Genomic DNA, 72,089 nt, shown 5'->3' on the forward strand with positions numbered 1-72,089 from the left:
GGACAGTACTGATGGGAAACTGCCAATCAGAGACATCAGTTAGGGTTTTGTAGGCAAAAAAAATTTTTTCTGATATTTTCATGATGTTAGATAATTCAGGATCATTTTTCATCAGCTGAACTTCAAGATATCATTTGAGTTTTTAGAAGGCCCAGTCTCATTATTTTGGACTCTATGGAAGATTTGTTTTGTATCACTGAATCTCCATTAAAGGTAAACTGACAACACTAAAGTGTTGGTGAAAGAGAAATCATTGCATGTAGCATTATTGATCAATGTGTAATTGTCTCATTAAAATTTATGAAGTTACCAATGATTGTTTTTCCTCTAATAAAAATATTTTACTAGGTGAGCGTGCATTTGATATCATATATCATGCTTAAAAGAAATTTACAACCTTCTTGTTCTGTTTTGGTTTTTTTTTAATCATACAAGCATGATACTTCAGATTATCCAGTATTCCCATCTTTTAACATCACTTGCAATTAGTTTATAAGAATCAAAGTATGAGTATTCGTTTTAATACTTAGTTTAGGAGTCTCTTCTTGCTATCAGCCATGAAAGAGGCTAACCAAGAAAAGCAAGATCTGTCACCTTCTGACATGTTAAGGCCACCATCATCAGCATTCAATCTCCTTGTCCTTCCATTTCAGGTGCCAGAAACAAACTATGTTTTCTTCAGTTATCAGGCCCCTGGACTATGATTTCATCAAATATAAACTCTGTCTTCTTTCTCTCATTTCTAAGCAAACATCTGGGTAAAGTTATTGAGTCTTTCTTGCTATTCTTGGGCCTTGAACAAAATCTTAACTGTTCAGAAAGGTAAAACATGATAAAATTATCTTTATCTCTTTAACTGCTTAAATATGCAGCTGGAGAACATATCATGTTTTGTTGGTCCAGTAATATAGATTGAGGATCCGATGGGAAAGTACAGTCTGTAAAGGCATGAAAGGCATGTGTCCCATCAAAGCCTGATTTCGATGAAAAGGCTGTGAGACTGGCGCCTAGGTGGGGCTCTCCCTGATAAGAAATTGAGACATGGGCAAGATATGCAACATAGAGGTGCTCAAAAGATCTCCAAAAGTGGATGTAGTGCTCTGTGGATCCTCATTCTTCTTGAAAGCATCTTATGCAACCTTTTTTTGTTTCCAAATATTGCAATATTTTCCTGAAACTTCTTATTTAGTTTCTAATTTAGGAGGAAGTAATTTATTTAATAAAATTCATAGATATTGCTCAGTACCATGATTTTGATGAAGAAGAATTGTTATAACTTTGCTACCTCTATCTATATCAGCTGAACCAGTAAGTGAATGCCCTTCTGGAATAGCTAATCTTTTTATTCATAGGTCCGTTACTGCTCACTCTGAGGGCACAACCATGCTAGCAATGACTTTTAGCCAGTATGTTTTTAAAGAGTATTAATGTGCTATCTGAATCTTAGGTCTACTTTTTCCTTACTATTTGAAATCTGGTACATTGTGGAGTATTATTTAATTCAGTCATTTTACTCATTCAGCACTCAGCTGATGGTCAAGAAAGGAAGGGAAGCAGAGGAGTTTCTGAGGGAGGCAGCTGCTAATAACAGGAAAAGACCTATGCCCCTCCCAACGCAGATACATTTCAAAACTCAGTCTTTCAGGAAGGAAAAAGCTCTGAATGCCTTTTTAAATAATCAAGGGCTCCAAAGATTTATATAAAATGTAAATATGGTACTCTTGATACACAGGCTTGATACACATCATTCCCAACAAAGAAATTTATGGGTAAATATCAATGGGGTTTTTTGAGGAGAATTGAGAAAGCCTGTGGGGGTGTCAGGGAGCTATTTATCATGTAAGACAAGCACCACAGACACAATGTTCTGTAACTCAAGAGGGGAACTTGTAACATCTTTTTCTAAGATTACTGTTCTTATCAATATCGTTTATTTTTTCGTAATATTCCTAATGTACCCAGGAAACGCTACTACCTTTCCTAATGGTAAGATGTTTCAGTAGGGTTTTCCTTTCAGCTGTCCTTAAGAGTAAACCTTCTTAGGCATCTTACCATCTCCTCATGAAGAACTATGCTGCCTACATAGGTTTAGGGATGTTGGCATTTTCTAGATTCTCTGAAAAAGAGGAGGTTGAAAGTGGAAAACCACACCTCTTTTCAAGGAAAGACACAATTCTTATCTTTCCCTACCTTAGAGTATCCTTGTTTTGTTATCATACAATTATATACAATGAGTGGAAGTAGAATCCACTCCTGTCTCTCAGAGATGGCAAAAGAGAATGAAGCATTTATTTTCAAGAAACTTTCTATTTTCTCTAGTCGGGTAGAATCTGCATGTAACATTAGATATCATGCTAAAATAACATAAAGAAGAAACAGCAAACAATCTAATTTCCAAAGAATACTTTTTCATGTTTTTTTTTCTATTTTTAATCAATCAGGTTGCATCCTGAAACTTTCAGAAGTAAAAATGTTTACTCTATTCTCCCAGTTCGATGGCCTAAGAGACCTCTCAAACCCAGCCAAGAAAACACTACTAGAACATACAGTAAAAAGCTTTGTGTTACATGAATAGTTTTTACATCAATATTCATATACTGTCAACTTGAAAATTCAAGCTGATTTCAAATGACAGCCTAAAATATACAGGCAGCACCAATCAGTCGAACTTTATTGCACCTTGTTTTATAATATACATTAATAATATAATAATACACTTATTATAGTATACAATAGGAAAACAGGGGAATGGAAGTATGCAACCCAAATATGAATTATAATGCTTAGCAAAATACAGGAAAAGATACATCAATTTATAGTGTAAGGTAATGTTAACACAGCAAATGCTCTATAGCAGCACTGCTAAAAATATTCTAGCTTCATATTGCTATCCTCTCTCTAGACCTGTATCACACTGTTACCTCTCAGGAATTTATGTTTATTCAACCTTTCAAGTTCTCTTAACTGGGCTAATGCCAAAATGGAGTCTTTTCTCTCCTCTCAGCAAATAGCTAAGTAAAATATTTATTTCCTAGCAGTCTATTTTAACACTAGAAATTAGTTCAATTCTCCTTTCCTGTAGAAAATACTCATATTTCTACTTCCCCTGCTTTTACAGAGATGCTTCCTTTAACTGGTAGTCTTTGCAGATGAATGATGAGAAAGAGAGGTGAGCAGAAGAAGATCTTTTCACCTTTAAGCAACCGCGACTATATAATTTCTTTATTTTACTTCAGTTTCTGTCTTTGATCCTCTATCCTCAGTTCAAAAGTCGAAGTACACTCCTGTCCCTGACTTCTTTTCCTTTGACTATGAGCACAGCAGATCTGATCCCCATGTTTTCTTGTGCTAAGAACCCCAAAATTCCTCCTGACATACCTGGATCTTCCTTAGCAGACCTTGGTAGCAAGAGTTAGCAGAAATATTCCTCTCTATCTAGGTTCCCTCTCATCTCTCTCTTAGAATATATTATGTAACAAACAAAGGTAAAAACAGGACTATTTTAATCATCTTATATAGAAGTTAACCATTTTACATCAAAGAATAAACTAAACACTTATGGTTTTGTATACTGGAAAGATTTAATGTGGAGCCATAGGTTTAGTCTTTCTGTTGTCTCACAAAGTATGAATCAACTCAACCACACTAAGAGCAGAACTAAGCCTTTTCCAAAGAAGTCACATTTTTTTTAGTCATAGTGCAAACCGATGTATACTATTTCTACAAACAAGGCATTTAAATTCATGCAGCAGTTTCCAAACTGCTATAATTCTTATGGCTCTTAGAGATTTACTGAGATTTTATACATGCTCCAAATCCACATCAAAGATTCTTGACTATCAACATCCCCTTTGTTTTGCTTAAAAGTGAAGTAAACATCATAGTCAGAACAGCTTCTTCCTGTGACAAATCACACTTCTCTGAGATGAGCCATTTCCCCTTCTCTGGTCAACTGAGTTGTGTTCTGACTGCCCTGTCTAGGTGTGCAAGCACACGCATGCACATAGATACACTTCCATTTTCTGTCACCTGCTCTAGTGATTGCAGCATTAGTTGTTCAAGCAGTTGATCCATACTACAGTTCCCAGTGATGTTACTAAACTGGTGATGTTGGACCAGTCTGTATATGTTATCGTCAATCTCAAAAGGAAAAGGTATCACAAGACAGTATTTCTTCTTAAATTCTGTGATTGCCAGAACCTAGAAAAATCAGTATGCAGCTGAAATACTGAACTGTATGTTTTCCCCCTAAAATATAATAAAATATTGTTTGGGTTTGGTTTGGGTTTTTTTACATTCTAGAATACTGTAAAAGTATTTTCAAGGTATTATACATGCTTTTTATTTTTTCATTATTTTCTTCTCTATCTTGTAATAACCAGAAGGTATAATACACACGGGAGTTTAGAAAAAGACTATAAACATCCTGAAATTTTCCTATTGGATTTTTAAATCACTGTATTCTTAGAGCAAGTGTTGTAAACTGCACCCCCCCACACAATCGACTTTGGTATTATGGGGTATTTGGGGCTAAGAATCTGAATTTTGCACACTGAGAAAATTAGATTAGGATTGTAATTAGGAACCAAACTCACCTTCAGGATTTATTCTTTTAAGTCTTACTGTCTTTCTTTCAGTGATGCTAGAGTATTTACTCAGGTGTAGGCAGACATGCACACCTGCTGCCTGCACATCATCCAAACAAGCTCAGAAACCGCACTGCTGCAAGTCTGAGCTGCTTCCTCTTGCCTCCCTACTGCAGCACAGACAGGTTCAATGAGAGCCAAGACAACAGTTCTTATTTGAATCAGAGAATTAAACAGGCTACACCTTGCTGTATAGACATGTTCATTGTTGAAGTAATTTTATTTTTTTCAAGGACGACACTAGAAAAATATATCACATAAGCAGCTCTTTAAGTAAATAGCTTTGGACTAACTTTTGTTAGAAGTTATCAGTTTGTTTAAGAGGCCTTGTAGTCTAATGATGACTTTGAAGTAGGCTTGGGCTGCAGCTGTAGAAGATGAAGAATTGGAATGAAGGTGATAGATTCAGTTCTTGGCTGCGTTACAGGTTTTTCAACTCAATCAAGATTCAGCCCTCAAATTAGAGGTTTTTCAAGTCAAGCGAGATTCAGCTCTGTTACACATCTCACGTTGTGCTGGCATCTAAGCTTTGTTTTCCTCTTCTTTCCTCCTTCCCAACATGTCAGTCTACTCCTGTCAGTCATTTGGCATTTATTTTGTGTTGACATCTACATTTAGAAGTCTAAAATTCCTTGCACCTCTTAGGTGACCCTGCACATGTGCTCAGCTCACAAAACTCTGACAACCTTCACAACTCAGATTTGTATTTAAACCTTACCATGGTCGTTATCCTACTTTCAGGATATTTACATTCCTCCACTGCTATCCTTAAAGTCCTCATTTTTTGTTATATGCGAATTATAATTAAGGTAGCCTACCAGATTAGAACTGCCATTCCTGAAGCAGAGAGGAGTCTTGAACACCAGATGAAACCACTGTTTCTTCAGGTCTCGGTTGATAGATTAGTAAAGAGTAAGAGACATGATTTAACAAGTGCAGGATTTTTCCAGACAAGATTAGCATGGAGTGGCTTTATGGATAAGGATGGCTGGCAAAAGATGTAAGTGATTATGACTGACAATAAGGTTATAGATAGTTTTGGGGCTTGGAAAAGAAGCAATAGTGATTTCAGATTTCAGTGGGGTAGGACCGGAATATGGAATATGACAGTACTATGGATTTCTATCCACAAGTGTAATAAAAGATGAGACAGATGCCTCTGAGGCAAGCCAATACACTACTGAAATATGTCCCCTTACAAGTTCTGGGAGAAATACAAAAACCTTCTACCAGCTCCAGCGTCCTAGACTTCACCTATGAACACTCTGACACTTTTTCTGTGATACACTCCTTGCTGGATATGTAAAGAGCCTCACATGCTTCAAGTTTTAGGTGAAAAAAGCTCCAAGTATTTTTTTGGTCTCAGTCCAGTATGAGTCTGTATCTTGGTCTGGGTTATTTAGATGATATATGTCTTCATCTCCTGCCCAATCACTCTCGCTAGATGGCTATTCCACTCTCTTTCGCCTAAGAGGTAAGATGAACACATCTAGTCAGAAAGATATATGAAGACAGAATGAAGTTCTAGAAAAAAAAGAATTTATTACAAAATAAATATACAACATGTAGAGCATGATGGAGTGCATGGCTGAGATCCAAGAATATCGGTATGCTGATTGACTATCTTGTTGTGGTGTGGCAGTGTGGTGGAAGTTGGTGAGTTTTTTCTAGCAACTTTTTCGCACCAATACACTAAAAGCTCAGAGGATGTACAGGCACGGTTATGGTATGGCTTGGTTCCAGCTTTTATGACCACACTTATAGTCACGAAGTCCTGAATCAGAGTATGAGTTCTCTGGTATGTTCTCTGTCTATGGCTCAATACAGGCTGTCTGGCAAAGTAACTACAAAAAGCGGGTGCAGAAGGTGATCTTCTACTCTGTTCTTGAGGAACAGTTTCTGTTCCTTCTACTCTGTTCTTGAGGAAAAATTTGCTTGTTTACCTACTGGGACTGGATTCTAACACAGAGATTTTTTTTGTGAGATTTTATTTTTCAGGCTCCTGGCTCTACCAAAGAACTGCAGTACCAAACCATCTGAGTACTTGATTTCTTGCACATGTAATGGGACTGGTCACCTTCTGCTTTATTTCCTCCACTCTCCTCCCCTAGTGCATTTCTTAATTGATGTCTCTGAACCAGCTTCTGCTGACCCTGAACATCAGCTTGAATCCAGGCACTGATCAGTTGCAGAATGCAAGGATCAGGAATGCCTGACAGAAGTCAGGAGTGGGAAAGCTGTAGTCACTCACTAAGATTGTTTTTGTATTTAAATTTGAACTCATTTTGAGTTCTAACCTCTTGGTGGCTTGGACATATTTCTGACCCTCACCATTCACAGTCAGAGAGTGCAGAACTTATGAACACAGTAGGGGATGACCTACCCATTTCCTCTAATGTCAGTTCTGAAACAACGAAAAAGATCAGACTGCATAGTTAGTGTGACTCACACCCACACCGTGACATGCAGTGGGACAGAAAACAACGTCTCATTGCTGGTAATGCCAGTTCTTTTCTTTCTGTTCTGAGCAATCCTGTTGATCCCTGGGCCTTGCAATATTTCTTTAGAAGTGACAGTGGTGGGTTGACCTTTACAAAAGACAGTTTTGACAGCTATGATGAAGGGTGGATCTGAATGCAGAAGCAGGTGAAAGGTGGAGGGTGAGGGAAGGGTAGTGATTTGTAGGTGTTTTGTGAATACCCTGCAGGCAGAAGGATGCCTAAACGACCGGTCAACCTAAAAGAATTTATATATTTCCAAAAGAGTTGGGCTGTTTATCTTTGTTGTGTTGAATTTCTCAGCTGTAAAATGGGGAGAATAATATTTTCTTCTTTTCACCTGTTTTTTGTTTTCTTTATAAACAGAATTGTCCTTCTTCTTTGCCTATCCCTCCCTGACATTTCCATAGCAACACATAACCCATACAATACCTGTAAATATTTCTTTCAAAAAGCACATATGGAAGAAAACCGCTATTTCTATGAAAACAGTAAGATTTATAATATATATATATATGTATATACATATTCTTATTTCCAGCACTGCATTTCTCCAGGTTAAACCAACTACCCTTTAAAAATAACACAGCTTGAAAAACAAAATCCAGCTGAACCATGCTCTCCTCTTACTATAAAGATCAGGCCTGTGCTCTTTTTGAGCAGACATGATCAGCATGTCCCTTCTTAGCAAACTGATTTTAAGATTGCAGAATGTTTTGTGGTGCAAGTGTACTAAATGTTAGGTGTTTGTAAATATACCTAACATTTGTAAATATGCCTGTACATACCTAACAGTAGTAAATAGTGTGAGTCCCATAAGCAGCACTCCAAAGCACAGGTAATGTCAATAAAATCAGTTGACTTCTGTTGGTACAGTGCGAGTATGTGAAAGCTGAATCAGTCCACTCTGTTGTTCCCTAATTACAGTGATGGCAGACGAAATACTTTGATTTGAAATATTTTGATATGTGGCAATCACCAACCTGAATCTCAATTCCACTTTTAACATGACTACAGAAAACTTTACCTGATTTAATCCCCTGTTCTCATACTTCCTCATTTAGTCAACAGTAAAGTATCTAAGCATTGCATCTAAGCTACAAAATTTCAGTGCGATGGTAAAATAGCTTTGAGTTATTGTGTAATTGTTACAGACTGATGCACAACATCCACAAGGTAACATAGGCCACAATATTCCATGAACTGTCATAGGAGATATCTGAGACCTTATTATTTCTTCATGAAACTCATTGGTTACAGTAGCTTGTCAGGAAGATGATGTGAGACTACCATAGTACTACATGTTGCTATACGCACCTGACATCCCTAGGAAATACCCCAGCTGAAACATTTTCCTCTGCATATGCATGTAATTAAGAGCATTTCTACCACTTAAGAGTGAACTGGAGCATTTTTAGTCATTTTAATTATCTTTTTCTTTGTATGTCAGTTCAAACAAACATGCATTATGTGAAACTTGAGATCAAAGACTCTAGTTCTGAATATGATAGAAGTGGATTTTATTATCCCAGAAAGGCCACCTAATAAAGCAAGACCTGAATAATTTTGATGTGCCTTAATGTGTATGTTGGGCCTCATAACCTGACACAATGAACTTACTGCTTGGTACATAATTGCAGCAAGAAAACGATTTCTAAAAGTTGACAGACTTCAGAGGGGTTTTATATCTACTTTTAGTTACTTTGACAGCTTAGAATTGTGATGTGAGGAAGTTGCCAAGGTTTTGTAGTGCAATTAAGTGACAAGGAAACTTTAAAGGGATTTAGATTTAGGCTGTAAAACCAGGCTCATTTCTGGATTTAGATTTGGTTTCAATGGAATGCTTTTCTGTTTTCCTGCCCTTAAGTTTTGGCTCCTCCAGCAACAGAATCAGAAAATACATTACAAAATTGAGGTCGTGCAGAAAAGCACATTCACAAGAAAATGCTATTCACAAAGTTCTGGAATTCTCCTTGTTTACTTTTTTTTTTTCTGTGTGGACTTTCCATATTTCTCACTTTCTGCTATCTATTCCCTTTCCTTCATTTTAACGGTAGTCCTATAGCACCTTTCTGACAACTTCAGAGTTTTTTAGTTTCCAGTTTTTGTTTCTCATAGATACAATTCTTCTTTTCAATGTTTTCTTCTTTTGTTCTTTTTTTTCCTTTTTCCTCATTCCTTTTTCTAATATTTCAGTCATGTGCTGCTTAAACCCTTTGTTTCCCCACTGCTTTCTACTTTCTCAACCAACATGTATTTTTTCCTAGTCCTTTACATTAGCACACCCTGATTTCTGCAAGAGTTAAGCCATGTGCTAAGTTGTTGGGTTTTTACCCATTTTTTTTTTTTCTCAAATGACATGTATTCTTTTCCCTAGTCCTTTAAATTAGGCCACTCTGTGCTCTACATAATCAGGGCTATTTTCAGTACTCATGTTAACTTATTTTATGATGGTTTAGCTATCTATACACAACAATGCAATCTCTTATGTAGATACTATCTGTCTCTAACCTGCTTAGCTCAGGTATCAATTACAGGGCTTTAGCCCAAACCCCAAATGAATGGCCATCTATAAAGAAGTTTTAGCAGGCCTGTAAAGCCCATATTTTCATTGTAATTGATACATGAGCTAGCTATATCAGTTTGATTACAGTCCATAAGTTAGATCAGCTATAAGCATATGTCACAAGTTTTCATTCCAAACATGTCTTAAGGTGCTCTTACCATGCTGGTCTTTTTGTTTTGGCCCTTTTAGCCTCATGTTACACTAGCAATGTGTGGGATCAAAGAGAGTATCTGGAATTAAGCATTTTCTTTGGATATCTTTGGATATCATTCTAGGGCTAGTTAGACTTTTAACATGATGAAGAAAAAGGAAATATAAGGCTTTTAAGGAATCATTGGAACCCAGTAAGTTGAAAATGCAACACCTGCTCCCTACAACTGCAAAATATTAAGTGCACAGGTACCTACTTAGAGAAATGTCCCTGAAGCACATGCCAACTGTTTTCTTATGATAGTGGTAACTGAGTCTTTTACTTGCAGATCTATTCCACATTTTAGTCTTAGATACTCTCATTCAACAAGGCATAGCTTAAAAAGATTTGGCTTTGAGTCAAGCAAGTTAATTTCTCATTTTAATGCAATGAGCAATAGACATATAAGTAAACAGGAAAAACAGAACTTAATTGTTACAAAAGAAAGTTTAGTCTCCACTGGTAAAGTATTTTTCAGACAGTTTTTTAAAGATGGAAAAAGCAGCCCCTCCACTAAAGAAAGGGATTATGTGATTTACATTCTACCACAAGACTGTCAGAATGCTGAAAAATCATCAGGCATTCTGAATGCCAATAATAGGCAAAGCAATGTAAAGTTCACGTGGGATATAGCAGAGGGACTGGCACAGTGCCTATTGAACTTTGGGTTAGAGCACTGTGGATCTGCTTCAAAGAGACTTTCATGCTCAGCATGTAACATGAGTCTGTCCCTTTAGCTTTTTGACCTGCTTTGAGAGCTCAGCTTTGTCAGAGTTACAACTATAATTGGGTCAGGGGACTCCAGTCCAATCTACCTGTCCCCAGATGCAGTTACAGGATTGTTTCTAACTTGTCTAGGGAACAAAAGTTAACCGTATTCCCGTAATGTGTCCCAGATATGGGGACATGGATCAGTCCTGCATGCTATGTGGCTCTTATGCTGTGCTGTAATTGCATCTTGGAACTGGGAATCTGGAATCCGTTACAGCTGCAGTGCAGGACTGACCAAAAGCAACCTAAAATTGCTGTATTCAAAAGGAAGGGCATTTCTTTGCCTTTTCTTGAGAATTCCAAGGAGCTTAAACTTTTTATCTACTTAATGTTTATGTTAGCCTGCTTTGAACTGCTCTTTCATACCTTAAATACCACTACAAAAATGCTTTCTTTCTTCTTCCCCCTATATAGTAAACTAATCAGAACTTCATCTTTATTTATTAGGCTCTTCTGATTTAAAGAGATTGTGAGTTCCATCAGACATCTGGTGGCTGAAAGCCTACCACAGAGACCAGGAGCACTAACAGCCTAATGCTGTTCTTTCCAGAACATCTGTCAGATAGCAGTTCAGGACTGAAGTGGCCAATGTAAGACCACTGGCAGCCTCTCACAAAAAAGTTCCTGCCAAACTCAGGATACAGAAATGTTTATAGCTACTTGCTAGTGTTCCCTGATGCTGTAATTAAGACTTTGCTCTGGGAATGTGAGGGCAATCATTGTCTTGTGCAAAAACCTTACACCTCCATCACAGAAGACCATTTGATTCGTATGTTTTGGGATCACGACTGTGAGAGACTGAAAGACCTTCCTTGTAGAACATTAGGAGACAGAAACACCTCTCATTATATATTTTAAGGATGCATTAAGTGTAGATCACACCCTTATGAACGACCAGCATAAAGACTCAGGTGTCAGTGGTAAACTTTGCTCTCTATATCCTTTTTTCTTGTTCCACAGTATGTTGGTGATATATTTCCTACAATGGAAAAAAAGTTTCTCTGACAAAGGGGATGCTGTTGCCTGCTTGTTGATTTGTTATAAAATCTAAGAAACTGACAGTTAAGGAAAAAAAACCACCACAAATCAAAGAACATTTCTCATGAATTAAAATGTCTTATGTATAATTACAGATTCAGGTATATTTTAAGGAAATAGCAGACAGCTTCCCTGAGGGCAGCCTCTGTCTTCAGTTTTGTGAGAAAGACAGGGTACAGCAGCATCCTCCACTAGGGTCAACTCATTTTGAAGTGTTGCAGTTTAACAAGGCAGCCAACAGTACTGAGATCAAATATCTACTTTATGGAAAGTATATTCATGCCTTTCCACAGATGAGGGGCAGAAATACAATGCCAAGCACATGATTACTACTTTCAAGATGTCAGACATGTCCTTTTCACAGTAAATACCAAGACTACACAGTCTTGAAGCCAACCTGTTCCAAAGAGAATTTAGCTCTCGTGCAATGCAGTGAAAGGTTTTCTGGATGACTTTCACATGATTTTCTGGGGAGCAGCAAAATATCAGACTGCAACTTCCTTTTCCTGATGTTGAGCAAATACTGTTTCCTCACACAAGGTATTTATTCACTATAAGCAATCGTCTGTCAAGGTAAGAAAAGAACAAAGATACAAACAGTACCTCACACCAACTTTTTGCTGTATGAGAGGTTCAGCTTGATGACTTGTATAGTATGCTAGTTTTATTGGTAAACTCATTCCATCAGAAATTATGAGCTTCCGTAGTTAAAAGTGAGAAATTCAGTTCTGGTAATCATGACAAAACAGACCCATGAAAAAGTTCATTTAAGAAAGTTGTCTTGTAAAAGGAAATTTGTGAAAAATATCAGTCCTTACAATGACCTTGATTAGGACTGTATTGATCCCCAGGAGGAAAATTATTTTAGGTCACAGACTGTATTGAAAATCATGCTGTTCTCAATTCCTTCTGTGCTGTCTTTTCCTCTTCTTCTAGTGGAAGAGGCTACAAGATCCTGAAATGCACAGAAAAGGGCAAGAAAATTAATTTTACTATTTTCAGAACATCACAAAATCCTGGAAACTAAACTTTTCACACTCTGGACCGAATTGTCTCTCTCGCTGGCATGTTGTTGTTCTCTGGTCCTACTCCTGAAGCATCTTGCAGAACAAAACAGGATTCTAACAGTTGTCATGACAATTGATATTGAATTTTTTGTGACACACCCAACATTTTCCCCCACCTATACTGTATGGAGTTGAAATCTTGGCTCAAGTAAATGGCAGATTACCTGAAGACATTGACACCTAGTTTTCAATCCAGGATATTACCACAGACTCAGATAACAGGAGAAACATGCTCATGAGGAATACATTCGGTGCAAGCAGCTCAATGTGCAGCTGCAGTGCAAGCTGCAGGTTGAGGTCTGGGTGGGGGGAACCCCAGGCAAGAGGCTGTGAGTTGGAATTGACCTTTTGAATAAGAAAGGGCACGGGGACCTGTAGCCCAGCCAGGAGACCGGACACTCAGAGAGAGAGCAGGAGCAAGGGACCCCAATATTTTCCCATGCTTAAGCTATGCAGGCATAAAAGCCCAGGGATTCCTTTGTTCGGAGTCCCTTCTTGGAGGCACCCAGCTCAAGTGGCTATCTTCTTGTTGGACCATGATTAAATTATTTCAAGGATCGAGACGACTGAGACTACTATGGAAAAGCTGGGGTCGAGCTGGTGAGGAAAGCTGGTCTGACTGTGTGTTGGGGGTTTGTAGCTGCGAAGGAGCTCTGGTCCCAGCTCAGACGGTGCGAGTGACTTCCAGAGTGGCTCTTGCAAGGTCAGGCAGGGAAGTTTCCTTGACACTCAATCTCTGACAGAGTTTGCTTTATTACTACATACTATATTGATGTTTCCCATCCTTAAAGAGGCAGTAATGAGTGCTACCACTGGCATTATGTAATGTTATTGTAACTTAGAAAGAAGACCACGCAATCTGAGTAAAAGGAAAGAACAGTAAAACCGATTACACTAGAGGAAGTTCAAGTGCTGTCTCATTTTTCCACTGTCCTTTCAATCATAAATTTATTTGGTTTTCTCTAAACCTGGTAGATGGAGGTTCACAGCTAATTGGGCCTGAAATTACTTTTTTCTACAATTGATTGAGAGTGCAAACCTGGGAACATAGACTTGAAAACCAGACTGAAGGCCAGGTGAAAACTTGGTCCCATGGTGTTAGCTGTTCTGTTGGCTGCCTTTCAGAGTAATTTGAAACCAATCCACTCTTCAGCAGTACAATGGAGCAATGTTCTACCTGGTTATCATAAACAGGACAAGTAAACAGCAGTGTCTAAGAGGGGTTAGAAAGCCTTATATACTCAAGGTCACAGTCTGGGTGAATGGCTTAGCTTAGCTCAGCTCCAACAAATCATAACAACCAGTGGCACAAAAGCACGTAAGTTTTTGTGCACTGATGGCAGGAAGATGAGCAGCACAGATGCTTCACAGAAAGTTCATCAGGCTTCACAGAAAGTTCATGATATGCAAAAGAGAATTAAATTTCAGTGATAACATATAAGAATTTTTATCTAGCTGAAATTTACAGGGAAGGAAATAACTATACAAACAACACAAACATTTCTCTTAATATCAATTTCTATATCAGGAAATGAAAAGATTATCAAAACAATCAGACAAAGCTCTTCCAACATAAGCATGTGGCATATGAGGATGTTATTAGATAATGTATTCCTTTGGATGCCTTGGGTAATTTAAAAAGCATTTTGTCTACTTTTGTTTATCAGATAACTGGATACACGAAAGCTAGGAGCAATTTAGTCCTCAACTGTTCAAATCATTAGCCTTGTTTGCAAAATATGTTTTATCCATTTTTTAAGGCAGGTCTCTCTGCAAACATCCTGATGGCATTTTATTACAGGTATCACAGAGTGGGGATGCAAGGAGAGAGCAAAGCTTACCGTTGCTGAAAGACTACGGTGTCTCCAGGAGGTGGTCACACTGACAGAGCATGTGAATCATAAAGATGATGCATGGAATTATGGGCTGATGGGGGATCTCATCTAAAGCCTGTGAAGATCGCTAAACAAAACAAAAAAATATCTTACTGCCCAACAATGCTGCAGTCGATATTTCATGTGGTAACTCTGCTACACTCTTGCAGTGGGAATTGTTTGTCCTTCCATTCTGTCAGAACAAATGCTCCCAAGATATAGGTGGATACTGAAATATATAGGCCAGGCTGGGTGTCTCCTTCATCCCTGGAGCCAAGCTGTGATGTGTATTCCCAACCATAAATTCTCCTATATAATTTTAAAGTCCTTAGAATATGTACTCAAACAAGGGAACATCAGAAGTCTTATGCTGAAAGTAGATTCCGTATGAAGCTAAGTGATTTTACTACCAAAGGCAGTCCTTACATGTATATTTGAATAAATCCATTTGATGTCTAATCTTTCTTTTAAATGACAACTGCCTCCCAAGTTCTTTTGCAGAAACTGAAACACAAGTACATGCTCTGAATCGAGGAAGTGGGTACATGCATGAAAATGTAACAGTGGTTAAGTGTAGGGAAACAGCTGGTACAAAATAGACAACACACAGTGAAGTCTTCTACTATAAAGCCTCCTGCATCCAGAGGCTGCAGGATTATTGGTTAGGATGATATCAAGATTTTCCTTTCCAAGGAAGGCAGTTATCTTAAATAAGCCATTGAGAAATGATAAACAGAAAGAAAAGAAAGGTAATGTAAATATTTTAAAACAAGCAAGTTCTTAAGTATCACATTCTTGTACACCAGTACCCTCTAAGCCTTAGAGTCCTATCAACTTGCTGATAAAACCAAGATTTTTGCCTCAGTTAGCACTGCAAAGAGCTCCCAGAGTAGAATGAATTCTGCTGTGTTGAATTGCAGGTTTTTTATTACCAGTGGTAATGTAAAAGGTACAAAAAGCAGCTCAATTCCTAGATCCCAAGAGCTATTAGAGTGCAAACAACCAAAAAAAAATCATACTCTGGCTTGTAAACTGCCCAGTTTTGATAAGAAAGTCATTAGCAGTGAATGAAGAGGGTCCTTTACAATGACATTGTTTTATAGCTGCTTCAGAAGCAGACTTTAAGGTCAAAAAGTACTTCACGTCTTCCTGCAGTAGAGACAAAATGCCATGTTTCAGGAAATCTGGTACAATTTCCTTTACTCTGAAGCTTCATGATTTCCTTTCTAGTTTCCAGGAGATATTTCTTTTTTATGGGGCACTGACATTTTATTCCTATGTCTACATCACTTGTGCTGCTGTTCCATTCTCCTGCTGTAGTCTGGGCTTTTGCCTTCTAAAGCATATCTATACATAATATGTGTGAATATATATATATATATATATATATATATATATATATATGCAGTTTATATTACTTAATTTTTTTTCAATCTCATTTTCTTCACTATCTTCTTACTTTACCTTTGTACTTCCTCTCCTGCCTGATTGTAGCTAAGTTTACAATGTGCAGTGTCTTTAAAACTCAGGAATTTAAATACAGTTATGAAGTATGAAAATCCATAAAGGATGCAGAGAATGAGAGAGGATCAATGTTTATCTCAACGGTAATGATTTGTGCTACAAGGAGCACTGAATGGGCCTGGAAAACAGCATAATCTCCTATGCCACAGGCAAGTTCTTCACTAATTTGAAGATCTACTGAAGAAAGTTTAGGAATAAGATGGAAAATTCCAAGTTTCAGAGCAAGCTGAGAGTTAAAAAATTCGTGACTTCATTCTGGCTTTAAGTGCTACCTAAGTGGTATTTTAGGTATTTTAGTCTTCCAACACCTGACACAGCTGCAGATTCTTTGGTCTTCTTTGGATCCTTATCTTCTGTCAGGAAGAATGTCATTCATTAATCATCCTACTTTGTTCCGTTGGGACAAATCAGTTTATACAGTTCATAAAAAATTCTGTAACCAACTCAGCAAAGAAAACACATTACTAGATAGCTCAATAACAAATGTTCTCATTGTAACATTTCTCTCTCTAAATCTAATTAACCTCCAAAGAGGAAAAAAAAAAATCTAAAAATTCCCTTTTCAGTTAGAAGGAAAAATTATACTAATACAAGTGAAAAGGGCAGGAAAAACAGAAGCAGAAAGATGAATGGAACTTTAACACATTCTTTGGGTTCCTGGAGCATATAGTCTTGATAGCAAATTGAACCTCAAAGTAATGGAGCCACAGCAAGGCAGCTCAGGTGCATTCCCTGTGAAAAAACTACATCAAGCAAGCAGCAAAGGAGATGTAATGGTCCATGGGTAAGCAGTCCAAGACTGTTACACATGGCAAGAAGCAAGACAGTTCTGCACAGAGGCTGAGTGTTGTAGAAACTAGTTCACATCCACCAACGTATCAAAATGTCACTCTGAAGTGACATTGTCCTTCCCTGCCTGTGCACCAGTCCCACAACTCATTTCTCCTCAACTAATCAAAAGATATTATACATGCCTTGGGCATTCCAGCCTCAACAGCACTGGTGTGTGTGCCTCAGAGAAACAGGATGAATGACCACTTTTGAGTTAGTTGACAACAACCATACATGGTAGACTTCCCTAAGAGGGATGCAAATCCGTGCAGTCTACTAAGAACAGGACTTATTTCAAGGGACTTCTGCTAAGAAAAATTTATTTCCCAGTATTTTTGTATGATTGTTATTCCTTAATTTTGGGTGATATATGCAGAATCAGATACACAAAAAAGGATACAGACAGTTATTGGGATTTCAAACTAATTTGCATGTGGCACTATGTTTACCCACAATTTTGTTTAAAGACCTTTTAAGAACTGCTTCATATCAAAATATACTACTAGAAGTCTGAAAACAAGTCAAAGAGATATTTGTCAGTAACTTTGTGCTGTGCTGAGCACATTAGTTGGAGGTACACTGAGCACTTCTAGGTCTGCCTGACAAAGTACAATCAGGTAGATTAGTCTGGTGATGCCTTAAGGTTCATAAGTGTATAGATTTTAATACAGCTTTTAGCACTTCAGTCATTTTAGGATAGAGTTTTTAACTAAATACTTTTGTACCAAATTCAAAAAGATTGTTTTATGTTTCTTGTCAAGGATTTCAATGGACAGATTTTTTAGCAAGTTAAAAGACATCTAGTCTGTAGAGAGTGTACCACAAGATATATCCAAGATATATAGTTTTAGTCGAAGCTATTCAGAAGGCACAGAATCCTTGAATTTGTTCGAAGCAGGACAGAAGACCTGAGGAAGACAAAGAATGGGAGGAAAGGAAAGAGTGGTTGTGGGAGAACACCCACCCAATTTGGGGAGTTGGGCCTAAGGGTATGCCTGAGGGAGGTCCTGGGTACAGACAATTTTGGGGATGGGTGTATCCCTATCCTGTGTGCATGTGCTAAATGTATTTAATGCACCTTAAAGTGCTATAGTTAAAGACCTGCTCTCTGTCTTACTATACTAAAATTGTCCAGAGAATTTTTCTTTGATTTTCAGCAACATTGGTACCAGAATTTGGGCTTTTGCCACATCATCTGTCTACAAAGGCAGAAGCCACCAAACTGTGATATGGTAAACAGACAAATGTTTCCAAATTCTCCATTGTTTCCTTTATTACAGCAAGCAGAATGCCAAATTCAGTTCTTCACAGACCTCAAACAACAGAATTAAGCTTATGAATTTTTGTTGATTGGATGACTACTGGGTTTATTAAAAACACATATTGAGTAACACACAAATTTTAACTGTAGGAATCATAGCTCTAGCTGATTCTACTGGAAATTAAAAATTGGCAGTATTCTGCATCTCACATGCCAGTTAGGACATTCACACCCGATTAGAGCTGTGTTATTTATACAGCTATAATTATCAATTTATCTATATTTCAGCCTTAAATTCTGAATTAGATTAGCATATCTTAACTCTGTGTGTCTTGAAGAGAGTTTTCCATGTAGAAATTCCCAGCTGCATTTCCCCAGGAGGCATATTAATTACATACACAGGAAAATATTACACAAAATTCAGTTTTAGGATCTTAAAGTCAACATTCTAATTTGTTCCCCTCCTGGCTCAATAACATGCCTTAAGATTATGATTAGCTGTTTTGCAGGTGCAACACTGGGGGGAAGGAGAGAACGAAAATTACTCCACCCCTATTTGACCAGCCTGGATAGCAGATGTGGCTGCCATTGAGTTTGTTTCCCCTCTTTCCATAAGCTGGTCACCAGTGCAGGGGCTGGAATAAATCCAGCACAAGTCAGTGGAGACGACTCTTTGTCCACGATATTGTGGAATATTGTTGTCTTTCTCTGTCCCACTGAAGCCTCCAGAGGAACATGCTGGTGGTACCTAAACACTTGGTCTGTCCTTGGCTGATTTCTGTGGTCATTATAAGTGGGCATCACAGCAACAAGTACAATCCTTTCCCTCTACAGGGAAATGTTACCAATAGTTGTGGCTGCATGATACAGCCAGATACAGCATTTTTGGTGAATGCCATGGTACCCAAAAATGTGACTTCAGCTGACTTAAATAATAAAAATAATGATTTTATGTTAAATGCATTGTCAGTCTTGGTTCAGATTTTTTTCTCCATGGTCAGATTCCCAAACTAGTGAAGAGAGGCAGGATACTGCTGTCACCCAAGCTGCAGGAGAGGGGCACTGTGCCGGGGTACACAACACATGTTCTCAGGGTCTCCTTGGGAGTGAGGGTGATGCTCAAAAAAGGCTCTAACCATTTGGCTCTCTTACAAATTCTGGAGATTAAAAATGCTTCAAGCAAGCAAAGTTACACTTTCTAATCAATGTGAAAACTGAAGTAATCAAGGTTATCATTTTCCAGGATCCCTTAGTCCCAAGAACTCCAACTTAATCCCTTGCTTCTTATTTATTCAGAGCAGTATGTTCTCATTTAAGATTTGAAACAGACCACAGGGTAAATGTTTTTATTATTATTATTTCATTATTAAGTATCTTTCGTGTGTATCAGAACAGGCCTTTTTGATCAATTCAAGAATATACCACACTAAAACATTTACACATCTGTAAACCTTTTTTTTGCTGGTATTGGAAAAGTAAGAAATTGAAAGGAAGAAAGAAAACCACACATGGATTTTCAAAACAGTCTTTGACCATAGGTCAACTAGACAGTATATTTGCACTGTTTACTTTTCACAGAAACCTTTTCTGTCTCATTAGCAGCTTTCAAAGGTACGAAGAGCGAAGGCTAGCTGTGAGCCTGAGCTGCAAAATCCCACCAGTGCTAGTGCCTTTGACTTCAAAGTTTAGTTATTTTCAACAAACTTTTTGGCAAACCCTCTAAACTTGCTAGCATGTGTGTGTTGCTGGTTTTCATCTGCCTCCAGAAGCCAGGTTTAGTTGGAAAAGGTACCAAGTAATAGTTATACAATGAATCAAGCTTTAAAATAGAAGGAAGGGGGGGGGGGTAAATGGAGGGGCGTGTAGAGATGGTACTTATACCTTTATCTTAATAAATTTCAAGATTAGATGAATGTAACTTTCTGTTTCTATATCTATGTCACATGGTTAACAAAAGAAGAGAAAAAAATATTGCAGAATACACATGATCTGACAGACTGGTGCATTTAAACTTAATTCTTTACCTCCAGATTTTTCTCACCCACACTCCACTGTCTATTCCTACTGCTGTCACCATGTATTTGTCGTCATTCAGATATCTAATGTGGGAGCCATCCAGCTGTACTTCTCCTCCCTCTGCTTACTTATCATTGCAGTCTCATAAATGTTACAGACTTTGTGTGTGTGTGCTCTGCTGATGAAAGTCACAGATACACCACTGTAAATCTGCAAAAGTCACAGTCTAATGAAGCATCCAGGAAAAAAAAAAAAAAGAGTGTTTTCTGGCAGAGAACTCAAAAGCAGAAAAGCTGTACTGCAGTCATCCCTAGATCATCAAAAAGCCTAAGCAACTTCTATCTGGATCCCAAAAAAACCCTCAGAGATAGAATGATCGTAAAAGCAAGGAAATAGAGAATATCAAAAAAAATAAAGGCTGATAATGTGTATATATTAGATTGGATTGTTAGGAAAGACCTATCCGAAACTGGTTGATTGCTAGAATCTACTTTCTATTCTAAAACACTCAAGTGGATTTTTTCCTTTTTATCACATTTTATAAATAGTGTGGATTTTTTGTAAGGTTGATTGATAAATAGAAATATATTTTAACTATAAATAGAGAAATAAATGTTATCAATAAGTGTTTTTATGATCATTTTTATATATTGATATATATATATATATCAATTTTATAGTTCATATTCAGTGGGCAGGCAAGTGATTAAAACTATACTATGCAGAGAATCCATCATGCAACAATAACTTGGGCATGTTTGCAGAAGAAATTAGTATATCAAAGGCACAGCTAATACTTTCAATAGGATCAGAATCACCCTCTGAGGAATGCCGTTGCAGACGCATGGTTTGTTTTATTTAGTTCCACCATAACAAAGTCTGTTTAATCACCAACCTGATATTTTCATTTGTACATGCGAATCCACTAGAGGTATGCAGCAGTCAACCAGTAAAGGATTCCCACTTGTCAAGAATTTATACGCTTTTTTGCAGTAGACATGCACTTTTGTTTTTCTTAGTAGTTTAAGAGTTGAATTAGGACTTATTCATTGGAGTAATATCTCACTCGTCAAGCAGACCCTCAGAAATCAGTACAACTGCTCTGAAAGTAAGTCTCTATATTACATTTGATGTATGGCTTTCCTAGCACATTGATAAATATTTTAGGAATGTAATCATGGGCAGGTATGAGTTGGCAGAGCTTCACTAATTCAGCAGATTTCAACAGAATTTCAACTTACATCAGTTGAGAAGCAGAGCAAGAATATTTAAATAAGTGTATAGAACAATAGAAGAAAAAGCCTTTCCCTATCTCTTACAGAGAGAGCATGTGGTTTGCATTTAGCCCAGTATCCTGTTCCATTAGGCATTCAAGCGGGCCACTGCACCAGTCCAAGTCCAAAGAAATGCTGTGATTTTCCAATAGTTAATATCAACTTGTGTTAAATGAAGATAAGCAGTGAAACTCCGAAGATAACTTTCTAATGTTTTTGTCTTCCAGTAACATCCCAAAAGTATTGATTTTTGCCCTTGAAATAAAAACAAAGATTAATGACACTGCAAGAAGAGGACAAATGCACAGATGTGTCCTCACAAGATTATGTCACAGAAAGATTTGTCTGATAGAAAGGAACAAGAAATTATTTAATACTTATTATTTTCTCTAGAAACATATCTTTTTTCTTGAGGGTCATTTTATCTCTTTATCAGAAAAACTGACCATAAGTTTGTGGTTTGATACAGATGCTGAGAAACTGTTTTCTTTCACTACATACATGCACAGACACACACACAGAGTAGATTACAAAGGCATTTGCAGTTCTGTAATGCATTTTAGAATTGTGAAATAGAAAATTTTTTTTTCCCCAATTAATAAGACCTTATTTACAAGATCTGCAGCTTTCTCCCATGCAGACTGTATAGACACTGCTATAAACAGTGGTGAACAGTAGTCTGTTATTTTAGAGCTTGATTTGTTATTATAATAGAGTATTACGCTTTTATATGTCATCTTCCAGGCAATTAATATTTATCTTAGCCATGCATCATGCTTATTTGTTTTTCTTAGCATTAAAATGGGAATTAATTAACTAATTTTAACTCAACCGAGAATTCACATTTTTAATTTTTATTTTGCAGCAAAATCTACCTACTCTCAATTCTGCCAGTTAAGTTTTTCATTTTGCTTGGCAGGTAAACTCTCTGCACATTGCTGTTCTACAGAGAATATAGCTTTTCAGTGGGTGTGCTTACTTCACTACCTTGACTGAGTTTTTCCTTCCATTTCATCAGATGTTCACACAACTTATGTGTACTTTAAAATAATAATAAAATGTTCATAATACAACATAAATAGTATGCCCATAGATTTTCTTCCCTTTGGAAAATAATTATTCTGCTCAAGGTATCTAATGTACCCAAATCACAGATCCCCTCTCTGACTATCCATCAAAAAACTGTAGATCAACTCATAGCATTCCCCACAGGTCCTCTGTGTGCAAACCTTAGATGTACCTGCATGCCAAAGCTCAGAATATCATTACTTCTGTCTCATTTTATAGTTAAAGTAGAATGACAGTCACTTACAGAAGGGTTAGGGATAGGCTGTATCCCCTGCTGGCTTTGACCATATGTCTCCACTAACTATACAGACACTGGAGGCATAGGTTACACAACCACACACTTGTAAAGGACTTCAGAGATTATTCAGTTTACCTAATTACACTTTTAGTTGAAAAATTTTGGAGAAGAAAATAAATCTATGGAACATCTTGTATTTTTTAATTTATGGGGGAAAAAGTTAGTAAAACTTTTGTCTGCTATAGGTATTGTGATTTTTTTCAAAATTTACTCATGTTCAATTGGATGGGTTTGTATGGGTTTTGCTGTTTTATTACAAGCATTTCACCTAACGGTTTCTCATATTTTAAAGACTACAGGATATTGATCAACAGAGCTTCTTTCCCTAAGGTACAAACAACTGTGCCAGTGTCAGCACAGGTAGAGCACAGAATCACAGAATATTCTGAGCTGGAAGAGACCCACAAGGATCCTCAAGTCCAACTCTTAAGTGAATGGCCCATATGGAGATCAAACCCATGACATTGGTGTTATCAGCACCAAGCTCTGACCAACTGAGCTATCTCAGGGTCATGTTTATCTAAGCTTTTCTAAAAGTCCTCCAGGCACAATGCTCTTATTGTCACCAAGGATTCTAATCCACTGGTTTATTCTTCTAAATGTTGAGAGTTCTGTTCCAATATCTAACCTGAATCCTGCTCTCTGAAATCCAGTAATCTTCTATTTATCTGTCAGTTTATTTATTTGTCATTTGGAGTCTGTCCTAATAGAGCTATTATGCAAATTATCTAAATACTTTTTCCCTTCTCCATTCAAGGGAATGACATTTTCCCTGTCCTCACTTTTTACTAATGTCACAAGCCATTTGACTATGGTTGATTTTTTTGGTAGAAAATTATGGGAAAACATTTAAATATTTAGTTTTTCAGCATCATCTCACAGGAGGAACATAAAGAATAACATACTGGCCAGATCATAGCATTTGTGTGACAAGTGGCCAACTGCAGCTGCTTAGGAAAATGATAAAGCAAGCAGAAATCATATTTCTGTTAATATCACTCCCTCGGCCTCCAGAAAACTACTCAGAAACGTGCAGTGTCAAGAACTATATATCTGCCTTTTTGTTTAATGACGTTTTCTGGATTATATCTCAAGCCATTGTGCTAGGACAGTGAGTCTCAGGATTTATATACATAGTGTAAGTAAAACATTTCTTTTCCATCTAACCATATTTGTGCCCCAGTTGATGTATTATAGAAAAAGTAATTTTAAATTGACCTGCCTAGTGCATTCACGGGTTCATGCATTTCTACTACCCGCCTCACATTCATCTCCCTGTTTCTCTCCCCAAAAAAGAGGTGACAGGTGAGCCTGGGTGCAGGGCTGTACACACCAGCAGGGGTGAGCAGAGGAAGGCCACTGGCCATGGCCCCGCAGCATGGAGTCCCTGGGGCACAGGGAAGCCCCGGTGGAGTCTCTCATAGCCCTGTCTCGAGGTGCAGAGGTTTTCAGACAGAGAAAATGCAGCAAATACACTTAATCTATTTATTGGAGCAAGAATTTTACTGAGTAGAGCATTAAAAATCAACCTCCCTTTTTATAACACTTTTCTGTAAATGTAAACTTTCACCCATTTCAAGGTTTCTGTAAACGTAAGAAGTTGTGATCATTATTTCTGATTTCTACCTTCTGCTTGCAAAACTACGTGCAGATTTCGTAGAAATGCCAGTGTAATTGCTTAAATAAAATTAACTGGTTTTCAAGATTCCCACTGCAGGACAATGATCAAAATAACATGATTGCTTTTATGAGCTAATAAGAAATAGCTAAGTCTTTATTGGTGCCATATATTCTCAGCTAGTAGTTCCTTAGAAACTAAAATAATATTCCCTGCAAAAAAAGACAGAAATTCGAAAACTATATGTCTAGTTGGTATTTATTTGCCTGAGGTGCAAAACATAAATCAAATTTCCCAGGACTTTGACATTTTTATGTATTTTTTGCTATATCTTGAGCCAACAGCTTAACCCAGGTTTAGTTGTGTTTCACAAAGCATTTCATGCATAATGCAATATATGTAACCTTTTTAGAAAAGGGTATACTCCCCTGTGTCAGCACAGAGAACTGGCATCTCCTGGGAATTTACTGGGACAATGTACCATTAGGGTCTACATTTTCAGCACCCAAACATGGATATAATTATATATCAATGTTTTAAGATCATCATAATTAGCAAATGATGAATACCCTAATTTTGGAAACAAAGAGGGTTTTAGTATAGCTGTACTATCTTACAATTTTTTTACCATTAAAAAGTCATACTATATAAATATGATGCATGAGAAAATGTTACTTTCTTTAAATTAGCCAATCCCTTCTCTCTCCGTGTGCAGCAGAACAGAGCTCTCAGCAAAATATTTTACCCAGTTTCTATTTCTAAAATCATTCTCTCTCTACAGAAGAATGAGTTGCTGGAATTAAAAGCACACCAAGAGGAGGGGAAAAGGTGTGATATGTTGCAGCATCAGTTTCTTAGGTTCCATACTGCCTGGTATTTCTAGGTACTCTAAATTGCAACAGGGTTTTAGGGATCAAGAAACAAAATCAGAAAGCCATAATCTCCATCACCCTTCCTGACGGATCCAGAAAAATTTGTCCTTCCTCAAGTAGATACAGAAGGGATAAGATACAGATAAATCTCTGCACATGCTGTGTGCAATATGATTTTCAAAATCTTTCTACAAAATCTGTACAAAATATGTGTAAATTTTGTAGACATTCCAGAGTACAAGTAGTTAATTGAAACTCATTATGACTAATAAAAAATTACTACCAGCAAGAATTGCTTCAAAAACAAAAATTATTTCATTTTCATTTCCAAGTTTTCTTAGATGTTTCACCTTCATCTTTCTTTGAACTTTGCACGCTGAAAATCACATTACATGGCCATTATTCTTTCAAAGTATCAGTATCACTGTAAATCAGTGTCATTTCCTTTGGATTGAGTACATCTTGAGAGATTTTTCTCTTTAATCTTGAAATAGTCATATTTGCTCTTTTTTTAAAAGTAAAAAACCTCCCATCATTCAACTTTACTACTGCAAAGGTATATCAGGTCTTCTGTTTGAACACTCTGGACTTGATCACCAACAGGAAATGAGACAGATTGAAATATTCCTTTACTTGTTCCTTTTGTACTACTAAAGCTGATAGACGAACTGATAGCAATTTTACTATATTGTGAATCAGCTTTAATATGCTGTGCGGTGATTTAATTGTTTGACAGTGCGACTCACTTGAAATGGGATCTCATCTTATACCCAATTTATCAATGTGATGTATTTGGTGCTGAAAATGCTGCTAACAGCTTTCTTGTCTTTAGGTGCTTCCAGATTGGTATTACAACTTTCTTTTGACTGCATATTCGACTTCTATTAAAATTAATTGAAAGGCTACACAGTGAGCAAAAAAATAAACATAAAAGCAACATATTCAAAACAAGATTAAGCCAATTAAATGAGAATACTAAGGAATAAGTCAAAATAGCCCAAGAATTGGGAAGCAACTTCCTTAAAAATTCTGAGGTATTTCTCTCCTCTTCCTTCCCCAGGCACGAAACTAATGGGTAAGGTCTACAGTATGTTGAGATATGTCATCCTCAGCTTGGACACACTGAAGACTTCAGTTCACAGTGGTTCTCTCCCAGGATCTGAAAGTAGATTGTTACCAAAGGAGGCAGAAGGCAACCTCCTATGGGATTGTCTTAAAAAGTTGACCTTGATCTACTATTCTAAAATCAAAAAGAATGTCAGTTTCCCATGATAAATATTCTTATATAGTGAGCAGATCTGGATCTATAACTGTGTTTAGATCAATATGTGGTTGTTGGTTTTTTTTTAATATCAGGGATATTAACAAGCAGTTATTATGATGAACTACATATTAACTGGGTGGAAAGAGGGTAAATCCTGCAACTGCAGGAATGTTTATACATTCAGCTTAAATGATTCATTAGGACATGTGAGATAAGTCACTAAAGGTCTACATCATGTTCATTAGAAGTCTGAAGTTTGAAGGAGTGGAGGAGAAGGCACAGTATCTGAGTCCAGCATGAGGCCAGCTGACAAGACCATGGGTGACTTCAGTCCAGTCCAGGCGCAGTGAAGGTGCTGCCAGCTGAATTACTTTTGAACATTATCTAATCATCTGCATCTGCTTTCTGTCTCATATGTCATCTTATGAGAAGTTTTAAGATTGTATTCATATTCACGTTAGACCACAGAATTCACACTTCCTCTAAAATAGACCTGAACAGTGTGCACAGAGCAAAAAGCACACAGCAAAATTCACCCCTATGGAATTCTATGTCTTTAATGAAGGGATTTATTTAGCTCAGAGGGTAAGGTTCTGACCTAAGACATGCATTCAACCATCAACAGGAAGATTATCTGGGTATACTTTGTTTTGATGTTCAGGTTTAAAAGATTCTATGTACGTATAAAAGCAGTTAAAGTAGGTGTTTTTCTCCTCCATTATGTATAAATTGAAGGGTGATAGGTAGAAATTGAAAGGAATGTTTCACATACATCTTGCAGATGTAAATTACAAGACAAACATCGAACTTGGGTTTAAAATTCCCATTGCTTCCTTTCCAGGATATGCTGCACATATACCACATCCCTGGTAATATTTTTGACTGCATTTCAGACTGTTCCACTTTCAGGTAATATAAAGGCTTGCCTCGTGCGGACGTAGATATTAGCAACTCTAACAAACCTTTCATCAAAAGGAAACATCTAAAAATTTTAAATGCAATTAATATCTATATCGTGTTACTTCTGGTAGGGCCTTCTGACTTTCCAAGATATACACTGATTCAGTTAGGAATATATATTTCATATTTTACCTAATTATCAAATCTTCCCTGTGAATTTTTCAGCAATATTTTGCATGACTTCTACAGTACAGCTTAAAAATTGTGAAATTAATACAATTTTTTAACTACTTACATTTACATTTTTCAGAGAATTATGTAGCAGTTCAATTTTCCATTCCATGTCTGCCTATGCTTACTATATCAAGATTCTCTGGCTTACTTACACATTTTCATAATCTCTTAATGACATTGGATAACAAAGATAATCCAAAAATACATTTGCAGGCCAAATAGTTGCACATCTTCTATTTTGTTTCAAATGTGTTAATTACTAATGTCTGTGTGAAATATTTCCATTTGGATTATAATAACTACTCTCCTGCAATTACTACTCATTAGGTATTAATGTGGCCATATCCTTTCATTTGAACTCAAACATCAGGCTTTCATACTAAGTCTAAAACCAAAAAACTGCCATAACTCTGCTTCACGAATTTTTCTCTATCTGACTTGGCAATAGTTGAACATATACACCTAAAAAATCCTAAAGGATGTTGCCTGCTTCCCGAGAAGCAGATGGTTTTGTGGCTAGGGCTGCAAGTGAGCTCCTAGTTATCCATTTAGTGGTACCTTATCACAGATGGTTTTTTGGGTGAAGCTTTTGGAGCAAGAACTGTGCTAGACAGGAAGGATCAATTTCAGAAGAAATATGTAAGGTGGCAGTAATTATAACCTATACTATACATCATTAATCTATACGAGTCTAAAGAGCTCATCTGTCAAATCTCAGTTGCCAAATCCGGTCTACAGATCTCAGGTAATACAGAATCATAGAGACTGGCAGCACATCTTCCCAGTTTCAACTGGGAAATAGGTAGAAAAAAAACTTTGCAGGAGTTTAATCCTTTGGGGAAAAGTAAGTAGGTACGCGAAGAAGTCAGACAAATGTTTATATATATCTTTTAAAAACTAGGCTATTGAAACTCCAGCATAGCTTTTCATTCCTACTTCAATTCTGTAGGCAGGCTCCTGAAAAATTCCATATAATAATCCCATAGACAGGAAGAAGTTAAGGGGGTATGTATACATCTATTTTTATATATATATATATTTATTATACCCTATATTCATTCACTTTTTCCTACACTTACATACCATGCAGCTAAAAAGTAGGTTAAACTAGCACTTCAGCAAATAAATTATTTGAGGATTAGCTCTGCTGATTTACACTGGCTCTATACCTAAAAGTTTTGTCACCATAACTACTAGAAATGTGGAAAAACAAAGCCAAACTACCTTTACCAATGTATTCATGTCAGTGAAGATCTTAAATTACACGCATACTAGTAATTCATTTCATTTATGCTATATAAGAATAAGAATTATTTGTCAGAACAACTTGCTATTTCAATCTTCCCTAAAGGTATTTAGCTCAATGGCATAGTAACAGAGAAAAAAATGCTTAAGATGAAGACAAGTGACTGACATGAGTCAGTAAGATGGAGAACATCTCATTCACCTCCTCACCAGCACCTGGTCTAGCAAAGCTGTTATTTCCCTTTTTTTTCGTTTTTTTATTTAAAACTTTATTTAAATTTAAAACTTTAAAGCCAATATGGACTCCTTAAATATGACCTTCTCTGATTGGTCAAGCTATTAGACCACTGCCCTGGAAATGAATTTCCTTTTCAGAGTTTAAAGTCCCTTAAGCAGTTTAGTGAAAGTTGGAGCAATCAGTTCACGAGAGTTTCAGTCTAAATTTGCCATACAACATCACAGGACTCTTCTACTGAAGGGTCTCTTCATACCTAGACCCATGAAGTTAACATAACACATAATCCAGAGTATCATATCTATGTCATGACATAGCCTGAAGGAAAATATGTTTCATAATTTCAGTTAAAGCTGAACCACTTTGCAACCACCAACACTTCAGGCATCTGTTAAGTGAACAGAAGACTCCAGTCTAAAGTTAAATACTTATCTGGACAGATATTAAATACTAACATAACATGTACAGATAGTCCAGAAAAACAGATTTGAAACCCCATTTTTGTCCCCAGTCAGCAAATGGCCTCCAGTTGCCCTCCTTCTTCTGCTCCAGATCTCAAATACAGTGTCCAATGTCCACCTTTGCCTATACATTTGGTTATTCAGGTATCCAATTTGTCTTATCTTACTTGTTACCTCCGGATACTACTTAGCCACTCTCCCTCTGACTACCTTCTTGATTATACCATATTAATGCTGAATATTAATGGCATAGGAATTTGCATATCCCAGTCATTCACAGGTATTTAGATAAGAGTAGCTAAGAGTTTTGGGGGGAGTCTGCTATCACCTAGTCATCCCTTTTATGAATTGTCATTCAGTACCATTTTCAAATGCTTAATTTTGAGAAATGGTTTGATCACGTCATCTCTTCTCTGTTAAAAGATAATACAGTCCTATTCTCCAAATTAAAATTTTGTGTTCTATGGCACAACCTTTCCAGTGTGCTTCCTTCTGATTTAATAACTGCTCCACTGATCCTCATTCAAGCTATAATTGATAGGTATGTGACAGTAAAATGTCTATCCAATGAAAAGCCGTGATAGAAGCTAAAATAGCATACCAATTTGGCACACAATACATAACACATAACATATTGGGTAGTTAAAATTTGGTTATTCGTTCCTATGACAGTTTGTAGTAGGGACACAAACTGACATGGCATGAACCTGTTCTCTTGACAAATCTTTTTTTTATGGCAAAAAGCATAATGAAAATTGAAAAAGGTATTACACTAGCTTAAATCAAGCCCATTTCAGAATAATGTACTTAAACCTGTGGCCTTCTGAAGCACAGTAGGAAATGTAATTTAAATTGCAATCAATTCCCCAGCTAAGACTTTTATATGTAAGGGAAATATATATGTTTCTCATATACTAGAAACATGATTATGCAACCACAGAACCACATAATCGTATGAAATTCAGCTGTGAGAAGCCTTCTGTCACATATTTTATCATGTAATTCCCTTCGGTTTAGTTCCTGGCATAAAACTGATGTTCTCCAAATGAATATACTGCTAGCAAATTTAAGAAACACCATATTTGCATAAACTGTACATGGGGATAAAATAACTTTGTTTAGGTTGAGACAATCACTGCTTTGACTGATTAGGTTCCATAATTAGAAAAGAACAAAGCAGATTGCTCTGTTGCATGGATCTATTTTCTTTTTAATACTCCTTGGGAGCAGATCAAGAAAAACTTTCAGATGAGTATTTCAGTGTTTGTACATCAGAACCTCTTACTCAGTAAATAAGCTGACCCATAGCAGCAAGTTTTCACTCAGTGGTCATGAAACCTTGATACAGATGTTTATTTTGCGTCCAATTCATACCAGCCAGTCTCAAGTCCCATGAAAATAACCTGAAAATGTGTCATGACTCCCTACATATCACAAAAGCATGAAAAAAGAGTCCCAAAACTCCAGTGTTGTTCCTGCTGTTGTAGGAATTCAGAGCATGAAACGCAGTATAGTTAAAGCTGATGAAGAGGTACAACTATTGTCTCATTATTGCATAGGATCTTCTAAGAAAAACATTTTTCAACAGCAAATTCCTAAGGACAAACTTTATTCTTCAAGGATCTAATGGGACTTTACAGGAGAAATAAATGAGATATTTAGGTAAGAATTCACTCTTACAACTTATGGGCAGCTCAAAGGTGCAGTATAACTGTAACACACGACAAAATGGGACCTGGTGACCCTTCTCACTCTGAGTTAAGGTCCTTAATTAAGGACTTGTCATGGTTCACTCCAGCCAGCACCTAAGTACCGCACAGCTGCTTGGTCTCACCCACCCCTGTTGGTGGGATGGGGAGTAGAATCAGAAAAAAAGTAAAACTCATGAGTTGAGTTAACAACACTTTAACAATTGAAACAAATTCACGTACTAATAATACTAATTATGATAATTAAAAAAAAAATGCAATGGGAAGGACCATGCTGATTTGGGCTGGGGTAGAGTTAATTTTCTTCACAGTAGCTGTTGTGGGGCTATATTTTGGATTTGTACGGAAAACAGAATTGATAATATAGAGATGTTTTTTGTTATTGTTCAGCAGTGCTTGCACAGTGTCAAGGACTATTCAGCTCCTCACCCTGCCCCACCATCAAGAAGGCTGGGGATGCATAAGAAGTTGGGAAGGGACACAGCTGGGAGAGCTGACCTCAACTCACCGAAGGTATATTCCATACATCAGGGCGTCACACTCAGCATATAAAGCAAGGGAAAATAAGAGGAATGGGGGGACATTTGGAATGATGGGGTTAGTCTTTCCAAGTCACCATTACACATGACAGAGCTCTGCTTTCCTGGAGATGGCTGAATACCTACCTGCCCATGGGAAGTGGTGAATTCATTCCTTGTTTTGCTTTGCTTGCGTGTGTGACTTTTGCTTGTCCTATGAAACTGACTGTCTCTCAATCAACAAGTTTTCTCACTTTTAAGCTTTCAGTTCTCTCCCTTATCCTGCAGATGGGGGATTGAGTGAGCGGCTGCATGGAGCTTGGTTGCGTACTGGGGTTAAACTATGGGGGAGGAGGAGAGAGAGAGAGACGGGGATTGGAGTACAACCTGAGAGGAACAAGGGACACAAAACACAATTGCTCACCACCTGCTGACCACTGACCAGCCTGTCCCCAGGCAACGATTACTGGTTCCCAGTCAATCCCCGTCATGCTGACTGAGCATGACATAGAGGCATGGAACATCCCTTCGGCCAGTTTGGATCAGCTGTTCCAGCTATTCTCTCTCCTGTCTTCTTGTGCACTTCCTTACTTGCAGAGCATAGGACACTGAAAAGTCCTTGACTGAGGGCAAGCACTACTTAGCAACATCTAAAATATCAGTGCATTATCAACATTATTCTCATTCTAAATTCAAAACGCAGTACTGCGCCAGCTACTAAGAAGAAAACTAATTCTATCCCAGTTTAAACCAGGACAGCTCTCTGTCAGAAAACACTGAACATACTCCTTCAGCACATTGGAATACCCTCATACACAGGTGCTCTTGCATTTCTCTCCACACTGCACTGCAGTCCACTGCACACATTCTAGCAACCTCTAAAGTGCATAAAGTATCTAATTAATGTAACCAAAGATGGGTGGAAAGGTTTAGTGCTTTCTCCATCTGCTGCATGGTCATTAATGGTCTTAAACCTTATTCAAGCAAATACTCACCTGCTGCTGGTCTAAGGGACAGCTCATCAAGCACTGTAGAATAAACAGAAAATCACAAAGCTGAGACATGCATGAAGGAGAAGTGAAGTTTGAGACATCATAGAATGTAAAGCTGTTTGCATTCATGAAGTGACACATGCATTGCATTCTGTTATTAATCCGAAGTCTTTAATCATTGACAAATGTATTCCCAAAGCACTTCTGGGAAGATCTGGAGAATCTCTTTCCCTCTTCAGAATTTCTGTTTGATTTTATAAGCACTGTTTCTTTCTGTCTTACAACATTCTTTTGTCATATACAAGCTTTTTTTTTTTTTTTTTTTTTTGGTACTTATAAAGTGGACCTTGCTCTGTAAATCCTACTCCTCTTTTTTACAATATTACACTCCTTAGGGCATAAGAAGCTCACAGGATTAAATTAAATCCTGCAGCTGTCCAGCTGAACTGACTCAGTAGCGTGACCGGTCAGCAGGTCACAAGGCTAATGAGGTGTCTGTAATCCATTGAAAGACTAAAAAATGCCTACAGATTACAACTGTGGTATTGTACAATGAAAAACCAAAAATGATCAAACACAGCCTAAAATTGTATACAGGAACTGAACATATGGTGCTGCTAATGACAAGAATCTGAGAACATGCTTAAACTATGGACAAAGTAATTAAGTGAAAATGAATTGCAAACACAGGATAATCAATTAGAAGATGAAGATGAAATCCAAAGCATAAGGCAGACTAATAGCTTTGGACCCTGATTATTGAATAGTTGGACTCCACCAAGTGTTGTCAGATCATGAATGTGAAGCATCAAGTTTACTACTTTCTGTACTTAAATATGCACAATAAATACAGCATCAGATCAAACTGTGCGGAAAGGCTGATCAAGTTTTGTCCCTTCAAGAGCTGAGACTGAGAACATATCCTCATACAACAATGAGTAGTTATACCCTCAAATAAGGGTCAAAGTATTAACAAAGCCAATATTCCCCAGATGCTGGCTAACACAGTAGCTCTTGCAAGAGACAGGTGCCAGAAGGAACAGCCAATAGTAAGAACTGTAAAAACTTCACTTCATGGTTTGAATCATCTGTGGCCAGACTGCAGGTTATTAGAAATTAATTCATTTGCATGAAGGTAATCTGATTGCTTAATGTGATTAATGACATTTGAAGAACATGGCAGAAGACATTAAGGTGCATAATCGAGAAGATAAAAGTCATATGGGGTATAGTACCTGGGAAGAAACAGTATTGGTTGTGACTGAAAGGAAACCAAGAATACCACAATTAGCACTGCTTAAATCATATATATGAGATCTTAAAAAAGTGTCATAAAACATTCCTTGGAAATATGACAGCTATAAAGGTCCCGAAAAGAGACATTAGCAGACGCCATAGGCCAAAGATCGATGTACCCTATTGTTCCTCCTGTAATCCATAATGACTGACAACACTGTCTGTGAACTTTAATTGTTCAAATTATTTCAATAACCATTAGTAGTCTAGTGATATATTCAAGTACAATGACAACAGTTTGTTTCTGGCTCTGTAATCTAGGAGCCTTTAAAAACTGAAAATTTTTAAATTGCAAATTGAAAACTCCAGGGTTTAATGATTTAAACTGATGGACAGTGGCAAAAAGACAAGATTTCATATCAACATCTACTTGCAGATCATAATATCACCACTTCTACAACTATAAATCTATTATGAAAATTAAAAATGCCAGGATTTAGGTACCAAAGATCACACCTCCAAAACAACTCCTCACATGAAAAGACAAGTGTATTGGGCTTGCATGGCCAGGTTTTGGTAGCACAGGGGGAGCTACAGGGGTGGCTTCTGCAAGAAGCTGCCAGAAGCTCCCTCATGTCTGACCAAGCCAATGCCAGCTGGCTGCAAAATGGACCTGACACTGGCCAAGTCCAAGTCAATCAGAGATAGTAGTAATTTCAGGGGAAGACCATGCTGGAGCAGACTCCTGGTAGGACTTGTGACATCATGGAAAACACATGCTGGAGCAGTCTGTTCTCGAAGGACTGCACCCTGTGGAAAAGGCCCACACTGGAGAAGTTCATGAAGAACTGCAGCCCATGGGAAGGACTCATATTGGAGAAGTTCATGGAGGACTGTCTCCCATGGGAGGGACCCTATGCTGGAGCAGGGGAAGGACTCTGCTCGCTGAGAAGGAAGCAGTGGCAGAAACACCCTGTGATGAACTGACCATAACCCTCATTCCCTATCTCTCTGTGCCACTGAAGGGGAGGAGGTAGAGCCCAGGAAAGAGGGAGGAGTGAGGGGAAGGTGTTTTTAAGATTTTCTTTACTTCTCATTGTCCTGCTCTGATTTTGATTGGTAATAAATTCAGTTAATTTTCTCATGTCGAGTCTGTTTAACCCATGACAGTAATCCCTAGGTGATCTTTCCCCACCCTTATAAGCCTTTCGTTATATTTTCTCTCCTCTGTCCAGTTGAGGATAGGAGTGATAGAGCAGCTTTGGTGGCTACCTGGCAGCCAGGAAGAGTCAACCCACCACAAGAAGATACTGTGCAGACAGATTAATGTTCATGTTTATTGGATTCAAGAGCCAAAAAGGCTGTGTAAGTTCCAGAATCAACTTCATCTTAGAAAAAAGGAATGGTAAACAGTAGAAGAGTAAAAAACATTTATTTCTCTGCTAAAAACATCACAGCACAACTACTCAACCCTTGGGCACATGCAAGGCTTTTCTGAGATGTAGACCACATTGATTAATAACCAAAATCCAGCACTGTTAGCCTGAAGCATGTTAAACAAACAGGTAGTTTCATAGAGAAAGTATCATAGAATCATTTAGGTTGGAAAAGACCTCCAAGATATAAAGTCCAACCTTTGACCAAACACCACCTTGTCAAGTAAACCATAGCACTAAATGCCACCCACAGTTTTTTCTTGAACAATTCCAGGGATTGTGACTGCACCACTTCCCTGGTGACTGCACCATTCCAACGCTTGTGGAATCGACCTTTCAGTGAGGAAATTCTTGGTGTCCAACCTGAACCTCCTCTGGCACTTTAGGCCATTTCCTCTTGTCCCTTCCCCTGGGAAGGTTGTAGCAAGATGGACTGACCCCCACCTTGCTACAACCTCCTTTCAGGTAGTTGTAGAGAGCAATGACGTCTCCCCTGAGCCTCCTTTTCCCCAGACTAAACAGCTCTAGATCCCTCAGCTGCTCCTCATATGACTTACTCTCTAGACCCTTCACCAGTTCTATTGCCCTTCTCTAGACACACTAGAGCACCTCAATGTCTTTCTTGAAGTGAGAGGCCCAGAACTGGACACAGTACGTGAGGCACAGCCTCACCAAGGCCAAGTACAGGGCAACATTGGTCCTAATGGCCACACTATTTTTGACACAAGCCAGGATGCCATTGGTCTTCTTGGCCACCTGTGTGCACTCCTGGCTCATGTTCAGCTGCCTGTTGACCAGTACCCCCAAGTCCTTTTCCACTGGCCAGCTTTCCAACCACTCTTCCCCAAACCTGTAGCACTGCCTGGGGTTGTTGTGAACCAAGTGCAGGACTTGACACTTCACCCTATTGAACCTCACACCATTGATCTCAGTCCATGAATCCAGCCTGTCCAGATCCCTCTGCAGAACCTTCCTACCCTCCAGCAGATCAACACTCCCACTCAATTTGTGTTGTCTGCAAAGAAGTGTAATCAGAAAGGATATAAGATTTTTAGAAAGAGATCAAGGAACTAAATTAGGACCAAGAGAAAATCATCAACATATACTTGTGCAATACACTTGAAGAAGGGATCTCCCAAAATTGAGCAGCCAAGGATTTATCTCAGGGCATCAGCATGAGATTGTAGTCAAGTCAAGATAGTTCTCTTGAAAAACTGACAGGTTACGCAGAGCTACATCAGTACAAGAAAGATCAGAGTCTAGCTCACAGTATTCATCCACATAGCTTGAGGGAAAACAGCTGAACTAACTTTATTCTGTTTCTGAAATGTCTTTAATGCAAGATTGAGCATTTTGCCAATAGCTGAGCCACTGATAAGAAATACTGCTTTAACTGAAACTGTGTTATAACCTAAGAAAGCTTTTCCTTTAGAATTACACAGCAAACAACCTGATTTGATATTTTTCCCTGATATTACAGGCTTCATCACAAAAATGAAATTGTGCTTTCTACCTTGACACTTAATCCAGCAGTGACAGCTAGGCACTGGCAAGAGAAAGCTAGTGTGCAACTACTATCTACATTTCTTTTCTGAACTCTTGAGTACAAAATATTTCCTTCTTGTATGTCAGTTTTTGTGACAAATTTACAGCAGTTCAAAAGGTTTTGGATGTACAGATCTTGGTGAAATGTTAGACAAGTCTGTAAGAGCATGGACACACCCTGGAATCCCGGGTGTCTTTTTCTGCACAGCACCTGAAAGCTCAGGTGATCCCATCCATTTCGACACAATGGTATTTACAACTTACGCATGAGCCTCAGCAGTAAGAAATATGACAACTGTGCTAAAATTATACTTTTATAACTTTAGGCCATTTATATAGCTGGGATCAAATGTTACTCAATTATATTTTTATTGTCAGTTATATTTACCTAGCAAGTGGTCCTGTAAAAGTAGACATGCAACAGCCCCAGAGAGTTATTGACAAAGACAGGAATAGTCCAAGGCAGCAATCAAAATATGGGAGTAAATGGAACAACAAACCAACATCACTTCCTCATCTGAGTTATATTTATTTTGGACACCTGGACTTCTTTTTAGCAATATTTTCATCCATCAGAGAGGTAACAAAGAATGAAAATGAATAATCAGGAATAATGTGTGTCCAAATGAAAATTTGGCTGCAATAATTCTCTGTCATTTCATGGATAATTAGCTTGCTTTTTTGAAAAAAACTATTAGTTATGATTTTTTTCCATACCAAAATTAAATAAAATTTGCACAGCCAAGGTTTATTGAACATATAACAAATTTTAACAATTTTCTTGAAAAGTCTTGTGCAATCATTTCTGGAATCTTGGCATGAGGATAAAGTAATAATGTAGTAATTGTCTTATTAATTAAAAGTTTCAGCTTGTTATGTTTGCAGAAAAATATTTTAAAACATCTCTTTGAGAGTCTTCTACTCTGAGAAGTAAGCCATAGAAGTTTTAACCTTCTTGTCAGTATTGAACGGTTTTAAGCCAAGTATTACTTGGGATGCCACTCTTCTACTAGTGAATCCAAATTTATTTCTAGTAACCAATGCAAAGCAAAAGTCTTTTAATTGAAAGAATCATAGTTCTTGAAATCTGCTGTAAGGCTTGCACTGCAAAAAGAAATTGCTTACCTCAAAGAAATGAATGCTTTTGTATGTAATGTTTTGAAGGAAGTGAAATCATATATAATGGCATTGTTTTCAACCGGAAAAAAAGCACTTTTTACATAGCATTTTAGATAATATTTAAGTAGGATGCATTTTATTGGCATATTGTAAAATACTGAAACTGAGGACAAACCTAAAATTGCTTACCATAAGTGACATAAAATTGCCAATCAATCAAATGGGAATTAGAATAAATCTGTATTTACAGATGTAATGTGATTATCTATCTCTTTTGTATACAAACTCAGTAATTGAATTAAAATCTGACTTTTCATTTACTGCCCATCAAAATAATCAGAAACAGAATGAGAAAATGTGTGAGAAAGGAGAAGGAGAACATTCACTAGGACAACAATTAAACAGCAGGATGAAGACAAATTCTAGCAGAAATCAATGAAATCAAAACAGACAACCCCATGTGAAGTGAAAATAAATAAAACAATAATTTTGTAAATTATCCACAGACTATCTAACGAAAGAAGAATTGTAAGGAAACATGTAAGGAAACAAGTTCAATTTCTTTTTTAGAAGATGTTATGGAAAGCTGTTTGCTAAGCTCTGGTACCTTGCACAGGCAACATTTTGGGAACCATAGGCAAAACTAATCGTAGTCATTCTTGACACGTTTGGTCAGGGCACATGTAAAAACCATACTTAGCCAAGGCCTGAAACAGAAACAGAAATTGATTGAGTTGCACTTTTGCAATAAAATATCCTGAAATGATAAAGCAGAAATTATCAGTGATTAATATATTCTGGAGAACATATAATTCTCTGCACTGCAGATTTCATTTGGCCTATGATAAGTGTTTTTTCAAGCATCTATAAATCAGCTCTGCATTTTTCCATTTCAAAGCCTCCTATCTTTTTCAGATTTGTTTGAAAGATGCTTTGACAAGGAAAACTATTACTCTTTATGACCCACTGAAATGCCATACATGATTTAAAGTGAAGTCTAAAATGGCCTCAAGTAAAATAAAATCTTGCAGTTTGACATGTGGATTCTGGAATTAACACAGTGCCAAGGGAAGAATAAATACCTACATTTTCATCATTTCACTTAGTCCATTCATCACAAAACTTTGAGACCTATCAAATTATACCAGTTTTTGAACTAAGAAGTAGGAAAAAACATGCTATTTCTGACACTGATGATAACCTATTCAAACTGATTGCTTGTACAGAAGTTGAGGTGTTGGATGTGCTCCATTTTTTATGTAAGATTTATTATTTTCACTAGATTAACTGTGTAAGAAGACAAGGTTGAAGGTCCCTTAAGACTTCATCAGGAAAATTAGTAGCTTCTTTTATGTAGCCTTTTTGCAAAGTGGAAGTGTAAAAATGATCTTCATATCCAGAAAAGTAGGTTTCTCTTATCAATACTCCCACCAGACAACAGAAAGACAAGGAAATCTCATCTGTATAAATATTTTTAGAGAGAACACTAATTAATGAGACCCAGAGGAAGATATTGAAAATTTTCTTCCATGTTAAGACATGCTGAAAGATAGGAATATAATGAGATAAGAGTTTCTTATGTTAAGAAAATAAGAGAAAAGATGGAAATAACTCAGATAATCTTAAGTCCTGTTTTAAATATAGTAGAAGAAGAACCCAGGGTAAACAGATGTTCAACACTGAATAAAGAAATGTTAGAGGTAAAAAATGTGGGATAAAAAATACATTAATATTAGGTAAGTGAGCTGAAACAAGTATTGTAACTAATCTGGCTCAGGAATATGTCATGGTTTTGAAAGAAATGTGTAGTCTTTCTATGTAACTCAAGGATAATAACAAAATGGAAATGTTACTGATGACCAACAGAAAGCTAACTATGAAGAGAGTGAAAACACAAGAGGATTGGAATGGAAGCATGTTATTTAGGAAGTATAGGTACAGAAAACACTGAATGGAGTGTTTCAATTGGAAAGAAATAGAACTAGCATGCATCAAATTGAATTGATTTGTTTTAAAATAGCTTTAAGAGGAATAATGAGATACAGTCCATCACAGCAGAGCTAAAGGAATCCTACAGTCATCCAGCAGCAGATATTGTTGCAACAATATTAAAGATATACTGTATGGGTATGGAAGACATCAGCCATACAGATATATACTGGAGAAACACCTATACATTTAGTTCATGCTTTCAGCTTGGGTCCAAAGCAATATAATGAATTCATATGACACTGACCACAGATCTGAACTGTAAAACAAATCTGACCTTCCCATTTCAGCTGACCACCAGGCTGAGGACCACTTCACACATTTCGCAATGAAAGCCTGAGAGGAGGCAAATGAATTATCTCCTTAACTCCAACTAGATAAACACCAGGCAGGAGGAAGAACTATTTCATCCAAGGACACAAACAGGTGTAAGTTATTAACTGTGGGCTTAAAATCAACCATCAGGGAAGGTGGGGTCAGGATATGCTCTTGAGCAGTTTTCTGACAGTAGCTGATTTTCTTTTGCCCAACTATGTACTTTTCATAAGGGAATTCATCAGTTTATGATTGTCAGTTATGCAGTTGAGTGGGACTAGATCCAGTAAGTCAGAAAGTCTCTCTCTGTAGTATGTAGGAACATTTCAAAACTTTGACATAATCCTTGGAAGTATTAAGAGCAGCACCTGATGATGAAGAAGTAACAGAACGTTACCTACTGGCACTCAGCCAATTTACACCAGACAAGATTTCCAGACACTTGGATGTGTCTCACTGAGCAGCATGGGAGGCACTGGAGAACTTTCCCTATCTCTTTGACAGTCATTTGTTGATCAAGAAAGTACTAACAACACAGAATGTAAGCTTTTTCAAACTCACAGATATCTATCTCTGGCTAGTTCTGAGGGGACACTGATTTTACTCCCTAAAGATATCAAGTGAGTATCCAAAATAAATCAGACTCCAGATCAGTAAAAAAATAAAATCTTTGAACATAACACAAACCTATCAGTGACAATGTTCCTTCATCTGCAAAAAAAAAAAAAAATCTGTGTAAACTTCACAAAGCTCTCAGCAGTTTTTACAGCCTTTCTTTATTCACTGTGGATGTAACAGGCTACTTGGACAGTAACAGTACCCAAAATAAGTCTGTCTCCTTCAGGTCAGACAGCTCAGTGTATTTAATTTTTTCTCCATTCTAGAAAGCAACACATTTTAAGACCTCCTTTATACCTAACAGTGTCTTTCTTTTTCTATGCAGTGCACTGCTTACTTTGAATTCAGTATGTGGTAGTCTTTTATTATCAACATATTAAATATCATTATAGCTTAGCACATGAATAGTTTTATTAGCCTGCCACCTCATGACAGATAGGAAAGTTTTGTCAAGGGGAGTCAAAATTTCTTACCACAAAGTCAATCTCAGGAATCTCATGTGCAACAAATGCCTTCCAAAGGGAGTGTTAACAGAGCACAACACAAACCTAGAGTAGACAAACAACCAAGCTTACTGCAGTGAAATGTTTGATGCAGAGCAAAACACTAGCTGAAGATTAACAGCCTATTAAAAATGAAATCAAGCTATTAGAAGCCAACAAGCATGGGAAAGGTTCTTTTTGTCATTCAGCTATTATCGCGTTTGATGTCGCATTAAATTGCCCATTGGGCAAAGCACTGAAAAGCTAATACGGGAATGCCTTGTTTATAATGTTCACTTTCATCTCTGAATTAAAAAAGCAATTCATCAATAACAAAACCAGTTTAAATGATGTATGAACACAGCATTCTGGAACAACTGCTTCTTCCAGATAAGACCCAAGGATAAACTGCATCCACAGAGGGATGAAAACAAGACACTATTGGGTTCCACAGGAAAAAAGCATTTTACTTAGCATGAAGGACTCTTTATCAAATGCAGTCATATATAAGTCATGTAAATTATAATCAGGCCAAAAGAAGTCCTGATCTGTACTTCGCTATTTTCCCATTAGCACTAAGTAAGGCTGTAAAGCACTGTAATTCGATAACAAGTCCCTTAAATGCCATGCAATGTGTGCAGTTTTCTCCATGAACAATGACATGATTCCCCTAAGATAGGTTTAATAAAGCCAAATGAATCAGTGCTTTCTGTTAGTTATTTATGAAACATCGAGGAACAGCTGCAAGAAATGTACAACTTCCTAAACAGGTTCCGCCTCCAGCAGTTGTGTGGACCAGATGGGAGAGTGACAAGCTCCACTTAACGTGTCACAGCATCAGCTCAATCATAAAATGGTACTAAACAAATCTCCTTGGAACAGAAGCCACCTGTTTACTATCAATACACCTTCTATTTCTCAAACGGCAACTCTAATTTGTGATGTGTAAACTAAAAGAAGCACCCCTTCAACCCCATGAAGCAACCCTCAGCAAATTGGAAGCCTTTGGAAAAAAGCAACGCCTCACTCTTTATAGTCAATCTCAGGCAGTTTTAAAACTTTCATATAAGGCTTGCTCACACATTAGTCAGTGTACCATCTTCCCACTGAGAATTTCCTGGGTAAATTATTTCAGTTCAAGTTTGGTTTGTCTTCAATTTTCAACTTTTACTCAGTAGTTATTAGAAACAGAAATCTGAAATGCCTTCTGTTTAACCTCAGTGCCACGGTCCTATTCTGAAAACCTCAGATCTGGTTTCTGCCCATAACTGTTATTTTCCCTATCCTGGACAAGAATATATTATGTGAGGTCTGTCACAGCTCACTCAGGAAGAGGTGCGAGGGGTCTCCAGATGTCTATAACAGCTCAGAAATAATTGTGTTGGGCTGGGGAGAGACAGAATAATGTAATTAGGAAGCATAACCTACATACAAACATTCCAAATGTTTACTTCTATAACATAAAATTTGTTTTATAACAAATATTTCCTATTTCTCAGGAAGGCTTATTGCAGTGGGTACTTCCAGTTTCCCTTCATTTTAACAAGAACAAGGTGGTATAAACATGGAGACCTGAACCTATTCAAACTACCTCCGGGCAATTAGAAATGTTTAGGCTGAGATTTCCACATATGTTTTGATACTGGAGTTGTGCCTAGATCCACTGTGTTAGCCTAAACTTCAGGAAGTTCATCTTGCCAAAAGTGTTTGGGAATACATCTCTGATGCTAACACACAATCCAAAGGAGGTCTAGACCCAGAGTTGTCATGTGTATGCCAAGGTTCTCTGACAACTATTAAGCTTTTATTCTTAATGATTTGCAAACAAGTCACCTCTGCAGATGTTTAACTACCTAAACATATCCAATCCCACTGATGTTTTGCTTGGATGGCATTCATTTATAAAGTGTCAGATGCTCCCCGTGTCAGCATCTGCTCATTCATGTGATAACTATTTTATTAGGGGACCAAGATTTCAGCCATTTGAAATAAAAATTGGTATGACATTGACAACAGGAGTTGTTGTGATGGATGTCAGCCCACTTCAAATGGTGATATTGTTCTTAAAGGGAAACTCCAAGAAAACAGATCAGAACCTAAAAAGCTCAAGTCTTGCCCGTATTAAAGAATAGGATTAATACTGGTTTACAGAATTTTTCCAGAACATAATATTTTCCACAAAATGCTGAGGTGAAGAACTCCATCTAGCCTATGTCTCCATATAGCCACCGCAAATAGTTTTGATCTCTGTATACATGGTGTCTAATCCACTGCAGTAGTACCTCAGTTAAATGTTAAACTAAGAACTCCTGCAGGCCACCACATAATACTTCTAGAGAGGTAAGTTTGTTTGCTTTCACCTACACTGGCTCTCTTTCTTCAAAAATGTCTGTGACTGTGGCTGTGAAAAATTGATAAGCATTGTTCTTTTCAAAATAAATGCAGAGGTTTCCACACTTAGGGTTTTTGTTAAAACAGCACCAAAGAATAGCCTTTATGTCAGGTTTGTTTTTTGCAGTATTTCTGCTTTTTCACAATATTTTATTAAAACTATTTAGTAGTTTTTTTGGAAATCATTATTTTTTTTATAATCATATTAGCATATGGGAAATTTAGTTGTTTAAAAGTAATAATTTTGTTAGGAATAAAAAACATAAACACAAATATTTTTCCATTAAAACTAAGGTGACATATTTTAAATGAAATAAAGAAAATTATGAAAATTGAAACAAAATCTGTCATATCAGCCACATATATCAATCGATCTTAAATCTAAATATTTCACTTTGGAATATACCCAGTGTTCTCCTAAGGAAACAGTGATTCTCCCTGTGATTCTTTCTCGACTCACTTTAGTTCACTTTCCCATGATGCACAGATTTTCCTGGGGCTGAGCAACCTGCTGGTATCTCTGAGTAATGAAAAAAATGAAACCAGGCCTGACAGCTACAATTCCTGAGAGGTGCTGCAATGGATCTGCTTCAGGGAGTGAACTGAGTACCCCATAAGAGGTGCAGTACATATGCACCATGGCTATGCATTATGCCAAGTAAAGATCCCCAAGCACTAACTTCTCTTTTATTAGTGTAAAAAATACTGTTTTCTTACTAAAGACTTGTGAAAATATTCACTCCCTTCTTTTAAAAGAAAATGGAAATACATAGAGGAATAACAAAATTTCTTCTATTGGCAGCACTTTATAATCCATATGACTACCAATATGAAAATACAATTAAGTAATATTTATACAACATGTAAAAATAATCACTTATAAAAAAATCTGTATTATATGACTGCAAACTTGAGGTCATGCTACATGCAAACCAGCAAATGCAAAATATATTTCTGAACACATATATATAAATCAGGGGATGGGTTTTTTTCCACTTTAAGCACCTAAACTCCCCACTGTGTCACTGGAAGGTGTGGCCTGGCCTGTGTCTGGCCTCTTCACCATGGCCTTGTCTTGCCACAGTGGCTGAGGCTGCCATGGATATCCCCCTCTACTCCCCAGATGCCCTGCTCCTGCACTGAGGACAGCAGGAAGGGCACCAGCTCCCACAGAGCTAGCAGCACTCACAGCATCCTGGTGATACCCACTGTAAAGCCTTGTGACGAGAACGGGATCTGTCCCATAACACAAAAAAGTGGAAACTTGTTAATAGTGGAAATTAGAAGGCAGGGAACATTATCAGAGGCTTTTTATTTAATTTAATATTAAGGCTGACTTACAGCAATGATACAGTTGAGCATCTTTGCTCAATGAATTAAGAGAAAAAGATCAAATGTGAAACAGCCAGCAGAGCCTTGGCGTTGCTCCTAGGATGCATCCTCTGACCAAAGAAATGTCAGACCAGTTTGGAGCCAAATTCCCTAGGTGGTTTGCTTAAAACAAATGATAGCATCTATTGTCTAAATATTCAAATTTGATCTGGACAACTTCTTTGTTAGAAGCCATGTTTGGCCTGGCTTCAGTCATGTACACAACTCTGTGATAGTATTCACTTCTATTAGAAGTTGGTAAGACTGATAACAATATCACGTTGTTCGAGCACAGAGTACGATGACATCTACTATTCATTGCTTGTGGAGTGTTGTTAGCCCTGAGACTTTAAGCTATGAAGAATGTTGGCCATTGTGGGGAAAAAACATCCCACAAGGGATTAAAAATGCTTAAAAATTTTCTATTCAGCACAGCAGCAAGATATTTATGACACTGGTTTTCCTGTGCCTTTAACGCTGAAGTCTGTTACACATCCTGGAAATAATTAACTAATCCTGACCTGCATCAACTGCAACTTCCTCTGATATTCAGATATTCTCCCTTTCTTTTACCCTTACTTAGTACTTCATCAAATCTAAGGTACAATTACCCCACAGCCCCACAGGAGCACAAGTTACAAGCATGCCTTAGAAAACTGTCATGTCCTCCAATGAGCTCGTTGTACCAAAAAAATCAAAAAACCTATCAGCTAGATCTAGCTCCCTGACAGCAAACCCATCTGCTGTCTGTTACCAAATTTATTTTAAACAGCATTGCAGCTGAGAGTCATGACGCTAGCTTAAAAATCTCTGTCCGTGCCAAACTCAGCTCTGGTACCAATCATTTGTTGTGACTGATCTGCTATAAATGACAGGATACAGACAAGCAGGCTTTTAAAGACAAGAATAAGAGAACTGAAAAAACAAAGAAAAAGGAAAAAAGGTAAATGGGAAATTCTTTCAAGGACAAGTGATAGCATAAAGGCAGAAATGGAGATGAGTTGAAAAACAGAGATAGGAAAAGTTAGAGGATGCAAAACAGGAATTCAGTTGCTGACAGGCACTAATTCATTGCATTGAAAAAGATTGATTTGCTGTGAAATTGGTAGCCATTGTACTGGTAAATCTGACAACCTTTAAAACACTAAATGCAAGTATCACTAAAGATTTCCAGTTATCTACTATTTGTGTAACACCTGTGACAATGTCCCTTCAGAATCTTGACCACAAAGAGGTGTCTGACATGACAATTCTGTTAGTACTTTATTATTGACTGGTTTGTACTCTATTGCTTTAGTAATGTAATTATTAATAACATGCAGCATATTTGACAAGTAGTCTAACAATATCGCAGAGAAAACAAGTTGATTTGTATATGGTATCCTCATAATATTTGTCATTAAAAACTGTATTTTAATTAAGTGGACCTGTTGTTTTCACAAAGTAAAAATAACAGTGTTGTAATTAACTTTCTTTTTTCATGCTGCTGACTTCAGTTATGTAAGAATCAGAAAAGATCCTTATCTTGATGCTTTTTAACTGAATGTCGTTAAAAATCTCTGCAGTTCCACAGAGAAGCTCATTTTTAATAACATACAGCTAGAGCTCCTTGAAGGTTTCCCTTGTAAAAGAGATATTCAAGTTCATATGTTTTATCTTTCATGTGAATTATTAAGCAAATCCAAACCCAATATTTGTTTTTTCCTCTTAAGAGAAATTAATTAAAAATTAATTAAAAATTAACTGGCACTTTCTTTACCTGGATTGACTCATTACTTTACAGAAGCTGTAGTCTAGATACCTCAAATTTCCATTCTCCACTAGATCAACCAAAGATAACTTGTAAGGATTCAAAGTTGCTGATAGATCATGCCTACAGAGATGTGTATGAGCAGGTTTATTTTAAGTAGAAACTTCTTGATAATTTTTATTAGTATCTATTTAATGTGCATACTTAATTTCACTAGAAAAATCCCAAAGCATCCTAAACTACATTCTGATTCATCAATTGCTGAAAAATACTTCTGAATTACTTTTTTAGACAGAAGTATAATTGGAATAGTTAACGCTAAATTTAGAGACAATAGAGAGCTAATACAAACATTGTTATCAACTAGCATTCCGGGACAGTTAACAAAAAACATTTGCCTAAGAGGACATAGGATATAATTATTTCATCTATATTTCACTTTCTCTGAAAATGGAAAGGGTAGCTAAGCTCTCCCCACACATCTTTGATAAAGTATTTAAAATTCAGTCTTTGTTACCTGGACGAAATATTTCTTACACTTTAGTTGCTACAGATTACCTCCATGCAGAGGCTAAGTATATCTCTTTAGTAGCTTTGAAACCTTATTTATCAGTCAGACTTTTATTTTGTTAGACATCATCTGGTAAGATTTAGCCATCATTGTAGTGTGTAGTGAAAGAAAATTTAAGATACAGTGAATGCTGTGAATTTCCCTCTAATGTTTTCCCTACTGATGATGATTCATCCATCATTTCATGAGCCAAACATTTGCATCAGTTCATCTCAATAACCCAAATAATTTACCATTTGTTGATGAGGTTGTTATTGGCCTTGTCAGCACCCAGAGGCTTTTTCATATCTTGTGTTTCCAATTCTCTAACAGGACTTTCTAAACTATTGACACATATTCAATCCAGCCCTGGAGTCCTAGCCTTCCAAATCAAAGATAATGCACAAACACTGTTTTGCTGTACTAATTTTCTTTCTTATTCTCCATTCTGCTAAGACCTGTCAGTCTTGGCTTCATAAAGTGACCTACAGCATCCTACATTTGTAATATTCTGTTTAGTGTTCTTACAGTTTCCATAGAGATGTCAAAGTTATAAAGGTTTACTTTTGCCACAGCTCTGAAAGGTGTCTTTTGGGGCAGCTCATTCAAAAGACTGCATTGCTCCCCCTTACAAAATAGACTTTTTACTTCAGTGGGTTGCAATCCACCTAGTGCAATAATCTGGCATCTGTAATTGCTCCCTGAGAGAGCGACTGCTCTCGTTCCCAGTCCCCATGCACAAAACTGAAAGAGGTCCTGTTCTTGACTGGAAATGTCTCAGTCCAGACAAATGAGCAGTGGATGCTCAGGGGAGCACATGTACATGAGCCAGAATAGCTACAGTTACAATGCTGACCTGAAACTGGTATTATTTGTCCTTTGTTGTATGTTTTGATATCATGGCTTGGCTTCCCATCAGATTAATATTGGTGTAGAACTGGAGCCAGCCTGTGAAAGTCCCACCAGGCTATTAGTAGAATGACTGGCATATGTGAAACCCAAAACTTGAACTTTGTTCAGTTTTAAAATGGTTAGTCTGACTGCTTAATTCTGGAAGATATTTTCTCTACTTTCTCATAGAATATAGTCGAATGATACCATTTTTATAGCTGCAAAGATGTGCACCCTTGTCAGCCTGTGTCATAGTCCTCACACTCAGCAGGCATGAAAAGAGTAAGCATGAGCTTCCTGACAGAACACAGAGACTAATTTATCTTTGCCATCTCCTCAATTTGAGAGAACAATGTTGAAAACCTACTTTATTTACGCCTACACTGTGTCAGGCGCATGAACAGAATATTAGTCTTTTTTAAAACTAGAATAACAGATCATTTCATTACTCCTTCAGACACTTAGACACCACTCATAAAGCACATTGTACTATTCAAAGTTTGTGCATGTGCTTACAGTATGAATATAAATGGATCTTAATGCATGACTTTTTTCCTACTTTCTTTTCTACAAATAGGACATTACCAACGAATCCACCAGAGAATTCACTAAAAATGCTTTCTGAAAGTCAAAATATGGGAGCCATGCCAGATTATGTTCAATCCCATCAAGCAACTCTTTTGAATGGCTGGCTTGTGTTAACCCATAGTTGGAAGTAGTGCTAGCAAGACCAAGGTTTTATAAGTATTTACAAAAGATTACGCAAGTGATAGTTTTACCTTTGGGTCAACATTTAGCAGGAACCTGAAATGAATCCAAAAGCATATAATTTCATCTCTTTAGTCTATTACAGTATCATTTTAGGAGTACAATCCTAAGAAAACCATTAGAATCCACATACTGCAAATGATCAGTTCTTTCTTCCCTTTTAAGAAATCAGAAAACCGACCCCTTGGACATATATCCTCAGAATTTCCTTTCTTTGAACTTTTTACTGGGTCTCCAATAGCAGTAGTTCGTATACCTGTTACTGTACTGGAAACAAATGTGGAATAGCTTAAAGCTCTTTGTCATTATATTTCCTTTTGTTCAGCATCATGACCACTTTAAATCACATCACGTGAGAATGCATTCATGTCCTCAGATGAGACCATACTAATATTCATGTCATTAACCTTCATTGTCAAACAAGACCCTCTAAGTCAGTTAATAAGACTAGAAAACAATATGCAAAATATTCTTTACATATCAACACCAAGCTTTACACATTAACATTCTGACCATAACCATTTTCAAGGATTGATCAAGCTCTATCCCAGATTTCTTGACTGCCCTACTACTGCTGTGCTAGAACTACTACCTGATGTTGACCTGAAGCCCCTGATGTCCTCTCTTTAAACTGTCCTAACCCAGTGATCCCCATTTCATAGCTCACCAATAACACGTGGTCTGCCAGATATAAATTGTAACATGAATTCAGATGTTAAAAATCAGGCTGTCAGGAAGAACAAAGTATGAAGCTATCTGAAATATGTTAGTTGCAGAGAGTCATTGTTTATGGACTGCAATAACTAGACATCAATGCCTTGAATGTCTTACTCTTTTTTTTTTTACATATGACTCAGGCTCCTGTATTATTTTCTACTGCACTACTCTAGCTGTCAGGCTGAACTGTCCAATATTACCCTGGAGACAGACTGCCAAGTTCATTAGCAGGAGCTACAGTGTTCTGTAAGAACACCAAGGCTGCCTGCACTCCCAAATTTGAAGCTGCTTCCATGGATGTTTCTCTTGAAAGCTGCTGAATATTCCTCTTCATTCTCCAAAGTTGTCATAAATTATGTTTTTCATCTCTCTCTGCATTAAGTAACCAGAGGTCAACTCTCATTTACTGCTCATTACTCAAACTCTCTCAAAAGGTTGTAGTGGGGGGAATTTATTGCATTTAAAGTACAGGAGATGACGCACACTGCTCAACAATGGTGTCTTCCTGTAATTCAGGAATAGAGGAGTCCTACTGTAAATCAGTTGTTTAGAGAGATCATTGTCATACTTGCTTTATCTCTTCTGCACATCTCTATCTAATGCTCAACATCATATTCCTCATTCAGCCTGTTTTTTTTCTCCTGACATTTTAGCAGACATTTTGAGATGTAGCCCTATTATTTAGACTGCTGCTTCTCCAGTGCTTAAAACAAGCAAAAATGTTTTTCATATTGTTACTTGAGCTTTCCTTGTCCCTTTACAAGTCCATTCAGTCAATGGCTTTCTCAAACTAGAAACCAGCACAAACATTTGTTTTTCACAATGTACACTATGGATGAACTGGGCCAATTGCAGAACATAGAGGAAACATACCCCTTTGAGTCTAAGATGATCATCATCTTTCCTGTGTTCTCCATTTTACCATATCCTGGTATCTTCTGATACAGATGTCTTACATTGTTCATGAAGGACAGGGAACTGAGAGACAAATACACAGCTAGAATAAAAACATGGTGTGCATGTAAAAATTAAAGTCATATCATAGATCAGAGCACAGGTCTTCACTATAGATACATACTGGTGATTTACAAATAAATTATATGGTATCTCAAAAGAGAGTAAAAATAACTGTTTAACACTGACAAACATCGTTTCTTTGTTTTACCATACTTAAGAATAATTTGACATTTAAAATTTTTATAATGAACTGAAATTCCCTCATTATACTCCATTTATTAGAAAATGGTGAATAATACAGAAAAGACAGGGAGAAATTGATAGTTTGGTTCCAACTCATTGGTCTGCAACAATTCTAGCTGCAATGGCAACTTGTGCCCACATTTTTTTTCACTAATCAGATGGGGGTACAGCATCAACTATACTACATACATGTAAACATCAATGTAAACATTCAATAGCTTAGAAAGTAGATTACTTTGTTCACTGTCTTTGCTTCCATAGGTACGATAAAACTGTTATAATACCTGCAACATCATCTTCTTTGTGTCACAACAGCAATTTTAACCTTATATGCATGTCATTCAAGTGGGTTTTTTGTCTTTTACTGCCAAAACTATTACTAAAGTCACAGAAGTATCCAGATAGAAAAATCAACATACTGTATCAGAAACTCAGGTACATGGGCTTGGCAACAGACAGAATTATACTGTAATAATTAGGGTAGTATTGTTATCTTTCTAATAGCTAAACAAAATTCCTCCACATTATAGCACTCAATATTTCAGAGCACTAGTAACTACCTAAATTACTGATTTTGGAATAAAAGTTACTTTTTAAAAGCCTGGCATTTAATTCTGTAGCCAGAGAACTAAAAAGCTCAATGATACATTAAACAACATATTCACTGTGCATTGTTCTGTCAACAGGACTGTACATTATCTGAAGACAATGAACATATCAGTACCATAAACTTGAACAAAAGAGCTGAAGGAGGAAAAATGCTGAAATGTGGGTTTGACCTCTCCTAGGATCACATGGCTATGGTTGTAATAGATGGGACCAGAAATAATAGCATTTTGAGGCCAGGAAATAAAAATGCTACCCACAAAATGGATGGTAAGTCACAAGATGCTAATCAAATAATTTGCATTGTTCTCAAAGTTCATCTACAAATGGAAATAGCAGAGGACAAAGAAATATCAACAAAACCAACCATAAAAATGTATAAAAGGATAGCTATGTTATTTTTTGTAGCTCTGGATACAGCATCCATTTGTAGTATTTTCCAAGTGTATAGAGATATGATTAAGGTTTGCATTTACAGGCTCAGTCCGAGGCTCACTTAAGTCAGTAAGAATTTTTTCTTCAGTTATAGTGCTTTATGACTTTTGTCCTGGATATATATCCTTGTTCTGGATATCCAAATGCCTTCCACAACAGCAAGGCATGATAGAGACAGTGCAGAGTGTATGAAAGGGTGTGTATTTGTGTGTTACACAAGAAGAAGTGCTATTTATCCTGCCTGTGAGCCATGAAGCAGCACAGGATCTTTATATATTATGTACTGTCAAAAAATGTAAAAAAAAAAATCTGCCAATCTAGTGTGGTTCATCTAATCTGTATGGAACACCTTATCTTTAATAAACATATTACCTTGTCATAAAGTAGACTGAAATCATACTATCCATCTCTTTGTATTTGTACATCTACATACAGAAATAAGAGGGAGCTAAGAAAGAAATAATTCCTACTTCACAGCTGTATCACTCGAGAATATTGGGCAACAATACCGTTAAAAGCAGCATGATTCAGGAACAGTTAATTCAATAAAAAAAAACCCAATTGGCATGAAAAGGTCAAAAGCCATTGAACTTGCTCAGAACTGTTAGAAAATAGCATATTGAATTGAAGCCACAGGAGAGCACTGACAGACATCATTCCATCACTTGAGAAACTTGTTTGGTGCAGTTAAAAGCTAAAAGTATGCTGCAGTCAGTTGTTTATTTGTGTGGCAATTACAGCCTTACCAGAATTTTACAATATGCAGTATCTATGTCTTTTTACTTTGGAAGATTCCTAGATTTTTTTCTAAATAAAGATAATGGTAACAAAATATAACACTATAAACCATAGCAATTTCCATAACTTTAAGTTCAATTACAGGTTTTGTCACAAAAATCTGAAGGCTATTTCCCATTACATAATTAGGGCAGATTAAAAAAATCCCTAAACAAGCCTAACACAGCTGTGAAAGGTAATAGTGAAAAAAAAAAGGTGGTGAAAACAGAAACAAAATCTCCAACTTTTGCGATATGTATATCAGTCAGATAGCCTCCATCTCACAGAATCTGTACTGAATTACAGATTCACAAAATTCTCTTTTGAATGAAAAATGGTTCTCTTTATATTACCTGTGTCCAGAAACGTGGAGGACTATAAAAAGAGTTTTTTCAAGTACATTAATGGCAATAGGGAGTATAGAAATATATAGGCCTGATAAATAATATCAGGATGAGGATGGTCACCTCACAAACAGGGACAGAGACAAGGTAGAGGTGTTTAACACTTTCTTTGCCTCTGTCTTCAACATGGATGATGGACCAAGGGGGTCTTAATGCCCTGAGCTGGAGGACCATGGTTGCAAGAATGATCAACTCCCAGTTGACCTTGAAATTGTGCAGGATCTGCTGTTACAGCTGGATCCCCACAAATCTATGGGGCCTGATGGGATTCATCCAATAATCCTCAAAGAGCTGGCTGATGTCATCATAAAAACTCTCTTGATAATTTTTGAGTGGTCTTGGGAATCCGGAGAGGTCCCAGCTGTCTGGAAGCTGGTGAACGTTGTCTCAATTTGTAGAAATAAGGACCCGGGAACTACAGGCCTCTCAGTCTCATTTCAGTGCCTGGTAAAGTTACAGAGAAGATTATTCTGGGAGGTGTTGAAAAACATGTCAAAGGCAAAGCAGTCATTGATCACAGCCAGAACAGCTTCATGAAAGGAAAGTCCTGCTTGTCAAATCTGATTTCCTTTTATGACAGAGTAACCACCCAGTTGATCAAGGAAAGCCTGTTGATGTAATCTTTTGGGATTTCAGTAAATCTTTCAATACTGCCTCTTACAGTATCTTTCTGGACAAAATGTCCAGCACACAGCTGAATAAACACATCGTGCAGCGGGTGAGCAATTGGCTCATGGGTGGAACACGGAGGGTAACAGTGAATGGGGTAACATCAGACTGGTGACCTGTCACTAGTGGGGTTTCACAGGGCTCCATTTTAGGCTGGCTCTGTGCTCTTCAACATCTTCATAAAGGACTTGAACACAGGACTGGAAGGGATATTAAGCAAGTTTGCAGATGACACAAAACTGGGAGGAGTTGTTGACTCCTTGGAAGGCAGGGAGACCCTGCAGGGAGACCTCGACAAATTACAGGACTGGGCGATTACCAACCATGTGAATTGCAACAAGGGAAATGCCAGATTCTGCACCTGGGATGGGGTGACCCTGCATGTACATACAGACAGGGGAATCAGATGCTGGAAAACAGTGCCACAGAAAGGGAGATGGGGGATCCTGTTCAACACCAAGTTGAATATGAGTCAGCAGTGTCTTGGCAGCCAGGAGGGCCAACCGTGTCCTGGGAGGCATCAGGAAAAGTGGTTGAGGGAAGTGATTTTTATGCTCTGCTCTGCACTGGTGTGACCTTACCTTGAATATTGTGTGCGGTTTTGGGCACCACAATATAAGAAAGATATTAAGCTGTTAGAGAGTGTCCAAAGCACATCAGTGAAGATGGTGAAGGGTCTTGAGGGGAAGCCATATGAGGAGTAGCTGAGGTCGCTTGGTCTGTTGAGTCTGGAGGAGACTGAGGAGAGACCTGTCTACAAGTCTACAACTTCCTCATGAGTGGAAGAAGAGGGTCAGGCACTGATCTCTTCTCTGTGGTGACAGGACCCAAGGGAATGGCCTGCAGTTGTGTCAGGGGCAGCTTAGGTTGGATATTAGAAAAAGGTTCTTTACCCAGAGCATAGTTGGGCACTGGAACAGGCTCCCAACAGGGAAAAGGTCACAGCACCAGTCCTGACAAGATCCAATCCTGACAGCACCAATCCTGACAAAGAGTTCAAGAAGCATTCGGATGATACTCTCGGGCACATGGTGTGATTCTTGGGGATGGTCCTGTGCAGGGCTGAGAGCTGGACTCGATGATCCTTGTGGGTCCCTTCCAACTCAGCATATTCTGTGATTCTGTGGCTTTGGAAGAAAAGCCACACAATAGACCAAATTGCACCCAGGGGAGTAATGAACATAGAAGAAGGAAAGTGCTTTTTAATTCTATCAAAGTGAGAGCAGCAAGCAGTGGCAGGAGCAGCAGTACAGGTGACTGTTCTAAGGCAGCAACACAGGATGCAAAGCACCCTTATGGACTGCTTCTATCTCAAAGAGAAAATGCAAGAAAAGCACCCTCATCTGCGGTTTCTTGCCACTAATGTAGCAGACTCCCTATAATAGATGTGAAAGATGTGGTATGAAATATTTACTTATGCATAACATAGAGAAGAGGTAGCAGAGCAAAAAATATGACATATGTGACGAAGATCACCAGATACTAGAGGTATAGCCACAAAGATATAATAATATAACAATTATAGTAAATCAGGGAGTTTTGAAAAAAAATGATCATTCACATTAAATATTAGCATATCTATATATATAAATATACATGTATTTACAGCTATGTTCATGTAGATGAGTGCTATACTCCACCAGAAAATACAGCTTTATGATAACATGTCTTATGTTAAATAGACCTGTACTTAGAATATTCAGATAGACAAATAAGTGTTGCAGTCTTGCAATAAAGCTAAAGTAACATTAACAAGTATCAGAGCAAGACTGATGACTTATTTGAATACAAGTCTCTCATCTTAGCAATTATTCTAGGCAAAATTTTATAGAACAGAACACCAAATTGTATATACTCCAAAATAAAAAGGTTTCATATGTATATACCAACTGGGTGACACGAATATGCAATTCATAAAATAAAAAGTTGATATATTATACTTGTTACCTCTCCATTTCCAACATGTAGAGAGTAAATCCCAATAGGTAACATCACTCAACAGAACTTATAACCTTTCATACCTTCAGGTTCATATTCACACTGGCTCCATCAGAGAGGATGTTTCAGAGGAGAAGCCCATTCTTCCAACCTACTGGATGAGAGTTATCTAATGCTATCTCCAAATAATCACACTCAAGACCATTTCAAAGGTAACGCTGAGATTTTTCCCATAACATCTGCCCATGTTTGTGTATATAAGTCTGAGTTAATGCCATAGTGAAAATAGTATTATTATTAATATTATTAGTACTATTTTTAAATTTTATACGTAACAAAGTCTCCTAAAAAACTGACTGGGAAATAATATTCAAAAAAAAAAAAAGAATAGCCAAGAATTCTTCAGTCATTCCCTGTAATGGAGCAAGATGCAATTTTTTCAGAGTGTTGTTATTGGCCATCTGGATCCCTTTTACAGTGTTGCGAAGAGCTCCATTTCTCAAACTTTATCTATATTTTATGGAATGACTAGAGGAACTTGGAACATTCAGTTCATTTTTCAAGCCCTTTCTAAAATGTGTTTAATATGTCTTAGATTATAAGTTTGGGGAAAAGGAAAAAACATTTCAATAAAAGATTTCAAGAAACCTAGAACCTGAGTTCACAACTAAGGAAAAGGCTACTCATTGTGGATAGCTTCTGTACCATGGTCTAGCAGTCTCATTAGTGGGGGTGTTTTTTCTAAATGGAGAGTAACAAGTAGATGTGAAAATATTTGCTTGAGGATAATTTAGTGAAACAGAGTCATTCAATAGCATCTCTCTCCCACCAATCTTTAACATTGTTGAGCAGAGAACTCCCTTCCATACAAGATTGTGTCTGCCTCAATTTTCATTTACTTTGCAATCTCTATTCTGCTGAAATCTTTTGTCTGCTTAAACTTCCTTCAGAACCAGAGGACGTTCAAAATCACCTTCCCACCTCCTCAGTCTAACTCTTGTCCCACTCTCCACCTCCAGTCCCTTACTGAACTTTAAATCACGCATTAATTTAAAATAAAAATTAAAAAAAATACAGATTGTTTTGAAACCTGCTTTTATGCCAGGAACATCACCATAATTACTTTACTCCACTGAAATAGTAAACCAAAAAATACAACTTTATCTTTCCATGCTTTTACACTTTGCTTTCAAATTTCCTTTTTTCTTTTTTATTTTCTTCCTGGATTTAGTTTCTACCACATACTGCAGTGTAATAAGGCATAGTCAGCACTGAAGAACCAATCAGAGCTGCAAAGAAGGAAATGGGTTTTGTAAACAGCACCAACTCCATATGCCAGATACCCAGCAGTCTACGGCCTAGGCACAGCCTTGCCACTGACTGACTGCGTGACCTCAGTCAAGTCACTCAATCTCTCAGTTCCTCAGCTGTCCTTTGGAAAGCATTATTTTACCCTAAAACAAAAGCTGTTTCACGTGCAAGATAGTTTCTAGTCTTTATTTTAACACAAATGTCTCTTAAAGGCTTATGTAAATGGATGACAGCATAGACTCCAGTCATCATGGAGAATAAAGAGCTCTCTACTGTGGAAATGTTGAGTTTGGTTTCTGATGATCCTACTTGAATGTTAGAAACATTATCACTTAATATTCAAAATAAAAGTAAAAAAGAAAAAATTCCTCAGGGAAGAATCTCTAGTGGTTTAGGGGGTTTTATTTAAGTTACATGTTCTCTACTCCCTGTCCCTCAGACCTAATCAGCATGTCCTATATTTAAGACAGAAAATGTAATTTTAGTCAAACAATTTAAATTGGTCACATAGAGCTTGGAGCTATCAGTTTTGTTGAAGCCCCAGGTGAATGGCACTTCAGCTCTATCAAATTCAGCTCCAGCAGTGAGCACCAGTTCTCTCAAGGTTATTTTCTATCTGTAATATAATCCAAATCCATCAATTATACAAACTCCTTCGAGTTAAAAAGTTGTAATAAATTGTCCTAGCTCTAAGAAGATGAGTTTGATGAACCTGTCAGTATTATTAGCACTTATAAACCATGAATATTCTGACACATCCAGATAGAACATTTCACTAAAGGCTCAAGCTTTAGCAATAAATGTACAGTAACTATGGGATCTTCCATTGGGTACTTGCAGCCAAGTTAAATGTTTAATTCCCTCATTATCTTTGCTAGTGTGCAGCCCAAAAAATAGCCCAATTCTGAAACAATGATAGTTGGGAAATAATGTTTACGTAGAAGCCTGTATTTTCATATAACTCATTATTGAAGGACACAGATTAATTTAAAACCATCATTTTTAGAATCTTGCAATGCATTCAAATGGTTATGGTGCTTTCCTTTTTTTTCCAAAGCAGTCCAGGCAACAGTCGAGATCTTCAGTATCATCCCCCTCCATGGTCTATTTAATAGAAAGGTAGAATTCATATAGAAGGGTTATTCTGGAGCATAAGGAATCTCTTAACAAGGAAATCTGAGTATTAGAGTAGCTTGGCCAGAATTCTGAAAGGTTTTTTGGCAGGATGATACGAAAAATCAAGTTCCTTTTTTGTGTTATTTCTTCCTAAGGGGAAAAGGAAATAAGGTCACATTCTGCAATACTGGCTCATACCAGATAAAGACCAGAGGGAAATCAGTCAATAGGACAGAAATCTTCCCTAGAAGATCCTTTTGCATATTGTTATGAAAACATTAATTTAGTCCAGTTTTGTAAGCTTACTCACCCTTTGTTCCCCAACAGTTTCTGTGCCCTTTCACCAATTCAAATTAAGTTGAGATGAGGATCTCAAATGTATCAAAATCCTTGTAAATTTGGTAAAATGCAATAGCATATTAGAGAAATGGGAACTCAGATGTGTCTCTACTGGCAGACAGGCTACAAAACTAGTTCATCCCTTTTGGATTAAAAAGGACACACATAACAGTTCATCTTGGGATATAAACCCTTAGGAAGTCAAGCTTCAAACTTGCCATTACTTACAAAGAAATGGAGAGGAGGGTTTGCAAATTGCTAAGCTTACTGTGCTTCTTTCAAGCTGCCCCGAATCTCTGCAGCAATACTGCCTACAGAGGCTGCTCAAGAAAGCACAGAGCCTTCTCACACAAGCACTGCCTCAACACAAACCTATTTTTGGGGCGGCATTCCAGTTCCAGAGTAAGTTCACATCCTGCCCACTTCCCCAGGTAGTCTGGTGTTTTGCTAACACAGGGAATCAAGCTCTATCTTACCAAAGAATCAAGGTTATTCACTAGAAACAATACTCCCCTATAATACTGATCATCTTTTTTTAATTTTTTGCCCAAGCTGATGCAGTGCCCAGAATCCACCTGAAAACTTTTCTTGTCCATATGCATTAACAGTTCATCTATTTGCACTTTATTAATTTCCCCTCATAAAACACAGTATTTTTGTCAGACAAAGATCTCCTGAGGTAGCTGGCTCCTGTAACTGTTAACACAAATTTGACTAAGGAATGGTCATTGTAGTGGGCTCAGTGGAGCTTTTGACATGGGTAAAAGGTTTCAGGGGACAGATTTTCAGGGGCAGGTTTTTATTTGCAATTTATAGAGACACTGGAGAATTCCTATGCATGCTCAACTCTTTCATAATATTTGATTGTATTACAAAATTTCCCAGTGAGGTTCTTTGTCTCCTTGTCTCTGTTTCCTCTCCTTTAAATTCTTTACACTACCTACATCATGTGAATTCCCTTTCCTCGCACAATTAATTCCCTTCATTTGGATATTTCACTCTTTCCTAACATGGATTCTGCCTTCAAAGATAAGAGTAGTTAAACATATATTATATGGAACAGATTTGTCTAGGACAAATTACTCTTTAGAGGACAGGTGGAGGAGACGTTTGTGCTTTAATATAATAGTAAATATACACAAGACAGTTCTCCCAGCAGCACAGCGACACATTACACCAGATTGCTGGCAAATGACAGATAGACTTTATCCTGAATCCTCAGTGGGGAACTCAAATCTGTATTTTTTAAACCCATCTGGAGTATTCAGTACCCTTGGTGCAGCGAAGTCAACACAGGAAAAATGTGAAAAATGTGGGAATGTGGGGGTTTTTTCATCTTTGTCTCTCTTTCCTTTCTCTCTAAAAGTTCTAGCTCCTAATTAATTATAGATATCTACTCCTCATAATGACAGACGACTTTTTTTTTCTCCCCATTGGAAACAGTTTGGCTTAATTACTTCTGACATTTCAGTCAGCACACTGTGGGCTTGCTCACAATTTTGCAGCATTTAAATAAATAAATGAACAAACAAATAAATAAATAAATAGCCTATCTCCCCAGCAGCTAACATAAGTTTATTCAGCTTCATAGTAACACAGACCATAATGGGCAAAACATCATGAATAACCAGTTCAACCAGCAGTGGAAGAGCAGAATCTCTACTTTATTTACCATAAGATATCTCTCATCCCAACCCACACAAACGTATTTTAAAGGAAGTACATTCATACCCTCATGTTCTTGTTCAATAAGGAACAACATAAATTTAGAGGGAGGAAAGGACACTGAGGTAAGAAACCAAATTAATGGCCCAGGTTTAAAAAAGAAAAGAGAGAGATGTTCCCCTGACCACTATCAGCCCAGGAGGGCTGCTGAGTCCAGTGTGATGAAAGGTCTACAGTAAGTGAAAGGGACAGCAGTGAATTTGTGGTGGTTCAAGCAGCCATGGAATTGTGGAAATCAGCAGTAAGAAATGTGGATAATGGCACAAGCAGTTGCCCAAGGGAGGCTCAGGGAAAAAGGATTAATGACTGTCGAGACCTGCTTTCCTTCGGCTTCTTCCCTGAAATGCCAAACTGCTGAGCCAGTTATCAATCAAGAATGTGAAATACATTGGTGGATTGATTGGGTTTGATACAGTGGCAGCCAGCTACACTTTTGAACAGTCCTTGAAAACAATTTTTACTGTGCAACGCTGGAGAAAGCCAACAAATAATAAACCTGTCAGAGTACTCACCAAGTGCTTGTAAATATGAAATCTGCTGCAGTGCCTTGCAGCTGCAAATGGGAACCATTCCAAAGTCTGAAAAATTGTCAATACTTAATTGTTGCATCTGATATCAATTCTAATTTAGACTTCTACTCTTTCTTCCCCCATATCTTATCTTCCCTCAGCAGAAAATGCTCAAGTCTTAATAAAGAACATGCTGATAGCTGCCTTCCCTTTTAGCAGGAAAGGCATAGGCTTCTTTTCAGCCAAACTCTTTTTCTCCTGTGATTTATTCTGTTCTTCTGAGCCCTTTATTTTGAATGCCCATTTCAGGCTCAAGTGTTTTTAAATGAGAGAATGAGGTTATATAATAACCAAAGATAATGCTCTAGCCTTTATTCAGGCAAAATTAAGTCAGCAGGACTTTCCTTGACCAAAGGTAGGTTAGAAGCTCAGAGTCACAGTATTTTATCTTGCCTTTGCCACAGAGAAAGCAGGAAGAAGTTTTCTCTTCATATCAATGATTGTCCTTCCACTTCTACAACGGAGAAAGGACTACAAAAAATACACCTTGATATTTTTAGAGACTTAAGCCTGTACAGCAGATGTGTAGGTTTGCAGTATTTTGGCCTTGCACTTTGTATACCAGGCCCAATGAAGTCCTGATCATTAAGTTTTAAAATTATAATTTAAAGAAATCCTCATCAAACCAGAAGCTGTAGAAAACATGCAGCTTTTTGCCATAGCTCATGAAGTGTCTTCCATGGTTTGCAGACAGAGCTGTGCCCTTTTGTTTTCCACTTCAACACATCAGTGAATCCCAACAAAACCTTCACTGAGCCCAATGAAAACAGACACTGCTGCTATGCCATGTGAAATCTCTCTCAATAATTTTTTTTTTGTATCATCAATAGGTACATCACAGTTGCTTAATCCTTCTCCACACAGACCAAAATGGTACATTTTGAACTAGAATAAGGATCATATAAATTCAGATTATATTTTTGCATTTTTATAATACTTTCTTTTCCAAATTACTCCTCACAATCTTTAAAAATCACATTTTATTATTCTGGGAAAAAATGCCAGCTTTTGTGAAAGCATAGGGAATATATTGCTCAATAACATAGGAAGAGCCACACTGTCTCACATGAAGGACCCAACTAACCCAGTCTTCTGCTTATCAACGGCCAACAGTACACATGCAGGCAAGGAGCATGAAGTAAACACAGCACAATCCTACTTCTCTTACATGCTCCTGTTAGTCAGCAATCAGCTCCTTAAAAAAAAATCTGGTCCTGTGTGCTTCCTCATAAATTCTGTGCCTGTGCACAAGGGAATGAGCAAATTCCCTAACCTTCTTTGTGGATTTATGATATAGTTTCCATAAAAATGGGAAATACCACACACATAAAACAACATAAACAAAACAAAACAACAAAAACAAAAAAAGAAATTCATTATATTAGACAGCTAAGAACTGCACAAACATGGTTTGTAGTTCTTAGACAATATTTTCTTAAGTTTATTCCCCTTTCAATGTTCTTGGTTCCCTTGTTTGGATGATAGGTATGGGGTTGTCCCATGCTCTTACCTTTCCTTCCCTTTTTTTTTCTTTTTTTTTTTTTATGTTTCCTTGCACTCAAATATCTTGATGTCTTCGGTTTGTTTGACAGAAGACCAGCAGAAAGTTAGTTCCCTGTGTATCAGGGATTTGGTTGGAAATATCAGATATTTCTACTCCAAAGGCATCCCAAGCTCCCACAGTACCACAGTCTGAGTATGCAAGGATACAAAAATGGCAGCAGTGGAAAAAAATTGCTAAGTGCATCAGAACTGAACATCTTAGCTTGGGATAGGGCTATAAGCATCTTCTTGGTCTTGATGTAACCGTTGAACTTCTTGACTGGCAAAATCTCTCTAATATTCCCAAGGTCCTCATGTTCTATCTTTTTGTTGTCTACAGCTTCTTAAAGACCACTTTTTTTCCTCTGGTCTTGGTTTCCATGACTCCTTAAAGATATGTTCAAAGCACAGCTGATAAGTTCAAGAAAATGGGCAAGGAAAGGGAAGGAGAACATTGTTTGGCATCATTTTTGAAAATCTGATTTAATATCTCTACTGAAAATTTAAAGGTCATATAGATCTCAGAACTGTCAAGGGTATATCAGTGTATTGAAAACTGTAAATCTAAATAGAAGCAGCAATGCTTGCAATACGTAATTTTAGAAGTTAAGAAATAATTAATATCTGGGACACTCCTATGTTACATGCACTAAATCTGTAATTCATAGGAATGGTTTGCCATTCTCATTTCATTTTCAGGTTTGAAGAAACGAAGGGCAAGAGAATTAACAGTTCTATATAATTTCTTTACATAAAAAGAATATAGGCAAAATGAATTTCCTTTAAAGATGTGATACACCTATTTCAAACAGATGATTGTAGGCCAGATTAAAGCATAATCTGCAGTAAGAGTAGGTACAGAGTAGTGATTAATAGTGTCTGTACGAATGCATGCATGTGTACACACAAAGACATAAATGAACGTTTTAGTATCATATACTGAGTTGGAAGGGACCTACAGGATCATTGAGTCCACCTCCTGGCCCTGCACAGAACACCCCCAAGAATCCCATAATGTGCCTGAGAGTATTGTCCAGCCAATTCTTGAATTGTATTCTTGTACTCTGTCAGGATTGGTGCTGTGACCATTTCCCTAGGGAGCCTGTTCCTGTGCCCATCCACCCTTTGGGTTAAGAAGTTTTTCCTAATATCCAACCTAAATGTCCCCTGACACAGCTTCAGGCCTTCAGTCCTATCACTGATCACCAGAGAGTAGAAACTGGTGCCTGCCTCTCCACTTGCCCTCATGAGGAAGCTGTAGACCGTGATGACGTCTCCCCTCAGTCTCCTCTTCTCCAGGTTGAACAGCCCAAGTGACCTCAGCCACTCCTCATACGGTCTCCCCTCCAGAGCCTTCACCATCTCCATCGTGCTCCTTTGGATGGTCTCTAATAACTTTATACCCTTCCTATATTGTGGTGCCCAAACTGCACAGACAGAACTTACTTTTTTTCATAAGAAAATCACATGGACTAAATGAACTCAACAGACATCATGGGAGGGAAAAGCCATTGACTACCGAAATAACATCTATGCTTGTGTATAGTTATATTTATATAAATAAGTATACGTATATATTTGTAAGGTGTAAGATCGAGGCATGATGTAGATGGTATAGAATAAGGGGTGGATAATGTCCTGTTTACTCGGAAGGGGCAGAGCTTAGCTCCACATGAGCGAAGCCAGTTTGTTATTCTATACCACCCACGTCATCAGTGGGGACATGGATTCAGGAAGAAAAGGTAAGCACACCACAGAAGTGCACCCTTTTTGCCTCACTCTCTCCAGTGGGAAAGCTGTCAGCATCAGCCCTGTGGACTCCCTCCTTTGCCGCTGCCATTCATCCCCTCTCTTTTCTCTGAGACATGGTTACATGACACAGGGCTGAAAGAAAAGCGTTGAAATGTGGAATCGACATAGTGCTGAATGACAGCACTGACAGGGAGGCTGCCACGGGGATGGAGCAGCAGGGGCAACTCCCAGTCCAGCCAAGACGAAGGGAGTCCAGCCAAGCCCTGCTGAGCCCAGCCAAACAGAGCACAGCAGAGAGACAGAAAAGCAACAGCACCGCATGGAATCAACCTGCAGTGGAGGGGTAGAAGCAGCAACAGAGGCACCTGTGCAGAACTGAGCCCAGCAGAGCAGAGCAGAGCATCAGCGTGGTGCAACTCAGACAACCTAGCTTTCAGGGGGTTTGTCTGTCGTTGGTTTTCATTGTCCAAGGCTTGAGACGGTGGAAAACACCAGCTGTGGGAGCCCCCCACAATCTTGTCTTTAAAGCCTTGGCAGCCATGTGATGCAGCCTGCAGCAATAGCTGCAATTTGGTCTTTGTCCCAGCAGCCACATGGAACTAAGTTGAGGTGGATAAAACACCTTTTCTTTTTGTATACTTTTGTTATTAATATTGCTGTTATTACTGTGCGTTTCTTATTCCATTACTTTTTGCTTTCAGTAAATTGTGATCTCAGCCCATAGTTTATGCTTTTGTTCCTTTCTTACTGGAAGGGTTGGGGGAAGGAGAGTGATTTATTTGGAGTTTAATTTCCAGCTGGTGTTAAACCACCACAAACACAAACACTGAAGATGTCTTCTACCGTGTGAAATTTAAACTTCTAAATTTAAATTTCTTAGCTGTTCTATCAGGCCCAAGAAATTCTACCAAGGTTTCATCTGTCCAAATCTTAAAAAAAAAAAAAAAGGAGGAAGACAACAGTAGGGTCAACCCCTTTCCCATTCATCTTTTTTCTTAAGACATATTTCTTCAACACTCTCAAGAAAACCCTTGATCATTACAACAGGAGTGAAAGCAAAAGAGAACCTGATCTCAGTTAATTTATTTCTTGGAATTCTCTGTATAGATTCTTATTTGAATCTGCATGAAGACTTTTAGCTTAGACATTCTCTATGCTTAGTGATCAAACCATAAATAAGGAATCACTAATTTATTATCAGAGGAATACATATCAAACCAGGTACTGTACATCAAAGAGCTTATCCAATAGAGACAAGTACAGAGAGAAAACCACAAAACTTAAACTCATAACAGTGCATACTATGAAAACATAATTACATTTATATAGCTGATATAAATTTGATAGCACGCATTTATTATAAATTACCAATTAATAATACATTGCCATAGAGCAAATTAAAGTGTGTAACTCATTTGCTAGAGTATACTGCTATGCCTCAACAGACTGCTGATTTTCTGCCATTTCAGTTAATATTTTCACCTACCAGTCAATTACAACTTGATGCTTATTCTACTTCACTTCGCTGAGTACCATGGTAGGTACATGGTTTTTTGCACTGTTGTTTTTCTTTCCATAAAAGATTCCTAACAAAAAAAAAAAAGAGGTTTTTTAATGAAATGATATGTCATCATAGCATATCAAAGTATATTTGTATGAACTTTTTTTCACCTTTGTCTGGACAGGTAGTTATAGCTCGTGGTGAAAAACTGCCAAGTAGTTATAATCATCACAATTACTCAGTACTTGCAAGGCATTAAATGCAAACAGGTACATCTTTGTAGACTGTGCAGGTGACATTATCCCAGCTATAAATCTCAAGATTTATTGTTCTGCCTTCTTATCTCACAGAAGTTTTCTTTGCACTGTTTTCTGCTCTTTCTTCCACATCATTTTGTCTCGGAGACCTGGGAACTCACACAGGGTCTGACATCATTGACATAACAAATCACTACCATACATCTTAGTGATCACATAGGCATGTCCTGAAGTCTCACAGGACCAAACAAACTTAAGGAACCGTCACAACTCAGCTGCCTTATTCTAGCTTATGGCAAATATGAAATAATTCAATTTTGTTTAGCCTATATCAAAGGAAGTGTCTGACCAATGGATTAACTCTGGACATGTAGCACAGATCAAATACTAGGCACTTCCTGTTGACAATCCCACACACAGTGTCACAACCATAAGCTAAATTGTACTACAATGAAAAAATCACATAGAAACACGACTCTCTACACTTCGCTCTTCAATAAAATGTACCTTAACGAGATACATGTTTTACACAATTACAAAATTATAGAATTATCATGATGAAATTTTATTTCACACAGAAAAAAAACCACTATTTTTGTGGAACTACTTATAAGCCCCCAATATTTTAACATCATCTGACAACATGAAGAAAGAGTACTCTGAGAGAGGTATTTTCAGAAATAAATATCCAAATAATGTCATAAGAACTTTATAAATTTTAAAAGTTTTCACCAAATCATCTATAACTCAGACTGCAGAACAGATCTTTTTTTTTCTATTCTTTATTTTCAAATTTTAATTCCTACTACCACACCATAGCTTAATGCATCAAAGAAGAATAAAGTAAAGCAAGTTTTCTTCATATCATGTAGGAAAGACTAAAACTCTGTTTTAGCCAAGAGAGATGTTCATTGCTTTGCCATTTTCATAATGTCTTTCATTTGCTTCACATAACTATGAACTATAATACTGCAGAGAATCCATTTAGAAAAAGCAATAGCCAATTGAACAGATGGGACAAACTGGAACCACAGAGGGAGAGTCTAAGCTGTTTGTTCTGTTGCAGTTATGAACTAATAAACTAGACCTTTATCAGAAATAAGAAGCTAAGATTACCATTAGCCTGTAAGGTAGGAAAATGACACTACAGATTCACCTTATATGTTCCCTCTGCCACTATTTATTTCTCCCATCTTTATTAATATTTGTCATGTGCTTAGACCATAGGCCTCCAGAAATATTTTTTAACATGCACATTGTAGGATTTCTTAAGCACCCTCCCACTTAAACAGCACCATTTCCACCTGAACCCTTGCTCTTAGACAGTTGCATACACAGAAGAAGCCAGCCAGAGCAGCCACACCTGACTTTTTTTTTTCTTTTCACAAATACAGAGTAGAGGTTTGCGAATACACCAAAAAGCATTCTGAGGAAGTGCTATCCTGAGACTATAAAAAAGTGGAATCTTTGCTGAGACTTCCCATGCAATTCAAGTGATCATTTGATTTTCTGCAATGAAAAAACAAACTCTCCTGCACCAGAGGGAAGGTAGCGTCAGAAGCTCTAACCTGGGGGTTACCCTGGAGGTTTTGCCAAGAACAGTCTCCCATTTTTCAAGTCGCCACTTCTACCTACAAGCAACTCCTAAGCATGGTTAATAGTCTGTAGGGGGTGTGTCCCAGGGGCAGAGAAATCAGGAGACATGCGCAGGGACAGACAACCCCACTGATGAAGAAGGTCACATGGTATCCGGGTATATAAGGAAGCGCAGAATTCAAATAAAGCCTCTTTGATTACCACCTCAGAAGAGCATACATGATTCTTTATCATATAAAGATCACCACATTACAATAGTCCTATTTCAAACTGCTTCTCTTGTTTTATCACAATCTAAGCATTATACATTACGGTATTATAGTTTCCCATACAGTTCTGTAACAGCAAATCTTCTACAAAACAACAGATCATTCTTATACAGTTCTTGGGAAAATCAGATTTTAAATGGGAAAATAAGAAAATGTATGTCCTTAAAGTTGTTCTTTAATGTTCATCTTCTTGTCATATTAAAATGTTACCTCTTTACTCGACTTGATATTCAAATGTTGGAAAATGGCTGTTGTAATGAATTGTAAGTATACATGAATACTGCACTCACAGGAAGTATATAGAAATTTGCACATTTTAATGATGATGGATAATGCTTTTGCAACTTCTCATCCCTCTTACAATGATTGCCATGAGGAAAGGGCAAATGCTACCTTGTTACAACCAGGGTTTAAACATTATGTCCTTCCATTTAAAGAGCTACTCTATTCTGATCTTCCTAGTGTTCTGTAATTAGACAAGCTAGCCATTTTTCTTCCACCCTATTTGCAGTTTCACTGATTTATAGGAAACAGTAAAGCTGTCTATGACATATGAAATATAGAGCAGATCACAAATGTGGATTACATAGTAACGTTCCATATAGAACATGTGGATTACTAAAATCTTATTTCGTAAAGTATAAGGAATGAAAGTATTCCTTGTAAATAAGAGAGAGGCACAACTGCTATTTCAGCTGCAGACAGCTTCCATTTCATTTTTTGAGCTACGATTATTATTTGTACTGCAGTGATGTAAGGACCTCCTTCCATTCACTGAAGTCGTCTTCTCTGAGACTCCAGAGCTCCTTCATCAAAATCCATAGTGCTAGTGTGAAGGCAATGAGGACCTGATCTCCAAAATATTTTGAGACATTTAGGGCACCCTGGAGGTAATAAGAAGTAAGCAAATAAATCCTGTCTGGGTTAAGCCAAAAAAAACAGAATGTAAGAAAGATGCATAAGGTCATGAAGCAAAGAATGACAGAATATGATTTTTGCACCATCTCTACTTAAATGGGAAATATGTGTCTGGTAGAAAATTTCAAAACTTAGGATACTATAACAGACCCTGCCAGAATGTGCAGGAATGCCAGGAACTAGCAATAGGCCTTGCTAAAATCAGACTGGGCAGTAAAGAAATTCTATGCATAATTTTTGTAGTTTTATAAAGATCTTTTCTGTAAATAAGGACTAATTCCCTAGCGAATGGTGCATAAGAGTTTTATCTATAAAGTGTAAGTGTGGTATTCATAGATATGAAGAACTGATGACATGGAATTGTTATGTTGTGTGAATAAAATGGCAAACTTGCATCTATAAAAATATCATTTTTTCCATTATTATTTGGATGGTCTACATAAACATTACAGTTAGCTTTATTTGTTTGCTTAAGCATGTATTTATTCTTTATGCAATGCACCTCTGCAAGATATTTCTTCTTCCTTATATAACTCCCACCCGAAATATTAGATCTTTTCAATCTCATACCTATTTATTGGGGTTGAAGCTATCTTTTTAAGGCTAGAAAAAAATTAATAGTTTTCCATATCTTTTACAAGATTGAAACATGGTTTAAACATGGTTTATGGGGCAAATACTGGTGAAAATGAGATGCAGAAAGGTTCAGAACTATAGTCCATCTAGGCACTTAAAATTCCAAGTGTTCATCTAAATATATGAAAACAGTGAGGCTTGAAAATTGAGCTGGAAATTTCACAAGAATTATTTCTTATTCTTCCCCCTTTTTGATCTGACATAGAAGTGCTCTAGAAATTTTGTAACATCAATGTAACATCAAAATTTGTAACATCAATTCTCTTTACTAAAGACATAGAGTACAAACTTCACAAAACTGAGAAATAATGGGATATGATAAATGGGAGACTAGTTGAATTTTTTTCAAATACTTTTAAAAAAAGGATATTAGTTCATGTTACTACTTCTTTTGTCCAAATAAATTCACATAAATCACTACCATTTTTTATTTGTCTTGGAACTATTTCATAACATGCTCAGGAGTTTTTCTAAAAATAACAGTTACTAATTTATTTTGAAGCATTTGATTTGCATGAACAGACTAATAATAATAGATTAGCAAAAGGTACCTAGTCTGTTGCCAGTGGAAAATGATGTTGCTCTTTTGAATGAGTGAGCAATGCCAGGAAACTGCATATGCTCTCTGATCCAGCATGGACAAGAATGTGTTTCAGCAGTTTCTCAAGAGCTTCTTGAGTTTTAATGTGATAGGTAGTAATGGAATATGCTGAAACTCTCATCATCTGTTGCATTGTTGGCTCCTCCAATACATCAGAGGCAAGGTTATGTCAAATGGGTAGACATCTTTGACAGAGATGGACAAGTTAAGTCAAAGGAAAAGAAAATTATGTGCAGGTCTTGTAGAAAAAACCCTTAAGTTCACAAGGCATGCCTGATGTACAGGTCATACAGCCTAACTGCTTTCTTCCGGGTATTTTTATTTTTGGTGAAGTTTAAATGCAAGACACCTTTGAAGTATCTTAGCCTTCATTTCAGTTGGTACGGTAGTCTAGTTTGAGCTGTTCATAATTTTCAACTTCAAACACTACCTTTCCAACAAAAATTGTTTTACAGCAATCAGAATTTGCTCATTTTGGGTGTGACCATTTCTAAACTTACCTACTACTTCTTTGAGTACCAGATAGCAATAGCTCCCCTACACTCTACTGGTTTTTATGTGAGTTTTTTTCTGATTAAGTAAGATGCTACTTATTGTTTTATTGTTCAAGAAAGCTTTTTCAAGAAAGTTTTTCAAGAAAATAAAGACTTTTCAAGAGGAATTCAAGAAAATAAAGCATTGTGCCATTCTTTGATGAATTTAGTATGCCAGCTACCTTAGATCCATTCTACACAAAAGGACAGCAACTAAGGTTAACTATTAAGTACAAACAGCTGCAGAAACAGTTTGGTCTGAATAAACAGTGTAAGAGGACAACAATACTCCAAATAGATGTTACTACATGTTATCATCACCTCCAGTTGGGTTTGTTTGGCAGCCACAAACACATCTTACAGGAGAACTGTTCCTATTTTGATCAGAGGCTAATGGGAATTAGAAATCATCTCTTTCGACTCTCAAATTAGTACTCTTCTCCTACAAGTCTACAAACTTAATAACTCCACTTAATATTTTCTCCTCAAGTTTTCAAAAGGCTTTACTGGATAAGCTATATTGCCCTGTGTCTGAGAGTTTTAAAAATTTTTTTGTTGTCCTTGCCTACAGAACTCCTCACATGCCTCCACTCAGATGATCTCCTTCATGGATTTTTATTTTTCCTCCTCCAGAGGAGACCCAGTGACTAATTTTCCTTCAAATTCCTCTGTGAAGAGGCGTCTAAGTAGTGTAAAACTTTTCTCAAACCCTGCTCACTAAATCAATAGCTCTTCCATTTTTATTTTCCTATTTTATTCTTAGTCAAATAATTTCTTGATCAGACACATGTCTATAGAATGTATTCATTCTTTGGACTTCCTTTTAAAGGTGATAGCCTGCAATGACCAGGATGGACTGAAGGGTCTAGTAAGTACCCTGCATAAGTAGATGTGTTAATATTTCACCAGAGTTCTTTAATTTGGACTCAAAGTAATGGAATCCTTTCTCTACATCAGTTTTTTACTGCTTCCTACCAGAGGCTAACCAAAATCGCAAGACCAGCCTTACATTTATCATTTTGGGATTTCTGAAATCCATACAAATGAAGAATTACAGAAGAGGAATAACAATGACTTTGTTTATAAGAATAACAAAAAACACTTCTTTCACAAAACACAAAAAGCTTTTGATTGATGTGTTGCAAGCACATGACAACTTGGTTCGGGTACTGATTTAGCCTAAGCAGGCCCCTATCTTTAGTCCTGGTAAAACAAAAATTATTATTGTTCACACTAACAGATGTTTT

The 72,089-nt window shown here is 37.3% G+C and overlaps 1 long non-coding RNA gene across 1 annotated transcript; it reads right to left on the bottom strand.

Moving 5' to 3' along the window:
- Window positions 1–12,415: 12,415 nt before the first annotated feature.
- LOC120324533 lies at window positions 12,416–33,005 on the bottom strand. The gene is made up of 4 exons (XR_005565912.1): window positions 32,974–33,005; window positions 14,618–14,738; window positions 13,816–13,953; window positions 12,416–12,664 (listed from the first exon to the last, which is right to left on the bottom strand). It is a non-coding gene; the product is annotated as an uncharacterized LOC120324533 (long non-coding RNA).
- Window positions 33,006–72,089: the final 39,084 nt, after the last annotated feature.

The sequence above is a fragment of the Pipra filicauda genome, unplaced genomic scaffold (genome assembly GCF_003945595.2).
Source record: "Pipra filicauda isolate LSUMZ 115617 unplaced genomic scaffold, ASM394559v2 scaffold57_size4234018_pilon, whole genome shotgun sequence".
Lineage (NCBI taxonomy): Eukaryota > Metazoa > Chordata > Aves > Passeriformes > Pipridae > Pipra > Pipra filicauda.